At 44.9% G+C, this 72,089-nt stretch overlaps 1 protein-coding gene across 1 annotated transcript; it reads left to right on the plus strand.

Moving 5' to 3' along the window:
* Positions 1–13,116: 13,116 nt before the first annotated feature.
* Positions 13,117–55,084, plus strand: LOC147108194 (mucin-16-like). The gene is made up of 18 exons (XM_086005990.1): positions 13,117–13,180; positions 22,807–22,961; positions 23,054–23,121; positions 28,043–28,212; positions 28,390–28,416; positions 28,943–29,094; positions 29,187–29,254; positions 31,428–31,597; positions 31,778–31,804; positions 33,714–33,871; positions 33,975–34,042; positions 42,068–42,237; positions 42,677–42,692; positions 47,700–47,856; positions 48,928–48,995; positions 49,756–49,916; positions 50,466–50,578; positions 53,586–55,084. Exons 1-18 carry the CDS (start codon positions 13,117–13,119, stop codon positions 53,661–53,663), a joined length of 1,890 nt encoding a protein of 629 aa, XP_085862116.1. The 3' UTR covers positions 53,664–55,084.
* Positions 55,085–72,089: the final 17,005 nt, after the last annotated feature.

The following is a 72,089-nucleotide window of genomic DNA, read 5'->3' on the forward strand; positions in this document are numbered from 1 at the left end:
TTAAAAAGTGCTCAGGGGATCTATTGGACTCTCCTGAACACTTTAGAAATCTACCCAGCACTTACTTGAATGTACTGAGAGTGTGGGTGGTCCCGCTGTGACACTCAATACATTTAAATTATGGAGTGTGAGTGCGGTCCTGTGTGCATGTATTAATTCGCTCCTACACAGTCCTGATTGCAGCTGGGCATTATATACAATGGTGCAGCTTCTTTTCCCAATCCACTGACACAAACCAGTCCTGCAAACAACCAACCACCTCGTGCATACCCATCATTAGTCCCCGTCAATTCATGCCTTCCCATTCATCATCAAGCAAGTTGAGAGGTGACTTGCCACCCAGCAACCAAGAATGGGCAAGATGGGAAAGTGCTGCAAAATAATAAAATTTATGTGATTCTGCTAAAGAACAGAAACTTAACAACATGCCATTTTTTGAGGATGTAACTGGTAAAATAGATAAGGGAGAACCAGTGGATGTGGTGTATTTGGACTTTCAGAAGGCTTTCGATAAGGTCCCATGTAAGAGATTAGCGTGCAAAATTAAGGCACATGGGATTGGGGGCAAGGTATTGACTTGGATAGAGAACTGGTTGGCGGACAGAAAGCAAAGAGTTGGAATAAATGGGTCGTTTTCCGAGTGGCAGGCAGTGACTAGTGGGGTACCGCAAGGATCGGTCCTAGGACCCCAGCTGTTCACAATATATATTAATGATCTGGACGAGGGAATTGGATGTAATATCTCCAAATTTGCAGACGACACAAAGCTGGGTGGGAGGGTAAGTTGTGAGGAGGATGTCGTGAAACTCCAGTACGATTTGGACAGGTTGGGTGATTGGGCAGAAACATGGCAAATGCACTATAATGTGGATAAATGTGAGGTTATCCACTTTGGTGGCAAAAACAGGAAGGCAGATTATTATTTGAATGGCAATAGATTGGGAGAAGTGGAAGTGCAAAGAGACCTGGGTGTCCTTGTGCACCAGTCGCTGAAGGTAAGCATGCAGGTGCAGCAGGCGGTTAAGAAGGCAAATGGTACGTTGGCCTTCGTAGCAAGAGGGTTTGAGTACAGGAACAAGGATGTCTTGCTGCAGTGATACAGGGCCTTGGTGAGACCACACCTTGAGTATTGTGTGCAGTTTTGGTCACCTTACCTGAGGAAGGACGTTCTTGCCATGGAGGGAGTGCAGCGAAGATTCACCAGGCTGATACCTGGGATGGCAGGAATGATGTATGTGGAGAGATTGTGTCGATTGGGCTTATACTCACTGGAGTTTAGAAGATTGAGAGGGGATCTCATCGAAACCTATAAAATTCTGTCAGGTCTGGACAGACTAGATGCAGGAAGGATGTTTCTGATGGCCGGGGAGTCCAGAACCAGGGGTCATAGTCTAAGGATAAGGGGTAAGCCATTTAGGACTGAAATGAGGAGGAATTTCTTCACCCAGAGAGTGGTGAACCTGTGGAATTCTCTGCCACAGAGGGCGGTGGAGGACAGTTCATTAAATATATTCAAGAAAGAGTTGGATATATTTCTTGAGGCTAAAGGGATCAAGGGATATGGGGAGAAGGCAGGGACAGGGTACTGAATTTGGATGATCAGCCATGATCTCATTGAATGGCGGAGCAGGCTCAAAGGGCCGAATGGCCTACTCCTGCTCCTATCTTCTATGTTTTTATGTTTCGTACATCCATGTGCATACCCTTGTGCAATGACAAAGCTTTACACTTCCTTTTTCTACCACTTCTATGCGGTGCAACCCCTGTGGCTTCAGCAGAGTTAGAGGCAGGCTGCTCAGATCCCTGCTCTGACTGCTGAGATGCTTTTGGCTGACATTCTCTGGGTTTTGGAGCCTGTGAGGGCTCCGCCAAAGACTGCTCCACCTGCAGGAGTGCAGGGGCAGGCTCGGCCATCAGGACATGAGGCAGTATGTTGGGTACTAGCTGGGGGGGAGTGGGCAATGGGTGAGTGTGAAAGCACTTTGAGTGGAGTTCCCACTTCTATGTGCCCTTTGCTGGAGAGCAGCTTGGTGCATACCTGTAAGTTCCAAGGCTAAGGTATCTGTCATCCTATATAAGACGGCAGACATGTTGGCAACCAGAGTCTGCACAGTCATGGTCAAGGCGTGCATGGACTCATTTGGTTGTCGTGTTTGATGTTCCACAGAGTTGGCCACTCTATCCAGGCAAGAAAACATCATCACAATGCTCTGCGACATTAACTCACTGATACTTGAGGTGGACTCCTCCATCCTCTCTGCAATCATAATCAGTGTGCTTGGAAGGCCTGTCAGTACATTGCATATTATCTGCTGCTCCTCAATGATTAACCTTTTCATCGACGGTCCTGGGGTACAGCATCCGCGTCCAGCTGAGTAGAGCTTGGAGAGGGCTGTACCCTCCAACGCGGGCTCTCCACCACTGTCCCTGCCACCACCACCTGCTTTTGCTCACTTGTGAAGTGTGAGTCACCAGGGGAAAATCCAACTATCTGTCTTACTGGTCCCACTGAAGTGCGAGTACCTGAGCTGGTGCATGGTAAGCATGAGTCCTGTGATGGTGCACCCTCAGATCGAATCAGCTCCTCTGAGGATTCATCATTAGCGAGGTTCATATATTCCTGCTGCACGCATGAGGGCCCTGATGGAGAGGAAAGATATGAATTAGTACTGGCAAGATAAGTATGTTGCAACTTTGCATTATGAGGATGATCAGATTTCATGTGCTGTTGAAATCAAGTCAACATGACTGAGTGTTGTGTGACATGTGGGTCGCTGATATTTAATTGTGTTACCAAGTAGTTGGGAGGTCCCCTTAGCTCCATCTCCAACAGCCACGGACGGCGAAACATGACTGATCTCCAGTGCCTCCTCCTCTACAGTTGTTATCTGTGAGATCGAGGAGTACAACCTCTGGTTCTCTCCTTCGTGTTCTGCGCTCTCTTCTCCTAGGGGAAAGAACAGAGCTATGAGTGTCCTGATGGATGCAGTGCATTTGGTGAGGGTGAGGGAGAGGCATGAAATTCCATAAGGACGAGGGGGAGTGGCAGTGGTGAATGGATAGATGGGGGTGTGAGGAAGTGCATAGAAAGAGAAACATGAATGCGTTTGCAAGGTAATTGGGTGTGAGGAAGGATGTGATGGAGTAGGCTTGACAAGGCAGGGTGAGGGGGTGGGGTGATGCACACAGCAGGATGTAGGTGAATGTGCAACTGTACTCACCTTTCCTGACCTCAATAGGTCATTAAAACATTTCCTGCACTGAATCCAGGAGCGTGGCACAATGCTCCAGCTGTTGACCTCTTGGGCCACCTCTAGCGATGCCTTCTTTGTGGCAGCACCATTGCTGGGGAAGTGTATCTCTCTCCGACTCCTCACTGAACACAACAGTACATCAAGCGATGCATCGTTAAATCGAGGCGCAGCCCTTGACCGTCCTGAATCCATCATGAAACTTCGCCCTCTCTTTGGGCAAACTTTTAACTCCTCCAAATTCCATCTTTGGACTGGCCCTTTAAAAGCTGGAGTTGAGATGGCATCATGCCGGTCCTCATCACAGCCACACAAACGGCGCAAATACCCGGAAGTAAAATGATAATCACAGAAACCCCACAGTGCAGATAGAGGCCATTTCGGCCCATCGAGCCTGCACCGACACATATCCCACCTGATCCCCGTAACCCCTACACCAACACATATCCCACCCTATCCCCGTAACCCCACGTATTTAATCCCCCCTAACACTAAGGGTCAATTTTTATCATAGCCAATCATCCTAACCCGCACATCTTTGGACTGTGGGAGGAAACCAGAGCACCCGGAGGAAACCCACGCAAACACGGGGTGAATGTGCAAATGCCACACAGACAGTCACCCGAGGCCGGATTCGAACCCGGGTCCTTGGCGCTGTGAGGCAACAGTGCTAACCACTATGCCCCCGTTAATGAGGTGGTTGCATTAAAATGCCATAGACAGACGCGCTGAAATTCCTTCCGGGTTTCCCACGAGATATCGGACCCCCACTCACCCCCCACTCCCTTCTCTAACGCGCCTCCGAGTTAATATCGGGGGCAAGGAAGCAAGGCCTGCAAACGGGTAGGAGATGCTTTGATGTTTGATAATTAAACAGCACATTTTTGGAAAGGAAACCATATAAAACAATGCATTCTACAAGAGTTTTCAGGAGAACCATGGACAACATCAGAACCAGGCACTGTAGTAAAAGAAAAAGAAAGACCTGCATTTATATAGCGCCTTTCACGACCACCGGGCGTCCCAAAGTGCTTTACAGCCAATTAAGTACTTAAAAAAAAAATTGTAGTCACTGTTGTAATGTGGGAAATGCGGCAGCCAATTTGCAGACAACAAGCTCCCACAAACAGCAATGTGATAATGACCAGATAATCTGTTCTTAGTGATGTTGGTTGAGGGATAAATATTGACCAGGACATCGGGGATAACACCCTGCTCATCTTTGAAATAATGCCATGGGATCTTTCATGTCCACCTGAGAGGACAGACGGGGCCTCAGTTTAACATTTTATCCAAAAGACAGCACCTCCGACAGTGCAGCACTCCTTCAGTACTGGGAGTGTCAACCTAGATTATATGCTCAAGTGTCTGGAGTGTGTAAGACGTTCAGATTGTCTGACAGTTCATAGAGTTCAGACCCGTGGAACAGACAACACAAAACCCAATGAATCAGTGAAACTTCTTGTGGTATCTTGAGGTGGCCATAGATGGAGACGGACACCGGTTAACTCCTTAACATGGTTTAATCAACACTTGCACATAAAAGCTTCTGCCATGAGGCAGCAAAAACAAAGAGTACAACCAGTACAGATCAGGCTTAACTCAGGAGAGCAATTGCCACAGCACCACCTGGTGGATCAGGTTACTCATAACCTCCCAGGTTACTACACTCCTCCCCCCTTAAGATTGCCGTATGCAATTCTTAAACAATAACCCTTACTAGGTACTACGTTTTAATTAACCAGTATGCTCTAACCATGGTTAACCCCTGACTAATTTAACAGGTTTGTATAAGTCTTTCTGATTGCTTGCGAATCCTTTGTGAACGTCTTAATTCCACTTGTGGTGGATTCTCAGATTCATTCGCACTTGAGATTGGAGTAGTCTCTGATGTTGGTATTACTCTGTCCTGCTGTGGCCTGGCAGTACCAGTGTCCACTGGCACCTTATAAGCCGTGCTAGTTCCTGGAACAGCCTCCTCTACTGCCCTTTGTTCCATCTGAGGCAGTTCCCCCTGCTGCCAGCTGAAAAGCTGATCCACATGCCGACAAACCCCTCGACCATCCCCTAGTAACATGGAGTACGACACAGCTCCTGTAATGTCCTGGATTAGTCCTGGTATCCATTTAGGTCCATAGCCGAAGTTCCGGGTGTACACAGAGTCCCCTATGGCGAAATGGCGAGCTTTAGTATGTTTGTCATGGTACGCTTTTTGGTTTGTTTGTTTTGTCTCAACCTTGCTTTTGAGATCTGGGTGTATCAGGTCTAACGTGCACCGCAACTTTCTCCCTATCATCAACTCAGCCGGAGAAAGCCCCGTGGTAGCTTGGGGTGTTATACGATAACTAAACAAGGCTCTATTGAGCTTGGTCTCCAGGGTGTCACCTGAGCTCTGCCTCATGAGCTCCTTAAAAGTCTGCACGGCTCGCTCGGCTAACCCATTTGAGGCTGGGTGATATGGAGCCGAGGTGACATGTGTGATTCCATTCCTTACCATGAATTCTTTGCTCCCTTCACTAACAAAACACTGCATTGTCAGATACAATCATTTCTGGAATACCATGCGTGCTGAAGCTGTTCCTGAGACAATTCAGTGTGGCATCAGTCGTTGCAGAGCTCACTGGATAAACATTGATCCACTTTGAGTGAGCGTCAACCAGCACCAAAAACATTTTGCCCATAAAAGGTCCCGCATAGTCTATGTGAATTCTCCTCCAGGGTTTGCTGGGCCACTCCCAGGGATGGAGTGGTGCCCCGGCAGGTGCTATCCTCTATTCCTGACATATAGTGCATGACTTTACCTTTGACTCAATTTCAGCATCCAAGTTAGGCCACCACAGGTAGCTCCTAGCCAGTCCTTTCATTCTAGTCATTCCTGGGTGCGATTGATGCAACTGTTCTATCAAAGTAGAGCGTCCCCGCTCTGGGACTATGATGCGTGCTCCCCACAGCACACATCCATCTTGGACACTGAGCTCGTGCTATCTCTGTCTGTACGGCGCGAACTCCGGTCCCTCACGGTGATCTGGCCAGCCTTTCAACACATACTCACGGACCCTTGACAGAACGGGGTCCTTGGCTGTCCAGCCCTGGATTTGCGCTGAAGTCATCAGGGGACTGATCTCCTGATCCAGCATCAGGACGTGCTCCTCAGGTGAAGTACTGCGAGGAGATTTTGAGAGGGGCAGGCGGCTGAGAGCATCCGCGTTCCCGTTTTCCTTGCCGGCTCTGTACGTGATCACATATTCATAGGCTCTTAGTATTACTGCCCATCTCATTATTCTCTGTGATGCCATTTGCGGCACCGCTTTCATCTCATTCAGTAAGCTAATAAGAGGCTTGTGGTCAGTACTGATTACAAACTTCCTCCCATATATGTACTTATGGAATTTCTTTACTCCAAATATAATGGCCAACCCCTCTTTATCAAGCTGTGAATAGTGCTTTTCCGCAGCTGTGAGCGTGCGTGAAACAAACCCGATGGGCCTTTCCGCTCCATCTGGCATGCGGTGTGCCAACACTGCCCCCACTCCATAGGGTGATGCATCGCAGGACATTATCAGCTCCTTCTTCTCATCGTAATGCACTAACACCCTGCTGGATTGAAGTAGCTCCTTTGACTGCTGAAATGCTTTCACTTGCTCTGGGCCCCAATGCCATGGCTCCTCCTTTCTCAGCAGTTTGTGCAGGGGTGCCAGCAGCATCGATAAGTTTGGAAGAAACCGGTTATAATAATTCAGGAGCCCTAGATAGGCTTTCAGTTCAGTCACTGAGGTGGGTGCCGGTGCATCCTGCACTGCCCGCACTTTCCCTGGTAATGGATGGAGGCCTGTGGCATCCACCCAATGTCCCAGGAATGTAACTTCCTTCTCCATGAAACTACACTTACTCTGTTTCAGGCGTAGCCCCGCCTCTTCCAGCCGCTGTAGCACTTTGTCCAGTGTTTTTAAGTGATCCTGATCGTCACTTCCTGTTAGCAGAATATCATCTAAGTACACGGCCACCTTTGGAGTGCCCTGCAGAATGCCCTCCATAGTCCGTTGGAATACTGCTGGGCTAGAACTGACACCAAATGGTAACCTGGCATACGTGAACAGCCCCTTGTGCGTGTACACCGTGACAAACTTTTTTGATTCTTCATCTAGCAATATCTGCTGATACACATGACTCATGTCCAGTTTGCTGAATCTTTCTCCCCCAGCGAGCGATGTTAACATCTCCTCCATTCTCGGAATGGGGTACTGTTCCAGTGATGATACTCTGTTCACTGTTAACTTATAGTCACCACACACCCTTACGTTACCGTCGGGCTTCAATACCGGGACTATTGGTGCCGCCCAGTCTGAAAATTTCACTGGTTCTATTACTTTGTCCCTTAGCAGGTGATCTAGTTCCGCCTCAACCTTGGTTTTCATTGCTAAAGGTACTGACCTTGGTTTAAAGAAATGAGGCGTGGCATCACTGGCTACATGAATCTTGGCTGTGGCTCCCCTTAAGGTGCCCAGTTCGCCCTTGAACACTAACTCATGCTTCATCAGCACTTCTTGCAGTGCCTCTGTACTGTCCTCCATTTTATTCATTGCCTGCCAGTACACACTCAACTCACTGATCCACCCTCGCCCTAACAGGTTTGGCCCTGACCCTGCTACCACTACCACCATAAGCTCTTTGGTGACTCCTTTGTGTTCCACTTGTACTTCGGCCGCCCCCAAAATGTCCACCTTCTGTCCTGTGTAGGTTTTGAGACTAATGTGGCATGTACCTAGCTCTGGTACTTTTGCTTCCCCCCATAGCTTGGTGTACTCAGTCTGTGACATTATGGTTACACTACATCCGGTGTCAATCTCAAACTTACTTGACCTCCGTTCACTATCAAATACTGAGTGAGAGGGGGTACGTTGGGCCTTGAAGTGTCTATACTGTATACAGTGAAAACCTCCTCACTAGACTCACTAGACTCTTCCTCCTCTTGTATGTAATTTGCCCGCTTTGTGTACTTCTCCCTCCCCCCTTTTGCATGCTTTGCCCCTTTAGCACTGCTTCTCTCACTCACTGCCCTTTTACAGACTTTCGTTAAGTGCCCTATTTTTCCACAATTGTGGCACTTTGTCTTTGCAAACCTGCAGTCCTTTGCATAATGGCTCGTCCCGCCACATCGGTAGCAATCCCCAACCCCGACTGGTGGACTTTTCGCGCCAGCTTCCATCTTGAAAACAGCTCCTCCCACTGGTTTACTCCATTTCTCCTTGCTCATACTGTTTAAGTCCTTAATGTCCTTGTTAGCCGTCTCCATGGCTTGTGCTTTTTTAAGTGCCATCTCAAACGTTAATCCTTCTTCTGACAGCAACCTTTGCTGTATACTGTCGTCGTTAACTCCGCATACTAGTCTGTCCCTTAACATGACTGTGAGCGCATTTCCAAAATGACAGTCCTGTGCGAGCTTCCGAAGCTCCTCCACATACTCAGTAATGCTTTCTTCCGGCCTCCTTATCCTCGAATTGAATTTCCATCTCTGTACTATTTCACTAGGTTTCGGATTGAAATGATTCTTTAGTAGACTCACCAACTCGTCAAAAGATTTTTCTCCTGGCCGCTCCGGGCTCAGCAGATTCCTCATCCGTGTATAGGTTTGCACTCCCACACAACTCAGTAAAATGGCCCTTTTCTTTTCAGCACTGTCCACCTCGTTTGCCATAAAGAAATGGCTCAGTATTTCAATATACTCCTCCCAAGACTGCGACTTGCTGTCAAAAGGTGCCACGGAGCCTACCGTTCCTGCCATCCTTGGAGTCCGGTCACTTCAGCCAAAAAGTCAAACTCCTGTTCGACTCCCGCGGCCTAGCCTCGTGCTTTTCCGACTAGTTTGCTAACCAACCCGAGCACCTCTTCCGAATACTCCAAAACTCTTCCGTCCTTTATTCTCGTCGCCATATGTGGTATCTTGAGGTGGCCATAGATGGAGACGGACACCGGTTAACTCCTTAACATGGTTTAATCAACACTTGCACATAAAAGCTTCTGCCATGAGGCAGCAAAAACAAAGAGTACAACCAGTACAGATCAGACTTAACTCAGGAGAGCAATTGCCACAGCACCACCTGGTGGATCAGGTTACTCATAACCTCCCAGGTTACTACATTTCTTTTAAGTAAAAATCAGCAAGAGATTACAAGTAAGTACAAGCATCTAAAATAGTGATAGGGGATTCTATCGTAAGGGGAACAGATAGACGTTTCTGTGGCTACAGACGTGACTCCATGATGGTATGTTGCCTCCCTGGTGCCAGGGTCAAGGATGTCACTGAGCGGCTGCAGGACATTCTGAAGGGGGAGGGTGAACAGCCAGAGGTCATGGTCCATATCGGTACCAACGACATAGGTAGAAAGAGGGACGAGGTCCTGCAAGCAGAATATAGGGAGCTAGGAAATAAATAAAAAAGCAGGACCTCAAAGGTAGTAATCTCAGGATTACTCCCAGTGCCACGTGCTAACGAGAGCAGAAATAGAAGAATAGACCAGATGAATGCATGGCTGGAGAGATGGTGTAGGAGGGAGGGATTTAAATTCCTGAGGCATTGGACCGATTCTAGGGAAGGTGGGACCTGTACAAGCTGGACGGGTTACACCTCGGCAGAAGCGGGATGAATATCCTCGAAGGGGGATTTGCTAGTGCTGTTGGGAAGGATTTAAACTAGTTTGTCAGGGGGCTGGGAACCTAAGAGAGAAACAAAGCTAGAAGTGCAAGTTAGTAAAGTAGTCAGCAAAACTAGTAGGGAGCAGAAACAAAGGCCAACAGTAAAGAGGGTCAAAGTGCAGAAAAATATTAAACAGGCAAAGTTGAAGGCACTTTATCTAAATGCACGTAGCATTCGCAACAAGGTGGATAAATTAATGGCACTAATAGAAGTAAATGGGTATGATGTAATTGCCATTACAGAGACATGGTTGCAGGGTAACCAAGGCTGGGAACTGAATGTTCCAGGGTACTCAACATTTAGGAAGGACAGACAAAAAGGAAAAGGAGGTGGCATAGCGCTGTTAATAAGGAATGAGATCGGTACAGTAGAGATAAAAGATCTTGGCTTGGCAGATCGTGATGTAGAACTGGAATCAGTTTGGGTGGAGCTAAGAAACAGCAAAGGGCTGGTGGGAGTTGTGTATAGGCCACCAAACAGTAGTGGTAATGTAAGGCACAATATCAATCAAGAGATTAGAAGTGCATGTAACAAGGGCAGTACGGTAATCATGGGGGACTTTAATCGACAGATTGACTGGGCAAATCAAATTACCACTAATGGTGTGGAGGACAAATTCTTGGAATGCATGCAAGATGGTTTCCTGGATCAGTATGTAGAGGAACCAACCAGGGAACAGGCTATTCTGGATCTGGTACTGTGTAATGAGAAAGGGCTAATCAATAATCTTGTGGTAAAGGGCCCTTTAGGGACAAGTGACCATAATATGATTGAATTTTACATTAAGCTTGAGAGTGATGTAGTCCAATCTGAAACTACAAGGGTAAACAGAGGAAACTACAAGGGTATGAGGGACAAGTTGGCCATGGTAGATTGGGAGACTACACTAAAAGATATGAAGGTGGACATACAATGGATAACATTCAAGGAAATAATGCATAATTTGCAACAAACATATATTCCTCTAGGGCATAAAAACCCAAAAGGAAAAGTGATCCAACCAGGGCTAACAAAGAAAATAAAGCTAGTATTAAGTCAAAGGAGGAAGCTTATAAAGTTGCCAGAAAAAGCGGTCAGCCTGAGGATTGGGATCTTTTTAGAAATCAGCAAAGGGGGACCAAGAAATTGATAAAGAAAGGGAAAATGGAATATGAGCACAAACTAGCAAAAAATATAAAAACGGATTGTAAAAGCTTCTATAAGTATGTGAAAAGGAAAAGACTGGCGAAGGTAAATGTAGATCCTTTGCAGTCAGAGATGGGAGAATTTATAATGGAGAATGAGGAAATGGCAGAGAAATTAAATAAATACTTTGTTTCTGTCTTCACGGAGGAAGACACAAAAAACCTCCCAGAAATGCGAGAAAACCAAGGGTGTGACGAGAATGAGGCACTTAAAGAAATTATTATTAGTGAAAAAACAGTACTAGCAAAATGAATGGGACTAAAAGTCGATAAATCCCAAGGACCGGATGACCTACATCCTAGGGTTTTGAAAGAGTTGACCATTGGAATAGTGGACACATTGGTTGTCATCTTCCAAAATTCTATAGATTCTGGAATGGTTCCTGCAGATTGGAGGATAGCAAATGTAACCCCGCTATTTAAGAAAGGAGGGCGAGAGAAAACGGGGAACTACAGACCTGTTAGCCTCACATCAGTAGTTGGGAAAATGCTGGAATCTATTATAAAGGATGCAATAGCTGGACACTTAGAAACTAATAGTAAGATTGGGCAGAGTCAACATGGATTTATGAAAGGAAAATCCTGTTTGACAAACCTATTGGAGTTCTTTGAGGATGTAACTAGTGGAGTAGACAAAGGGGAACCGGTAGATGTGGTGTATCTGGATTTTCAAAAGGCCTTCGATAAGGTCCCGCACAAGAGGTTGGTGAACAAAATTAGGGCACATGGAATTGGGGGTAATATACTAGCATGGATTGAGAATTGGTTAACAGACAGAAAACAAAGAGTAGGGATAAACTGGTCTTTTTCAGGATGGCAGGCTGTGACTAGTGGGGTACCGCAAGGATCGGTGCTTGGGCCCCAGCTATTCACAATCTATATCAATGATTTGGATGAGGGGACTAAATGTACCATTTCCAAATTTGCTGATGATACAAAGCTAGGTGGCAGTGTCAGTTGTGAAGAGGATGTGAAGAGGCTTCAAGGGGATCTTGACAGGCACAGTGAGTGGGCAAGAACGTGGCAGGTGGAACATAATGTGGATAAATGTGAAGTTATCCACTTTGGTAGAAAAAACAGAAAGGCAGAGTATTTCCTAAATGGTGAAAGATTGGGGAATGCAGATGCTCAAAGGGACCTGGGTGTCCTTCTACATGAGTCACTGAAAGTGAATGTGCAGGTGCAGTTGTTTTTCTCTCTCTCTCCTTCTATCTGTTTTGATGCTTAGTTAACCAAGGCCAGACATTCAAGGAAGGCAAATGGTATGCTGGCCTTCATTACAAGAGGATTTGAGTACAGGAGTAAAGAAGTCTTACTCCAATTATATAGGGCCTTGGTGAGACCACACCTGGAGTGCTGTGTACAATTTTGGTCTCCTTACCTAAGGAAGGATATACTTGCCATAGAGGGAGTGCAACGAAGGTTCACGAGATTGATTCCTGGGATGGTAGGACTGTCGTATGAGAAGAGATTGAATAAACTAGGCCTGTATTCTCTTGAATTCAGAAGAGTGAGAGGGGATCTCATTGAAGCATACAAAATTATTACAGGGCTTGATAGGGTGGATGCTGGGAGAATGTTTCCCTTGGCTGGGGAGTCTAGAACCAGGGGCCACAGCCTCAAGATAAAGGGTAGGCCATTCAGGACTTAGATGAGAAGAAATTTTTTCATACAGAGGGTGGTGAATCTTTGGAATTCTCTACCCCAGAGGGCTGTGGAGGCTCAGTCATTGGGTATATTCAAAACAGAAGTCAATAGATTTCTGACTAGTAAGGACATCAAGGGATATGGCAATAGGGCCGGTGAATGGAGTTGAGGCAGAAGATCAGGCATGATCTCACTGAATGACGGAGCAGGCTCAAAGGGCCAAATGGCCTACTCCTGCTCCTATTTCTTATGTTCCTATGTTCTTAAATCATTTACTTTAAGTTCAGGTGATCATAAGCAACCACATATGTACTAACACCAGTGAGAGGTCAATTCAGCGATGACTAGACGAATGACTGACTTTAACTGGCAACTGACCAGGTCGCCCACGACTGCAGCTACGAGTCAGTGCCAGTCTACAATATCCCTTATACCCCAAAACTTTGCAACTAGCCCACAGCATTCGTGTCCCAAACTGTGTGATTAACGTTGCTTCTCTCTCTCTCCTTCTATCTGTTTTGACGCTTAGTTAACCAAGGCCAGACATTCAAGGGTTGGAGAGAGTCATTGTTTTCACATCTCAAGGTTGTTGACTCGTGGGAGGAAAGATTTGGTTGATTTGTACCTCCTGTTAGCGCCCTAAGAGGGTGCTAACGGGGCACAAAGCAACTAGCGCCTGGGCGCGATGCCACAAACGCCTCCTGCGAAATTCAGCGGGAGGTTAGCAGCGACAGTAACCGTTAGCACCCTGGGGCACTGCGCCACCGGCGATGATGTCATCGGCGTGCACAGCGCCCCACTCGCTCCCCGGCTGCGATCTGCGGTAGCGCCCCCTGACTTACTGCCGGACGCTATGTCCGACGGGGTTGGGAGGCCTACCTGCGGCCGGGGCGGTGCAAATTAAAGGGGAGGTGCCAGGTGGCCATTTTTGTTCCTGGCTGCCTGTCAGCACCTGCCCCCGTTGCTGTCCCCGGCCTCCTGTGCAGCCCCCCTGCAGGGTGCCGGCTGCGCAAGTGAGCCCGGCACTCCTCTTGAGTGCCGGGCTGTTTTGCTGGCACTCCAATCCCTGGTGGCCCAGCTGGGCCCCGGGTCGTGCTGCACAAGCCCCTCCCCTTTAATAAGGGGAGGAAGGCCTGCAGTACTGCAGCAGTGGTGCTGCAGCACGTGGCGCCGTGATATTCACTTGCAGCGCCCCAAGAGGGAGGCGGGGCACTTCCAGTAGCCCCCTGCCTCCCTCTTGGGGTGCTACCAAAGGGGGCACGACCCAATTTATCCCCCATGGTTCTCACAGAATTTTCAAGATCTTTTGAAGGAAAAAAGCAACACATCCCTTATTTGACAAATGTTTTAGCCAAACAGTCTCTTGCCCTCAAAGCTTGTCGGTACATTTGGTCACTTTTAGATTCAATCAAGTTTACCATGGACTGTATTACAAGTGGGGCTATGAACCCACAACCTTCTGGCCCAGAAGGCAAGAGTGCTACCAACTGAGCCACAGCTGACACTGAGGAGGAATTTTTGTTTTCTCCCTGGCAAAGAAACTGATCAATTCTTTGTCTTGAGTTGTACTCATTAGAAAGATAAAGGTTGTATGCAAAGTTACTACTTTCTTTCCGGTCGCATTGTATGTCAAATTAAATTCTTTCAAGTTAGAAAAGAACTACAGTGTCTTGCTTGATTTCTTAGCCTTTTGTATTCTGAACACGAGAGAAAAACATTACAGCCAGCTGAAAATGGGAAAGTGCCTACATTAGAGCTGCACCCTTACGTCCATTCTTATTGAGGTGTTGACTTTCAAGAATGCGCTAATGTATAATGTTGTGAAGCCCCCTTTTAAGTGTACAAAATACTGCACAGCTTCTATGGCAACAGACAACCTTGCTCTATTTGTTGCTTTAGGCGTTGGTTAATGAGTGTAATATTTGTAAATATGTATATGTCTATGCATGGAAGTTCCTTCATAAGTGGAGAGAGGGGCTAGTCAGCCGATGGAATTTAGGGAAGGACCCAAATCACGCTTACGAGAATTTGGGTGGGGAAGCTTTTTCTACAGTGACTGTAAAGATTACACCATTTATTAAGTGGTTAACCTATCTTTCTCTCAGTGAACAAAGCAAGGTGTGGTAATTGGAGACGTCAAACATGACAAAACACTTCATAATTTGGAGATGTGATATATTTGAAATGGGCAAGGCTTCAAATACACCTGAGCCACTTTCCTTGAGACAGTGCAGATTTGTGTCCTGCAATAATAGGACTTCTACTATTGGAAAAATGGATCATAAAAAGTTTAAGTCAATGGTGTTATTTTGGCATGTAATTATGTGTAGCCTCTGTCTGTCTCTGTCAGGTAAGAATTCAAATTAAACGAAAATGAGTTGATCCTGGCAATGTGTAGCGTGATTATTATAATTTTCAGGCGTGTTACTTGAAAATGTATTGTTATTCTTAGTGACAAAGCAAGATGAAAGTTGTTAGAATGGTTGTGTTAATTCAGCCTTTCTCATTAGGATAATTGCCTTCATCTTCTTAGATTTTGTTCCTCAACCCTCCTAGGCTAAGAAGGTGAAGGTAATTAGTCTAATTAGGTAGTCAAGTATATCTTCACATGAGAAGTGTGGGTGGAATCTGATTTTTTTCTGTGTCAGAGCTAAGACCAGTGGCATTGTTAGAACTTGTTTCATGAAGGGAGGGACAGGTGTGTGAAGAAATGTGTATATTTTCAATGTTGGTTGCAAAAATACTTAGCAAGCCCAACTATTTTAACACTTTTGGTGCAAATCGTAGTTGCCCCCTGTTACCTGTCACCCCCAAATCTGACAGAACGAATGGAAATTTGGATGAATACCAAATTCTGGTTTCAACACATCTGCTTTTCTGATTCATAATTTTAAATATTTATTAAGAAGCTCAATAATCTCATCGTTTATTAGAAAATAGTAAATGATAATTTGATAATGCTGGGAGCTGGTTTAAACGTGTTACGTTACAGGTAAACTTTCAGGAACAGAAACTTAAAACAAACTGAGTTATACACTAAATGTTAGAGAAAAAAACAAACATGACAGAAACATGAGTCCCAGAAGCTGCAGCCTGAATTTAACTCAATCTATTTAATACAGAGAGCGCTTAGTTATACATGGTATCAATTTTACAAAATAGTTTATGTCCGCATGATCGAATGTATTTAACTTGGCTCAAAAAATAATTAAATTAAAAAATCAATAAATATAAGTGCTTCTAAAACAAATTCATTTAATATCAGTAATGAAGAAAATTCTCTAGAGCACTGTGTAGGATGCCATCTGTGTTTGTCTAAAGAGCACAGAGAAATGATCAGCATTGTTTAATTTAATATTGATAAAATCATTTGCCATGTCTTAAAGTTGCTGGGAAAAAATGCTGGTAATTGTTTTATCACCAGTGATAATGTGCAATTTTCATAATATATTTTGATTCTATAATAACTGTGGAATCAATTTTAGACAGATTAAATATGTTTGTAATTATTTCTTTCATGGTATTTTGTTTTGAACTGTAAACCATTTCAGCAAGATAAACATGCGAGTGGTGTGTTTACATAATTGATAATGATCTCTCACAGAGCAGGGCTGGTTTATGCAAGTATAAAGTATTCCTTAGTGATTCATGTGGCTAAAGAAAAATATGGTCGCCTTAGGTGCAGCATAAGTGGTGCAGTGCGCCAATAACAACTGAAAGTCTGTTTCCTAATATTTTGATTAGACATGTAGAACAAGAGCCAGAAACAACTTTTGCTGCCTACGGCAGGTGTGTGCCAGCATTATTGCTATATAATTTGCTGTTAAATGAAGATGCAAACCCACTGCATTCGCAGAAGTACTGATAATGTAAATACTGCTGCAGGTTTTTATAAATTAAGTTTTTAGGTGTTTCCATCAGGTGAATTTTTTTGGAGCCATCGTTCATGTGAGTTCCCCTTGCTTGTGGGAGGAGTACGTTGTTAGATTAGAACAAGGATTTTGCAAGACTGTAGTGCTGGCACGGACCCTCAGTATGGACAACTGCAGATTGCAAAATAGGATGTGCAGACTCACACACCTGATTTGCCACATGCCAACTTTTCAGGCAAAGAAACTTGGGAAACAGAAGCAGGTTGTGCTGGAGCAGGTCTGGGTCACCACATGGCATCAGGTCTGGGTCACCACACGGCATTAGGTCTGGATCACCACACGGCATCAGGTCTGGGTCACCACACGGCATCAGGTCTGGGTCACCACACGGCATCAGGTCTGGATCACCACACGGCATCAGGTCTGGGTCACCACACGGCATCAGGTCTGGATCACCACACAGCATCAGGTCAGGATCACCACACGGCATCAGGTCTGGGTCACCACACGGCATCAGGTCTGGATCACCACACGGCATCAGGTCTGGGTCACTACACGGCATCAGGTCTGGGTCACCACATGGCATCAGGTCTGGATCACCACACGGCATCAGGTCTGGGTCACCACATGGCATCAGGTCTGGGTCACCACACGGCATTAGGTCTGGATCACCACACGGCATCAGGTCTGGGTCACCACACGGCATCAGGTCTGGGTCACCACACGGCATCAGGTCTGGATCACCACACGGCATCAGGTCTGGGTCACCACACGGCATCAGGTCTGGGTCACCACACGGCATCAGGTCTGGGTCACCACGGGCTCTCTGGGAGTCTACCATCCTTTCCAGACTGGAAATGATGGGCTCCATGGTGCGCGCAGAGCTTTGTGAAATGTTGGAGGCGGACTCCTCCACGCTCCTTACCATTGCCGACCGGCTCTCGGGCACCCTTGCCATTGCACCTATGACCTCCGTGTGCATGTTCATCAACCTTCTTCTAATGGCCTCCCCATTAAGGTCCTCATCTGAGCCCTGTGCAGCAGAACTCGCCCTCCGGGGAGATGACTCCTGAGCTACCCTTTCCCCCTACCCTTGCTGCAGCCCACCCGTTCCCGATGCATTACCCTATGCAGATCCCGGTACTTTACTAGCCTCTAAAGAAGTCGTAGTGCCAGTATCTGAGCTGGTGCTTGCGGGTGAGGCATGCAGTGACGCGGTGTGTTCTTCCTCTTCCTCTTCTCCCATATCACTCTCAACGGTGCCCTCAGGGACAGGCTGCTCTGCTGCTTGCTCGTTATCTGAAAGCATACAGGCACAAGAGACGGGTTTAGGTGAGGGGACAGGGGCAGGAAGGGAGAAATGCATACATACAGCATGATTAGCTGGAAAGTGCGAAAGGCTTGTGGGGTGAGAGGGAAGTGGGATGCGAGAAGAAGGAGTAGGGATGAACATACCATTGTTGTCCCCAAGGGGGTAAACATCGCCGGTGGCCATGGCACCCACCACCTGGCGCCCAATGATCTCCAGCACTCTATTTTCCAGCGCAGACAGTGCTTGGGTGTCGGCTTGTCCCCCGCCTGTGTGCTCCTGCTCCCTCCTGCTGTGAGCCACCTTGGCCTGCAAGAGAAAGGAAAGTGTGTGAGTGTGGAGCAATATGTTTGGGTGATGTGACTGCCATAGTTGAATAGCTGTAATTGTGTGCAAGGTGTGAGATGTGGGTGTGAGTGTTGCTAGGTAGAGATTGTTGGTGGGTGAGTGCTGGGGGTGTGGTGCTTTGGCCAGTGTGTGCAGACTGTGGTTCAGATGGTAGTATGTAGCATTTGTTGAAGCATTCACTCACCCTGGCTGCATGAGTGAGGTCGTTAAATTTCTTCCTGCACTGTGTATGGGTCCTGGGCACCACAGTGCTGCCCGAGATCTGATGGGCAACCTCCCTCCGCATGGCACGGAAGACTTGCGGCGAGGGCCTCCTGCCACTTGCCGGGTAGAGTACCGCCCTCCGTCTCTCCACAGTGGGCACCAACTCCTCCAATGCTTGGTCTGAAAATCTGCGGGCTCTCTCCCTGGGACATGGATCTGCCATGAGTACAGCTGGTTGAGTCGTCCAGCTCCTTGGACTTGGCCTGTTCCTGCTTGTTGACACAGGTTCACAGGCAGCAATGCTGAGAATGAGGTTCTGCAGCATGACTGAACCTCCCCTTTAAGAACTGGAAAGAGCCTGTGGCAATGATGACTTGCGATTAGACTGCAGCTGATATTGGTCAGCGCTTTGAGTGTAACGCCACTGAGCTGGGCCGTTAGCGCTTAATTTAGCGCTCCCATCCTTTCTTTGAGCGGTGACACTGAATTTTTGCATGCAGCGAGATTCATTAGTGCCTGGCGCTAAATCTCTAATTTTTCCAAAGTTAACGCCCATTCCTGGGCGATAATGAATTTCTCCCCCGTAGACTTAAAACTGTCTCTCACTTGGAATTTTGTTCTGTTGTTTGAGTAAGTACTTTTTTTTTTGCTGCATTTTTCTCACTATATTAATCTCTGTTGTTGTGAAGGGCTGCATTTTTTCATTGCAAGACATTTATTTGTTAATAGTTTTCCTGCCGCTCTCTTGTAATTTAACTTGTAGAAAACAACAAATGCTCAAAATGAAAATTTCTTGGTTTAAATGAGGAAGCTGAATTCATGAGGGGACACCAAAGGCAGGTGCAACTACACCTGAGCCATTATGTTCACTTCTAGTTTTACTCTAAGACCCGCTTTTACACATTCGAGACATTCCTACCTTTGTGTGTCAGCCGGGGCCCATTGCTCGCACTATCAGCTCTGAGACAGAACATCATGGGTTTCAGCACCATTACAGAAACATGTGCACAGAATCTAGGTTGACATTTCAGTGCAGCACTAAGGGAATGATGCATTATTGGAGATTCAGTTTTCAGATGAGACTTTAATCCAAAGCCCCTTCTGCCCTTTCAAGTAGATATCAAAGATTCCATGTTACTATTTGAAGAGGAGTAGGCGAGTTCTCCTAGTGTCCTGGCCAATATTAATAACTCAACCAAACACCACTAAAACAGATTATCTGGTCATTTATCTCATTGCTGCTTCTGGGATCTTGCTGTGATATTAGCTGCTACATTTACCTAAATTATAACAGTGACTACACTTCAAAACAAAAAATACTTCATTGGCTTTGAAGTTCTTTGGGATGTACTTCTTCGAGATTGTGAAAGGTGCTATATAAATCCAAGTTCTTTCTTTCTTGGTGACCCTATAAAATGTGTTTCGTATAATGCATAATCTAGTGTATATTCACGTGTATATTCACGAACTCCCTAAGTGGCATAATCACGTGTGGTGGCTGATTGCTGTCCTACAATGCAGGCTTCATAGATGGAGGTAGTACTGTAACTCTGGCTGAAGCATAATATTATAGTATTTTAATGCACAGTTCTGTGTATGTTATTACATGTTTCCTGTTTGCCTCAATAACGATTATAAACTACTTTCACAACAACAACAGAACCATCGACTGCAAGTACACAGACATCTACATCAGTTCCCACTTCAACAGGTACAACAGCAGCAACAACTACAGGGAGCTCTACTCAAGCATCGACAACTGAATCAACGACAAACCCAACAACACCACTCACTTCAACAAGTGGTGAGTATCCTACTACTCATTTAACAGGGCCACAGTTTTAACTGCACCTACTGGGCAGAAACCGGGCAGGGCAGCTAAAATAAGGAACATCAGTTATCCCCACTGATCCTGCTTCCTTCCCCGCGTGCTCCCATATTAATCTGCTCTTTTGAGCAGACGAGCAGGATACTCGCAGGAAGGAAGCAGGGACCTCTTTAACTTAAGCAGATCAGGCCTGTTGGTGTCTTTATCAAAAACAGAAACATCGGCCTTGAAATTAACTCCACCACAATGGACGGGAAGAGGTCGACTCCAACCCGACGCATACGGTGACGGATAGCAAGGCGTGCAAGTGTCCAATCTTGGAGAGGCGGGACACTTCATTAAAATATTTAAATCAGATACCCTCAATTGGGCGCCTGATTTAAATTTAACTACAGCCACTTGTGAACTCTTGGGAAAGCCGGCAGCGAAATGGAGGCAGGTGGTGATGGCTCCACAAGGCAAGTATTTTTCATATCACTCATTGTAGGCCAGGAAGAGCAGGAGTGCTTCCTCCAGCTCCTCAAAGAAGCCTTCAGCCTCCCTTTTGCCAATCGCAGCCTCTGTCTAGCCCCTGCGGCGTTCATGACCTTCAACCCCCCAACCATCAATGGCTTCTCTCTCTCCCTGTCTCCCGCGATCACAGCCAACGCTCCTCCCCCCACCCCTGAAGCACCAAACTACATCCTGCCCGCCTACCAATTGTCGGAGACGGTACCCAACGGTCCCTGGCTGCCTCCTGCCACTGGTTTTCCTGCCTGGCAGCCAGCCAGACTGCCAAATTGGCCAGCGGCCGGGTGAGAAACGGAATAAAAAATTGCTAACGATGTTGGGCCATGAAATTCGGCAAGACCTCTGTGACCCTGGCCTCGACGAGTTCTTCGGAAGCTTTCGGCCTCCCCTGCTCCCTCTCTGCCGCCCCGTAACTATCAGGGCCATCGACTCATGCTGCCCATATTTACTCTCACCACGAACCAACTTTTCCTGTTACCAGAGATTGAGTATTGAGATGTCGGAATCTTGAAGAACACAGACTGCGACAGAGTTGCCACTGTGACACAGCATGTGTGTGAATCAATGAACATAAACTGTGCAGCTAATTTGTGTTAAATCATAAGGTAGCAATTTTCCCCACGGAAAGTGTGATGATGCGGAACAACCGCCTGCTGCTGTGACAGGGCAGATGCCTGCACCAACAGTGGTTCTACAGGGGCATCTGCCCAGCAGAAGCAATATAATTTTGGAGCGGCACCTGGTGCAACGACAGGGAGAACCCCCAGGCCTGCCAGACCAAAGAGAAAAGTGCTGCCAGAATCTTTAGAGGAGCTCCCAAGTCAAATGCCATTTGATCTGTTCTAGGTTAAGCCTTCTCCCAGCCCAGAACAGCAGCTATGCCTGCTTTCTGCCGCTGGGCCTTACGGCGGCATATCTAGCAAGATTTCCGGAGGGCCCAGTATCCCCCCCATATGTAGCCCAAACTGACGTTAGGACATGGGGCAGCGGGTAGCAGAAACCCACAGTATTGGGGATGCAATGTTTCCCACTTCCTATGTGATCTCTTAATTAAATTCAGGAATGGAGAATCTTTTGATGGCTCAACTGAACGTTCTGTGTGTGCCCTTGTGTCCAGTTTCCTTTATGTGAGGAATGTTGATAGATTGATACTAAAGCTGTGAGCAACTAGAACAGGAGCAGCAGACAGTACTTGATATTACACCTGCAACCCAAATCTAAGACTCTACACTGATGACCTGCGGTCCAAATATTCAAATAAGAACAAGTCAGTAAGGGACTCACCAAAATCAAGAGGACTTTCTCCACCGAGATGCAATCTACTAAAGATTACTGGTTATGACAGTTTCAGCATAATTTCATAAGTGCTATAAAAAGATGTTTAGAAGAATGAGAGGGGATCTCATTGAAACGTATAAAATTCTGACAGGACTAGACAGACTGGATGCAGGGAGGATGTATCCCCTGGCTGGGGGCTCTAGAACGAAGGGTCACAGTCTCAGGATATGGGGTAGGACATTTAGGACTGAGATGAGGAGAAATTTCTTCACTCAGAGGGTGGCGAACCTGTGGAATTCTCTACCACAGAAGGCTGTGGAGGCCAAGTCACTGAAAATATTTAAGAAGGAGCTAGATAGATTTCTAGACACAAAAGGCATCAAGCAGTATGGGGAGAGTGCAGGAATATGGTATTGAGATAGAGGATCAGCCATGATCATATTGAATGGCGGAGCAGGCTCGAAGGGCCGAATGGCCTACTCCTGCTCCGATTTTTCTATGTTTTCTGTGTTTCTTTCTATGTTGGAGGATCCTTTTTGAGTGAGAGGTCACCAGCTTGAAATATTCTACTGTGGTTTCTATATTCTTGGTTTATTTTGCCATCACTCTGTGTTTTACAGATGATGCAGTCACAGAGATGTTTTATTCTCAGTTTAATTCTTTATTCATGTTTCTTGATAGCAATATCACCAATTGGGAGCACAACTCCAAACCTTCAAGCAGATGTCTATGATTTCAATGTGACCTTCATTATAACGAACCTGGCCCCGACAGCAAGTCTACACGATTCCAGCTCTGCACTGTACAAATCGGCATCAAGTATTATTGCTCACCAGGTCAGTTGACAATTTAATAATTATTACAAATGTATAATTGGATCAATTATTTTATTTTAATCTCTAAAACTTTATCTGTTCTTTCCCTTCAGTTGAACAACCTGTTTACTAACAGCAATATCTATAAAACATTCTCAAGCTGCAGAGTTCGCTCTTTCAGGTAAGGAATATTAATGTTAAACCTAATCAGTATTTGTTTCAAGATTGTTTAAAAGCTTAGTGCAAATTCTTATTGCAAAAATGTTAAAATGGTTAAAATTTCCAGATATTCTACAGAATGCTGATTGTTGGTTCTGTGCTCAAATAATTAGTATTATTGAAATTGAACTTTTTTTTATGTTAGATGTCTATTAACATCTTGGTTGCTGTAAGCAGCACAGACATCCTGTAGCTCACCAAACAGCACATTTGTTTGGGGTAAAATTTAAATCACTGCATAGATTAGGGGGAGATTTTCCTGAGCACAGACCCAAGAAAATCTCCTATAATAGGTTAACTGATCCAATTAATGTGTTTACTGAAGATTAAAGGTTATATTGTTTTGAGCAATAAAAAGGATGACAGAGAGTGTGCTTTCTTTAATAGACTCACTTTAAAGCACTGAGCAAGCTGGTCCTTGTATGTGTTTAGTGGTACGTGTGGATGATGCTCTTCTGAGGTTCGGTTTGAGGCGCAGAGATAAGGGAAATTTCCTCTGCATCTAATCGTGCTTGAACCTGAATTGGGTGTTTGAATGGAAGGTGTTGCATTCCCCAGGACTAAAATCCCTCAACTGGAGCACAAAAGTGACATCAATAAAAAGTTATTAATTATTAACAGAACAACTCTGAAGCTATGAATAGTACAGTGATATTAAATTGTGTGATATCATAGAATCATAGAACCATAGAATGATAAAGTACAGGAGGTGGCCCTTCAGCCCATCGTGCCTGTGTCGGGTCTTTGAAAGAGCTATCCAATCAGTCCCACTCCTCTGCTCTTTCCCCACAGCCTTGCAAATGTTTCTACTTCAAGTATTTATCCAATTCCCTTTTGAAAGTTATCATTGAATCTGCTTCCACCACTCTCTCAAGCAGTGCAGTTGAGATGAAAAAATATGCTGCTTAAAATATTTTTTCCTCATGTCTATATTCTGGTTATTTTGCCAATTACCTTAAATCTGCATTCTCTGGTTATCGACCCTTCTGCCACTGGAAACAGTTTCTTCTTATTTATTCTATCAAAACCCTTCATGATTTTGACCACCTCTATCAAATCTCCCCTCAACCTTCTCTGCTCTAAGGAGAATAACCCCAGTTTCTCTGCTCTGTCCACGTAACTGAAGTCTTTCATCCCTGCTACCATTCTAGTAAATCTCCTCTGCACCCTCTTGAAGGCTTTGATATCCTTCCTAAAATGTGGTGCCCAGAATTGGCCATAATATTCCAGCTGGGGCCTAACCTGTGTTTAGAAAGGTTTAGCATAAGTTCCTTGCTTTTGTACACTATGCTTCTATTTATAAAGAAAAAAGGTCCCGCATACCTTTTTAACAGCCTGCTCAACTTGTCCTGGCACCTTCAAAGACTTGTGTACGTACATCTCCAGGTCTCTGTGTTCCTGCACCCCTTTTAAAATTGTACCATTTAGTTTATATTGCCTCTCCTCATTCTTTGTACCAAAATGAATCAGTTCATACTTCTCTGTGTTAAATTTCATCTGCCATGTGTCTGCCCATTTCACCAGTCTGTCTATGACCTCCTAAAGTCTGTTACTATCCTCCTCACTGATTACTGAATTTCTGAGTTTCGTGTCATCTGCAAACATTGAAATTATGCCCTGTATAACCAAATCCAGGTCATTAATATATATCAAGAAGAGCAGTGGTCCCAGCACCGACCCCTGGTGACACCACTGCACACTACCCTCCAGTCTGAAAAACAACCGTTCATCACTACTCTCTTGTTTCTGGCCCTTAGCCAATTTTGCATCCATACACCCACTGCCTTTAGTCCCATGGGCTTCAATTTTGCTAACAAGTCTGTTATGTGGTACTTTATCAAACGCCTTTTGAAAGTCTATATTCACAACATCAACCGCATTACCCTCATCAACCTTCTTCATTACTTCATCAAAGAAATATGTGTGAAAAACTAGAATTATTCTAAGGACGTAAAGCATGCAAACAAATTACTGGAGCTCATTTCTAGAGGAATAGAATACAGAAGCAGAGAGGAAATGTCAAATTGATACAGAACCTTGTTTAGACCATTACTTGGAGTACTGAGTGCAATTCTGCTCTCCACGTTAAAGAAAAGGATAATGAAGCACTGGAGGAAGTGCAGAAAAGATTTACCAGGATGTTAACAGAATTTAGAGGCTTCAAGTATCAGGAAGGATTGAGTAGGCTGGAGCTTATTCATCTGGAAAAAGGAAGACTTGGAGGAGATCTGATTGATGTCTTTGAAATTATGAAAGGTTTTGATAGGGTGGATGTGGAGAGACCGTTTCCACTTGCGGCTGAGTCTAAAACAATGGAACATAAATATAAGACGGGCACTAACCGATCAAATAAAGAATTTAGGAAATGTTTCTTACACAGAGAGCAGTGAGAGTTTGGAACTCACTGCCACATTAACTGGTTGAAGCAGATACCATTGCTGCATTTAAAGGGAGGCTTGATGTATTCATGAGGAAGAAGAGAAAAGACACATGTGGGAGCAGCGTCGGAGGTGGTAATTAGAGTGGGAGGAGGCCTGTGTGGAGTATAAACACTGGCATATACCACTTGGGCTGAATGGCATGTTTTGCTGCCGTAGATTCTGTGTAGAAGGACTGATGTTGCTCCTGAGCTAGGGTGTAGAAATAGGGGGGGTGTAATGGGGTTATCGTCTCTGGTCAGTCAGAAGTATCTGAGCTGCTCCAGAGCCCCGTGCGGTTTCGAATCGCTCCCCTTTTCTGGTTCTGACCACCAGACTTATTTCAGTAGCGATATAGACCAAACGAGACTCGTGGTTGGGTGCAAAGAAGACCAGTATTTATTGAAATAAAAGAAATAAATTGAAAATAATGAATACAGCATACCTTTGCTTAATACAGCACACCTTTGCTTAATACAGCACACCTTTACTTAATACAGCACACCTTTGCTTAATACAGCACACCTTTGCTTAGTACAGCACACTTTTGCTTAATATAGCACTTTTACTTAATACAGCACACCTTTGCTTACTACAGCACACCTTTGCTTAATACAGCACTTTTACTTAATACAGCACACTTTTGCTTAATAGGGGAGGAGAAACGGACATATCGAGTGAAAATTGACTAAAATAACGATTTAACAAAATTCCCCTTTAATTCCCACCCCTAATACCTATCTAGGTTGCCTTGTAATGGGCCAGAAAGTTTTATGCTCACCAGTGAACACCTGCTCCATGCCCCTGCGGTCTGTCTTAGACTCTTCACCGCCCCGAAGTGGAGATACCCCAGTAATTCAAAAGTAACTGCTGGTATTCCACTTCTTTGGGCGGGCTGTTGAGCTGTTCCTCATGTGGGCAGGACACGGAGGCGAGGCGGCAGAGAGAGAGAGAATGGCTTCCTGAGGGGCTATCTTTATACCCCATTGGGAGCTGTTGTCTTCACGCCCAAATCTGCATGTATCTGGGCTATACAAAAGGGACCGAACTGTCCCCATTGACTGTAATGGGTTTGAATGTATTACCCATTCATTTTAACTGGTTTGTACTTAATACAAAATGTCTCAGACATCCTTAAGTGTTCAGTCAACATCACTCAAGTGGTTTGTAAACAAACCATTGTCCTGCGGTCACCGCCCAACCGCAACTGATTGACAGCGTTAAGTACTTAAGCCTTTGAGTCAACATTGTAGAGAGTTCTGTAAACAAACATCCTTTGTCCTGTGGTTGAAACTTCCTAAACTGCAGTTGATTGACAGTTTCAAGTACTTCATGCATACACACAGGCTGGTGTTTTCAAATTCTTTTGTCAGCCAGCGATGGGAGAGGCTGTCTTTGTCTCCTGCCACGAGGCCTGACAGCCATTTTGATACCCTGGGTTTTTAAGGTATATTCCACCCAGGTTTTCTTTAATCAAAAAAAATCATCTTCAGGGCTGTAGAAATTTCCGAAATTCTTGCGAACCTTACAAGGGGTCTGCTTCCTGGAGAAGGCACAACCGATCTATGGCTTCCTTGACATATCCTCTTCACACAGTGATCCTCAGTGAGGTCTAGGTTACACATGACCTGGGATAGTCAGTTCTAGTAATCCTCCCAATATCCTCCCAATATGGCTTTAGACCTCCCTGACCATTTTTTACTCTTCCTCCAACATATCCAAGAAAACAAGATTTCTTGATGCATCACTGCTTCTGTAAAGATGGAAACAGTTAAGTCACTATTTTCAATCTCTCATGATCTGTTCCATACTGGAATTGTGCCAACTCTCTCCACTGGTTTTGTACCACTTTTACAGCATGCATCATTCACACAAAGTGGTTGATTTGGGAAGTATAAATGATTTTGCACAGTCACCTTGAATTGATGTTTAACAACACATTAATGAGCTGAACACCATTTTATTTATTTATTCTTGGGATGTGGGTGTCGCTGGCAAGGCCAGCATTTATTGCCCATCCCTAATTGCCCTTGAGAAGGTGGTGGTGAGCCACCTTCTTGAATCTCTGCAGTCCGTGTAGTGAAGGTGCTCCACAGTGCTGTTAGGTAGGGAGTTCCAGGATTTTGACCCAGCGATGATGAAGGAACAGCGATATATTTCCAAGTCAGGATGGTGTGTGACTTGGTCGGGAACTTGGAGGTGATGGTGTTCCCATGCGCCTGCTGCCCTTGTCCTTCTAGGTGGTAGAGGTCGCGGGTTTGGGAGGTGGTACCTGTTATCAGCTCTCTGTGTTAACTTGCATTAAGCAAGGAATTTTGGAAACATGCAAAATGTTCTGATGGTCTGTCAATACAAATATACCAGTGGTACAGTCACTTAATGCATCATTTTAAATGAGTTCTGCTAAATAGGATTTCAAAATAATGTTTTTTCATTCACTTAATTGTATATCCATCTATTTTACAGCCCAGCAAATATTGAGGACACCAGTGTGTACGCAGTCTGCACTTTCAGAAATGATTCTGCTCCTCAGGAGGTTAATAAAGTTACTGTGTACCACGAGTTCAGAGACAACACGAAGAGCATCTCCACCTTAGGAACATATTCACTGGACAATAACAGCCTCTACGTGAAAGGTATTTAGCATTTAAAGGAAAAATTCTGTTCTGTTCGATTCCATTTTATCAAATTGAATGTGTTAACATGATTAAATTCAGGACAATTAAACCAACCCCATTAATTTTATTCTACTATTTAATGATGAATTGTGTCACATTTAACTAAAAACACATGTACTGTAATTGATTTTTCAGGTTACAATGAATCAGCTCCTTCACCGAGTGAGTATGATTTCTATTTTTTCCTTAACATTTCATTTTATTACAGTGGGTAACATCTTTACTAATACTTGTTGATATATTGTCAAACACACCCAATTTATTTGGGTTGTGATGTTTCCCATTTAGAGCTGGTGCTTCATTTCTTTTCCTGATGCACCATTTAGATAAACAGTGGAATCGAGAATCTTTCGAGGGTTTAATCAGAGATTCTGTGTGTCCTATGTCACCCTGTCTCCTTTATGTGAGGCATGTTAATAGACTGATACCAAAGCTGTGAGTAACTAGAACTGGAGCAGCAGATAGTTCCTGGAATTAGATCTGCAACTCAATCTAAAAAGAAGCACAAGACTTCAAGTCAATAACAGGCTCAACAAAATCAGGAGAACTTGCAAAAGATGCAGTCAATTACATGATCACTGGTTATTCTGCTGTGATTTCTCTATTCTTGGTTTAGTTTGCCTTACGAATGATGCAGTCACAGAGACTTTTTACTCTCGGTTTAATGCTTTTGAATTTTTCTTATTAGCGAAATCATCAATTGTGACAACTCCAAATCTGCAAATGAATCCCTTTGATTTCAATGTGACCTTCATTATAACGAACCTGGCCCCGACAGCAAGTCTACAAGATTCCAGCTCTGCACTGTACAAATCGGCATCAAGTATTATTGCTCACCAGGTCAATTGACAATTTAATGTTTAATACAAATATATATTTTAATTAATTATAGTATTTTCTCTAAAACTGTAAGAACTATTCCTTTCCTTTAGTTGGACAACCTGTTTATGAAAAGCAATATCAGCAGAACATTCTCAAGCTGCAGAGTTCACTCTTTCAGGTAAGGGATGTTGATATTAAACCTCATCAGAATTTGTTTTAAGATTGTTTATAAGTTTAGTAAAAATACTTAACATTACAAATATGTTAAAATTTCCAGATATTCTACAGAATTCTGATTGTTGTTTATATACTCAACTCTTTAATATTATTGAAGTGCAATGTATTTTTCTGTTAAATGTATATTAAATTTCCTGTTGATGCCTATCCTCCTTGTCAACTGATAAAAAATTACATAGTAGAGTGTGCTTTCTTTAATAGTCTCACTTTAAAACACTGAGCAAGCTGCTCCTTGTATGTGTTTAGTCAGACATGTGCAAAATGCTCCTCTGATGTTGGGTTTGGCGGATATTTGTGGGGCAGAGTAAAGGGAGGCTTTGTTTGCATCTAACTGTTCTGTGTCTGATCTGGGAATGATTGAAAGAAATGGGTCAGCCAATGGGGCACCTACACCTCTGAGTCAGAAAGTTGTGTGGTTCAAATCCCACTCCAGAAATTGAGTGCAATAAATCTAGGTTGACACACCAGTGCAGTGTAGTACCAAGGGAATGCTGCATTGTCACAGGTGCTGTCTTGCAGATGAGATGTTAAACCGTCTGCCCTCTCAGGTGGACATAAAGATCCCATAGCACTATTTCAAAGAAGAGCAGGGGAATTATCCCCGGTGTCCTGGCCAAAACGTATCCTTCAACTGACATCACTAAAACAGATTATCTGGCCATTATCATATTGTTGTTTGTGGGAGCTTGCTGTGTGCAAATTGGCTGCCGCATTTCCTACATTACAACAGTGACTACACTTCAAAAAGTACTTCATTGGCTGTAAAGCGCTTTGAGACGTCTGGTGGTCATGAAAGGTGCTATATAAATGCAAGTCTTTCTTTTTTTTAATTGTAGGTGTTCCATTGCCCAGTACCAAATACCTCAACTTGATACAAAAATGATACAGAAGTAAATAATTAAAATGCAAAAAAAAATTAGCGAACTGCAAGAAGCTGGAGCCATTAATATTGCAATGCTTATATACAATGGGCCGTATTTTCCGATCGGAGGCTTCCCGTGTGCGGAGGTCTCCGATCTGGAAAAATTCTACGCACTTACCTGAGGGCTCCCGAGGTGCGTATAGTTCCGATCTTGGGCCTCTCCAACTCCAAGTGTGCAGGGCCCACGTATCCCAGAGGGGCATGTGGTTCGCAAGCGTCCCTGGGGTCACGTGGGCCATGGGGAGCCAATCAAAGAAGGGAATCTCCCTTCATACACTTGACAGATAGACCTGTCAAATATATGAATGGAGATCACCTTAAAAACACTGTAAAACATAAAATAAGTTTTTAAAAAATCATCACCTTTTTAAAAATAATTGAAGATTAATTTTTTGAAAAAGAAATTAAAGTTTTATAAGGGGCTAAAAATAAACTTACCTTTTTTAAAGTATTTTTAAATGATAAATGAGTGAAAAAAACTTTTTAAAAACTTTTTTCAACTCTTATCCTGGTAAAAGGCGTAAGAATTCTAAGGGTTTTCAGTGGGCGGAGGGTCTCCAGAAAGCGGAACTATCCACCTGCAGAGGCCTTTCTCCAGGGCAGGCATTCAATCTGTCAAGAGCATTGACAGATCGGAAATGCCCGTTTTCAGCGCATGCGCTGTGCATGCCTGAAACCGGCATTTCCGATGTCCCTACGGGTGCGTACACAGCTCATACACACCCGTAGGGATCGGAATATCTGGCCCATTGTGTGTAGAAAACAGAAAAACAGTCAGGTTGAAATTATTCTTGCACTCAGGCAGTGCATTAAATTGGAGTTGTCATTTCTTCCAATTTTTTTTACTCATTCTCCTGAATATATAGCTTTACTCTGCACGTTTTCTGGAAGATCAGGCACATTGGAATTCACTAAAATAAGCGCATAATAGAGCATCCAATGAGAAAACACGTGATGATCTGGCTAAACAGCAACTTAACTGATATAAAAAGTGCAATCAGTTGCCTCCTTGCAGAGCACAATGCAAATTGCAGATGTTAAGGTGGGAGGTGTTATTTAGCAAGAATTCTCAGCTGGCATTTACATTAGCTGCAACACATTAGCCCCAAGAACATGGAAGCTTATGTCTGCTAACCTCATTTCAACATAATGTTTTCTAATTCATTTAATTAACTATCTGTTTATTTTACAGTCCGGCAAATGTTGGTAACACCAGTGTGTACGCAGTCTGCACATTCAGAAATGATTCTGCTCCTCAGGAAGTTAATAAAGTTACTGTGTACCACGAGTTCCGAGACAACACGAACAGCATCTCCACCTTAGGAGCATATTCACTGGGCAATAACAGCCTCTACGTAAATGGTATTTATCATTTAAAGAAGATATCCTGTTCCATTAGATTTCATTCTGTCTAATTGAATATTTTAATCCAATTGGATCAAAGAGATTTCAAGCAAACACATTAATTTTATTTCACTATTTAATAATGACTTTCCACCTGGCTTTTTTGATAGCGAACCCATGTTTTTTTTTATTTTTCAGGTTACCATGAAGCACCTCCTTCATTCAGTGAGTATGGTTTCTGTTGTTTCATTACAGTGGGTAGCAATACAGCAAATTCTTTACTGATCACCATTTATATATAATAAAATACATCCACATTATTCGGGATGTCTTTTGCTGTTCAGAACTAATTGATTGCTGATTAAATATCGAATTGTTTAGTAATCAGGCACAAATATAATCCTGGAAGGGAGTTTTTGAAGTCGTATCAGGAGTTGGGAGCTGATGTATGCCTCCTGTGCAGACCACTTGCTCTTTTATACTTGGCAGTCTTGTGATCTTGCTTTTATTTCTTCAGTGGCCACACAAAATTATGCCCCTGGATGAAATAAGGTCATCTTATAATGCAAGGTGGTGTTAAATATCACAAACTCAGAGGCTAATTATTAGTGCAGTACAGTCACGAATGATGTTATTCTGGTGCCAATTAATTTCTTGTGTGTTCTCATGAATATTCCTCATGACCTCCCTTTAGATTATTGTCTGCGGCATCCCATATAATGTTTGCAAGCTAACTGAGCCATGGTTATTGATTATTGGGCTTTTTGTTGCTCATACTCCAGTCCTCGGGTACAGCTTCAATGTTTTTGCAGCCCTTAAAAACATTCACCAGAACTTTGGCTATTTTGTCTTAATTTCTTTGAAAATTCTTGGATCTATCCCACGAGGTTCAGATGCCTTGTAGACATTTAGAAATACAATGACAGCAGACCTTCAGTGGGGCAGGACTTCTGGCCACCCTATACCTGCATCCTTGGCTCCAGGTAATTTCCTGGCCAAGGGTAATCTGAATAACTTGGCTACATTTCCAATGCTAGTGGGTCATCTGCCTCAGCCAGGACAAGGGGGAATTATGGTGGCGTCTGATTTCCAATCTATTGAACTAGCCAAAGCAATCCTTTAATTTATAAATCCCCTCTAGCAAACCTGGACACCAGAAAAGCATCCAGTGATGCTGAGGCACAAAAGACTGGAAATGCCTCACATATGCTCCTGTTTTTTTTCTGTCTGAGTACAGTACACCCACCCAAATTGTATGGATGTCACCTCTGCAGAAAATCCTGGAAGTGGCCTTGGGTGGTGGGCAGAACAGCTCCCTGACTGACCATGTTCTACCATCTACCCAAGTTACGCACATTTACCAGCATAAGTGAAGAGGAAATTTGGCCTCTTGCTCCTTTAAATAGCTTCTTAACAGATATTTTGCTGATGTCTCACCCAGCTTCAACAGGCTGAGGAGAATCTATGCCCTGGAGCAGTTTATGGTTTTATAAATAGACTGTACAGACATGCCCTTAACTGAGGATCTTGAACCTTTATGGAATGCCAAAAAAAACCAGATTTATTTATCAGCCGATTGAATGACTGTGTTTGCAAAGGCTTTTAGTTACCATTCAATAAAAATTATCCTACTTCCCTGTTAATGTAATACAACCAGAAATGAACAATTATACAGCTTATAGTGATTTTTTTAAAATTGCGGTACTGTACTTTCATTATTAGAAAAAATAACTGTGTTTAGATGTGTATGTTTGCATGTATGTGTGTGTTCATGTGGATATTTGTATATGTGGGTACATTCAGAAAGATCAATAATACGATATGCTACTTGCTAAAATAAGCAACTACTAAGGTGTCCAAATTTAAAATAAAGCAAAATCCATGTTTGAACTTTAACTAAGTGCATTTCTGAAAGTTGCCTTTTCTCACATTCCCCAATGGAACAGATAGATTAATCGAAAACAGATTTGTTACAAGAAAGCATTTTGCAAGATGATGCTACAGACCAGAAGTTAATGGGGAAGACCTGATTTTCGAGACACAGCTGTTTATTTCAAGTGTAATTGGTGAAGTTAGGAAATGTTTCATTACAGTGTGTCCATTCCCAATGTAATTATTTATTCTTTTCTTATAGTTGAAGCACCCATTGTGGTACTGACATTACAACTGAATGAGGAGGCAGTGCCCTTGGGTTTTATGGTCACTTTCACTATAAGTAATCTGCCATTCGCAAATTTACAAAATCCCAATTCCCCTCAGTATACAACTGCAAAAAGCAATGTTATTAATTCGGTAAGTCTACACTGGAATCCTGTATTATTGATTGATATATCAATCAGAATGTATTGATGGTGTGCTCCTCTCTCTAAAACATTTACTGTGGATTTTTTTGCAGCTCAACAATCTGTACAGCAAGAGCAAGATACAGAAAACATTCTTAAATTGCGAACTCGTATTTTTCAGGTAAGACTAATTTCTAATGACTGCACATTGTCTGCATCAAAATATTTCTGAAGAAACCTATTTTGAGGACAGTGATGCCTTTAATAAATAACTTGACGTGTTTAAAAGAAAAACAGAACATGCTGGAAACAGTTAGCAGGTTAGTCAGTATCTGTAGAAAGCACTAATAAGTTAACCATTCAGGTGGGGATCCTTGGTCGGAACTGGAAGCTATTACAGATCAACAGCATTTAAAGAAATACGGAACCACACGCAAGAAAAAATAGAATGACATGAAAGGTGCTTAAGTGGAAAACAAAAGATGGTTAAATGGCTGAAACATCATTAACATGAGACATAGAAACATAGAAGATAGGAGCAGGAGTAGGCCATTCGGCCCCTCGAGCCTGTTCCGCCATTTAATGAGATCATGGCTGATCATCCAAATTCAGTACCCTGTCCCTGCTTTCTCCCCATATCCCTTGATCCCTTTAGCCTTAAGAAATATATCTAACTCTCTCTTGAATATATTTAATAAGTTGGCCTCAACTGCCTTCTGTGGTAGAGAATTCCACAGGTTCACCACTCTCTGGGTGAAGAAATTCCTCCTTATCTCAGTCCTAAATGGCTTACCCCTTATCCTTAGACTGTGACCCCTGGTTCTCGACTCCCCCGCCATCGGGAACATCCTTCCTGCATCTAGTCTGTCTAGTCCTGTTAGAATTTATTAAGTTTCAATGAGATCCCCTCTCATTCTTCTAAACTCCAGCGAATATAAGCCTAATTGACTCAATCTCTCTTCATATGTCATTCCTGCCATCCCAGGTATCAGTCTGGTGAATCTTCGCTGCACTCCCTCCATGGCAAGAACATCCTTCCTCAGATAAGGCGACTAAAACTGCACACAATACTCAAGGTGTGGTCTCACCAAGACCCTGTACAACTGCAGCAAGACATCCTTGCTCCTGTACTCGAATCCTCTCGCTATGAAGGCCAACATACCATTTGCCTTCTTAACCGCCTGCTGCACCTGCATGCTTACCTTCAGCGACTGGTGCACAAGGACACCCAGGTCTCGTGCACTTCCCCTTTTCCCAATCTATTGCCGTTCAGATAATAATCTGTCTTCCTGTTTTTGCCACCAAAGTGGATAACCTCGCATTTATCCACATTATACTGCATCTGCCCAATCACACAACCTGTCCAAATCATACTGGAGTTTCTCTGCATCCTCCTCATATCACACACGCCCACCCAGCTTTGTGTCATCTGCAAACTTGGAGATATTACATCTAGTTCCCTCGCCTAGATCATTAATATATATTGTGAATAGCTGGGGTCCTATCACCGGTCCCTGCGGTACCCCACTAGTCACTGCCTGCCACTCGGAAAAAGACCCGTTTATTCTAACTCTTTCCTTCCTGTCTGCCAACCAGTTCTCTATCCAAGTCAGTAGGAGGCACAATGAGAGAAATAAAAGAAAATAAAGGCATTTACAAGACGCAGGGTACTTGAAAGCATGAGGTTTATTTATTGAATTCTTAAGTTATTAAAGTCAATATTAGGGCCAGAGGGCTGAAAAATGTCCATCGGGAAGATAAAGTGCTGTTTCTTGAGTTTAAATTGATCTTCACGGGAACAGTGTAGAAGGCCAATGGCAGAGAGGTCAGTGGGAGCAGGTGGGGGAATTGAAAGGTCATGGGAGAGGGATCTCGGAGACATACTCCATAGAATGGAGGTGATCTCCTACAATTAAAAGTTTTGCTTATTTTAGTTTATTAAATGTTTTAATTTTCCTACTAAAAATAATAATCAGATGCCGCCATCATGTAAAGGTATTTAGAAAATGAATTTTGGTCATTTGCCCTTCGCTCTCAGTATATAGTGTAAATCATACTGAGATGTGAACTCTGCCAAAGAAACCTCACACGAGATAAGTTTGGTGAAAATTATGAGTTCACTCTACCAAAGATGCCAGATACGGCCACAGAAGCTCACTGGCCCGAGGAGCTGGGGGTGTTTGCTGGGATACCCCAGGAAAATAGCTGATTCTGGCCCTGGTGGTGTCTGGGGCTGCTTTAAAAATTAATTTAATTGGTTTCAGCAAGGTAGGCCTGGATGAGACCAGAGTTCTGTGCTGAGGCTACACCAGGTCCTAAATGAGGACCCAGGAGCAGGAACTCGCAACTTCGAGAGCCCCTGTCCTAGCCACGCCCCTTATATCGATGGCCTTTTAGGGGTGAGTGGAAGGTTTTACGTGGGATTCCGCCGGAATGGTTGTGGATTTTCAGCTCCATAATTTTTGGAGAGAATCTTTAAGCCAGGGTCAGGAAAAGATTTTAAAAGCAACTTGCCTCTTGTTACCTACAACTTTAAATATAAAAAAAATATATTTGTTCAATATAAATGCAAGTTGCTGCTGTTGGATAATACGAGTCTAAATGGGGTAGAGGAACAGAAGGAACTCAGGGTACAAATACAAAAATCACTACAAGTAGCAGCGCAGGTTAATAAGACCATATAAATTGAAAACCAAGTACTGGGGTTCATTTCTAGGGTAATAGAATTGAAAAGCAGATAAGTTATTTTAAACTTATATAGAACCATGGTTAGACCACGGAGTACTGTGCAAAGTTCTGGTCTCCATATTATAAACAAAATATATAGGCACTGCAAAAAAGATTCACAAGGAAAGGCTGAACAGGCTGGGGCTCTTTTCTCCAGTAAAGAGAAAGTTGAGGGGTAGTCTGACAGAGGTCTTTATGATTATGAAAGAGTTTGATAGGATAGATGTAGAGAAAATGTTTCCATTTGTGGGGAGTCCAAAATTAGAGTTCATAAATATAAGATAGTCACTAACAAATCCAATTGGTAATTCAAGAGAAGCTTCTTTACCCAAAGAGCAGTAAGATATAGAGTAGTACAGCACAGAAGGAGGCCATTTGGCCCATCGAGTTTGCACTGGCTCTTTTGAAGAGCAATCCAACTAGTCCCACTCCCCCGCTCTTTCCCCATATCCCTGCAAGTATTTATCCAATTCCCTTTTAAAGGCTACTATTGAATCTGTATCCACCACCCTATCAGGCAGTGCATTCCAAATCCTAAACCCTTGTTGCATAAAAAGGTTTTTCCTCGTGTCACCTTTGGTTCTTTTGCCAGTCACCTTAAATCTGTGCCCTTTGGTTATCGACCCTTTAGCCATTGGAAACAATTTCTCTTTATTTACTCTATCTAAATCCTTCATGATTTTAAACACCTCTATCAAATCGCCTCTTAGCCTTCTCTTCTCGAAAGAGAACAACCCCAGCTTCTCCAGTCTATCCACGTAACTGTAATCCCTCATCCCTGGAACTAGTAAATCTCTTCTGTACCCTCTCCAAAGCCTTCACTTCCTTCCTAACGTGTGGTGCCCAGAATTGGACACAGTACTCCAGCTAGGGCCAAACTAGTGTTTTATATAGGTTTAGCATAACTTCCTGGCTTTTGTACTCTATGGGCTGGATTTTGTTAATGGGAACATGATGGAGGCGGGACTCCCACATTTTGGCTTGTAGTCCCGCCTCCGTCGATTTGTGGCCAACCCACGCGATTTTCCCCTGATTGACCTTGTTGAGCCCACCCAGCGGGCTCAGCAGGCCAATTAAGGGATACCCAGTTACAGGTGATGTCAGGGATTGACATTTCATCTATCAAGAGCTTTTGACAGATGAAATATCAGCGTTTGACAGGTCTGTGAAGCTGTCAAACACTGACAATCTGACTTCTAACTTGAGTCCTTCTCCACAGACTCAGTTAGAAATCTTTCCAGAACAGAAAGCTGAATGCTGCAATTTTTGACAGCTCACGGCCATTCTGCTTTCTGTGCCGGTGAGATGAGGGACTCCCGCGATCTGAAGGAAGGAAGCCTGCATTAGTAAGTAAAGGTAAGTAAAACTTATTTAAACACTTTACACACACCAAACACACTTACCTCTGCACTCATGCACCCATCACTCACCTGAACACTGGACGTCTCGAACCCTCCAAGCCCTTCAGCCCGACGGTCCGCCTCGCTAACTTGGCGTGGTTTGGAGCCGTCGGGAACCCCACACTTCAGGGATAAAAATAGGGATTAGGCCAAAAACTGCCTGTTAGCTACCTGTTAACAGGCAGTTAATTGGCACTAATCCCCTTCCCGCCTCAGGGAGGAGGCTCCCAGCACAGGTCGGGTACCCGCCTCCTGGGAAATGGGCATGGAGGCGAGTTGGGGGCGGGAAGGGTTTCTGCCCCCTGATTCTGCAATTTTAACACCCCACACGCCTCCATTCCAGCCTCCACAGCCCTGGGAAATTCGAGCCCTATGCCTCCATTTATAAAGCCCAGGGTCCCATATGCTTGATTAACTGCTTTGTTAACCTGTCCTACCACTTTCAACAATTTGTGCACAAACACCCCCAGGTCTCTCTTTTCTTACACCCCCTTTAAAATTGTACCATTTAGCATATGGTCGCTCCTCATTCTTCTTACCAAACTGTATCACCTCACACTTTTCTGCACTGAGTTTCATCTGCCACGTGCCCACCCATTCCATCAGCCTGTCTATGTCCTCTTGAAGTCTATTATCATCTTCCTCACTGTTTATTACACTTTCAAGTTACGTGTCATCTGCAAATTTCGAAATTGTTCCCTGTACCCTCAAGTCCGACTCATTAATGTATGTCAAAAACAGCCGTGATCCTAGTAATGAATTGGGGAACTCCGCTGTATACCTCCCTCCAGTCTGAAAAACATCCATTCACCACAAGACTATTTCTATCTCTTAGCCAATTTTGTATTCCTGCTGCTATGGCCCCTTTTATCCTGTGGGCTTCAATTTTACTAACAAGCCTAATATGTAGTACTGCATCAAATGCCTTTTGAAATCCATATACACAACATCAACTGCACTGCCCTCATGCACCCTCTCTGCCGCCTTATCAAAAAATTCAACCAAGTTAGTCAAACCTGATTTGCTCTTAACAAATCTGTGCTGGCTCTCCTTTATTAGTTAATGCTTGTCCAAGTGACTGTTAATTTTTTTTCCGGGTTAATGGCCCAGAAATTCGGGTCTCCACGGGTGAGTACGCACGGGGTACTCACCCGTAGGCCCAATGGACGTGCCAGTTTCCTGGATGCACTGCGCATGCGCGGGAAACCGGCACTTCCATTCCCCTGAACGAAGGGGTTCAGAGTTCGAACGCATGCACCGGAGAGGCTGCGCGTGCGCATCGAACTTCGTTTCTTTTTGCAGGTTTTCCCGGGAGGGTAAGTCTGCAGAGGTTACACATTTAAAAAGCAGGCGTAAGGCCTGCTTTTTACAAGGTAAGTGGTGAATTAATTCAAATTAAAACATTTTTTCCACAGGTTTATTATTTTTAAATACTTTAAAGCAAGGTAAGTTTATTTTTAGCCCCGTTAGAAAATAAAATTATTTTTTTCAAAAATTTAAATTATTGTTTAAAATAGTTATTTCGTGTAATTTATAGTTTATTTAAAAAATATGATTTAAAAAGAAAATATTTGAAGGTTTAGTGCTGTTTTGGAGCTGTAGTATTTATAAGTTTTGACAGCTCTTCCCTGCTCCGATTGGCTCCCCATGGCCCACGTGATCCCAGGGGACGCATCAAACTAACTGCGCCCCTGGGATACGCAAGCACTGCGCGCCGGCAGTTGGAGGAGGCCCAGGATCGGAATTCCACGGGGGCCCACAGCTCAACGGCTGGCGTGCAAGCTAAGTGCAGGTCGGGGGCTTACACCCGCGGGAAGCCCCCGACCCGAATTTCTGGGCCATTGTTTCTAAAAGCTTCCCCACCACTGATGTTAAACTGACTGGCCTATAATTGTCAGGTTTATTCTTCTCCCCTTTTTTGAAAAAGGGTGTAACATTTGCAATCCTCCAGTCCTTTGGCACCACCCCTGTATCTAAGGAGGATTGGGAGATTGTGGCCAGCACTTCCACAATTTCTACCCTTACTTCCCTCAGCCACCTAGGATGGAACCCATCCGGATCGGGTGACTTATCTACTTTAAGTACTGCCAGTCTTCCTAGTACCTCCTCTCAATCTATTTTTATCTCATCCAGTATCCCAGCAACCTCCTTGTTTACCATAGCTTTGGCAAAGTCCTCTACCTTGGTAAACACTGATGCAAAGTACTCATTTAGTACCTCAGCTATGCCTTCTACCTCCACCAATAGTTCTCTATTTTGGTCCCTAACTGGCCCCACAGCTCCTCTGACAACCCCTTTACTGTTAATGTCTATAGAAGACCTTTGGATTCCTTTTTATGTTAGCTGCTAATCTATTCTCATACTGTTTCTTTGCCCCTTTTATTTCCTTTTTCACTTGTCCTCTGTACTTTTTATATTCAGCCTGATTCACCCTTGTATTATCAAGCTGGCATCTGTCGTACGCTCCCTTTTTCTGCTTCATTCTACTTTCTAACTCCTTTGTCATCCAGGGAGCTCTGGCTTTGGTTGCCCTCCCTTTCCCCCTTGTGTGAATGTACCTAGACTGTACCCGAACCATCTCCTCTTTAAATGCTTCCTATTACGCCATTACATTTCTGCCTGCCAGTCTTACGCAGGCCAGATCCCTCCTCAATTCGCTGGAATTAGCCCTCCTCCTATTAAGTATTTTTATTCTAGATTGCTCCTTGTCCTTCTCCATAACTAATATAAACCTTACAATACTATTAATTCTATTCCCGAGGTACTCCCAAATTGTGACATTCTCCAATTCACCAACTTCATTCCCCAGGAGTAGATCCAGCAATGCCTCCTTCCTTGTTGGACAGGAAACATACTGATCAAGAAAATTGTCTTGAACACACTTCAGAAATTCCTCATCTTCTCTGCCCTTAATACAATCACTGCCCCATTCAATACTGAAGTAGTTAAAGTCTCCCATTATCACTACTCTATAGTTCCTGCAACTCTCAGTAATCTCTTTACAAATCTGCTCCTCTATCTCCTTCCCACTCTTTGGTGACCTATAAAATACACCAAATAGCGTAATTGTTTCTTACCTCCAACCAAATAGATATTGTCTTTGACCCCTCGAGGACATTCACTCTTTCTAGCACTGTAATCTTTTCCTTAAACAAAACTGCTACCCCTCCTCCTCTTTTTCCTTCCCTATCTTTCCTGAGTACCTCGTACCCAGGAATATTAAGCATCCAATCCTCCTCTTTTTTGAGCGAGGTCTCAGTTGTCGCCACTGCATCATATTCCCACGTGGCTATTTGCGGCTGCAGCTCACCAACCTAATTAACCACACTTTGTGGATTTACACACATGCACTCCAAACCTAACATAGACCTCTTTGTATTTTCTATGATGCCACCTAATTCTCTATTATTTCCAAGAATGTGGAACGCGCTGCCACATGGAGTTGTTGCGGAGAATAGCATAGATGCATTTAAGGGGAAGCTAGAAAAGCACATGTGGGAGAATGGAACAGAGGGATATGCTGATAGGGTTGGATGAAGAATGGTGGGAGGAGGCTCGTGTGGAGCATAAACGCTGGCATAGCCCAGTTGGGTCGAATGGCCTGTTTCTGTGCTGTAGATTCTTTGTAATTCTATGTAATTCTCTGTAAAACTGTTACTTAATATTTAACCAGAGGAAAATCAGTTCTAAAAAGACTGCTGATGCAGCTGACAGACTGCTTTAACTTTCCGCTCATTGAAGCTGCGAAGTATCTGAACTTTTGCTACATGCTCGTTTTTCCCAGTTCTAGCTCAGGAGCAGATCATCTCATCATTGCAATTTGCATTTCATATTCTAAATAAATATCAAAGTAGCCATTGCCCACTTAACAGACCAGTTTTAATCTATCAATCTATATTTTATTTTGGCATTATACTGTAATCTTAAAAACAATTAGTGATCTTAGTTACTTTATAAAAGATCCCTATGTATTGTTAATCCAAAATGTCTAGAAATATTAATATTTTAGTGCTAATAATTAATCAGTGTTGTATTTTGTAATGATTTTCACAAATTCTATCTTCCTTTTCCTTCCACAGTCCTGGAAATCAAGGCAATACTAAAGTTGAAACACTCTGTTTTTTTAAAAACGATCCCACTGTTCCACAAGTTGATGAAGTCACTGTTTACAATGAGTTCAGAGACTACACTGAGAAAATCACTGCATTAGGAGAATATTCACTGAACAAAAACAGCCTCTATGTAAATGGTACGTACTGATTCAAATTACATGGTAATATAACTTGAACAGCAAACCACTTCTATTTTGCAATCCTTTCACAGCTTAAAATTAAAATGAGGTTGGGCCCAAATAGTTTTCTGTCGTTATGAGCCAAGCAAACTCCAAAGCCCTCAGTGTGACAAAAAATAACAGTGTGGCAGCCCTGACTCCTGCTGATCTCCAATGATCCACAAGGGTTTTATGGATAATCAGGATGCAAATCATGAGAGCGGAGATAATAAAGGGTTCAATGTAGATTACTCCTAGAAAATGAAAAGACGATCAGTTTCCCACTTTCAGGAAAAAAATAACCTAATTGTGAATCATTTTGTAATCTTGAAACTGGAGCAGTTAAGATATTCAATAATAAGTGATATTCTCGCTGAAACCCTGGGAAACATATTTACATTTCATGTCTTAATTTCAGGTTATCACGAATTGGAACCGGCTACAACACCGACTTCAACACCGACTACAACACCAACACCGACTACAACACCGACTACAACACCAACACCGACTACAACACCAACACCAACTACAACACCGACTACAAAACCAACACCAACTACAACACCGACTACAAAACCGAATACAACACCGACTACAACACCGACTACAACACCAACACCGACTACAACACCGACTACAACACCAACACCGACTACGACACCGACTACGACACCGACTACAACACCGAATACAACACCGACTACAACACCGACTACAAAACCAACACCGACTACAACATCGACTACGACACCGACTACGACACCGACTACAACACCGACTACAACACCGACTACAACACCAAAATCAACTACAACACCGACTACAACACATAATACAACACCGACTACGACACCGACTACGACACCGACTACAACACCAACACCGACTACGACACCGACTACGACACTGACTACGACACCGACTACGACACCGACTACGACACCGACTTCGACACCGACTACGACACCGACTACGACACCGACTACGACACCGACTACGACACCGAATACAACACCAACACCGACTACAACACCGAATACAACACCGACTGCAACACCGACTGCAACACAGACTACAACACCGACTACAACACCAACACCGACTACAACACCGACTACAACACCGACTACAACACCGACTACAACACCAACACCGAGTACAACACCGACTTCGACACCGACTACGACACCGACTACAACGCCGACTACAACACCAACACCGACTACAACACCGAGTACAACACAGACTACAACACCGACTACAACACCAACACCGACTACAACACCGACTTCAACACCGACTACAACACCAACTACAACACCAACACCGACTACGACACCAACTACGACACCGAGTACAACACCGACTACGACACCGACTACGACACCGACTTCGACACCGACTTCGACACCGACTTCGACACCGACACCGACTACGACACCGACTGCGACACCGACTGCGACACCGAATACGACACCGACTACGACACCGACTACGACACCGACTACAACACCGACTAAAACACCTACTTCGACACCGACTATGACACCGACTTCTACACCGACTACAACACCGATTACGACACCGACTGCGACACCGACTACGACACCGACTACAACACCGACTACGACACCGACTATGACACCGACTACGACACCGACTACAACACTGACTACAACACCAACACCAACACCGACTACAACACTGACTACAACACCAAAATCAACTACAACACCGATTACAACACCGACTACAACACTGACTACAACACTGACTACAACACCGAATACAACACCGACTATGACACCGACTACAACACCAATACCGACTACAACACCGACTACAACACCGACTGCAACACCGAATTTGACACCGACTATGACACCGACTACGACACCGACTTCTACACCGAGTACGACACCGATTACGACACCGACTATGACACTGACTTCCACACCAACTACGACACTGACTACGACACCGACTACAACACTGACCTCTACACAGACTGCGATAGCGACTACGACACCGACTTTGACACCGACTGCGACACCGACTTTGACACCGACTACGACACCGACTTCGACACCGACTAGGACACCGACTACGGCACCGACTACGACACCGACTACGACACCGACTACGACACCGACTTCGACACCGACACCGACTACGACACCGACTTCGACACCGACTATGACACTGACTACGACACCGACTGCGACACCGACTGCGACACCGACTTCGACACCGACTTCGACACCGACTGTGACATCGACTGCGACACCGACTGCGACACCGACTGCGACACCGACTGCGACACCGACTGCGACACCGACTGCGACACCGACTGCGACACCGACTGTGACACCGACTTCGACACGGACTTCGACACGGACTTCGACACCGACTGTGACACCGACCTCGACACCGACTGCGACACCGACACCGACTATGACACCGACTTCGACACCGACTGTGACACCAACTGCGACACTGACTACGACACCGACTGCGACACCGACTGCGACACCGAATGCGAAACCGACTGCGACACCGACTACGACACTGACTGCAACACCGATTACGACACCGCCTACGACACCGCCTTCGACACCGCCTTCGACACCGACTATGACACTGACTTCGACACCGACTATGACACCGACTGCGACACCGACTGCGACACCGACTACGACACCGACTGCGACACCGACTGCGACACCGACTGCGACACCGACTGCGACACCGAATACGACACCGAATACGACACCGACTACGACACCGACTACGACACCGACTACAACACCGACTAAAACACCTACTTCGACACCGACTATGACACCGACTTCTACACCGACTACAACACCGATTACGACACCGACTGCGACACCGACTACGACACCGACTACAACACCGACTACGACACTGACTATGACACCGACTACGACACCGACTACAACACTGACTACAACACCAACACCAACACCGACTACAACACTGACTACAACACCAAAATCAACTACAACACCGATTACAACACCGACTACAACACTGACTACAACACTGACTACAACACTGACTACAACACCGAATACAACACCGACTACGACACCGACTACAACACCAATACCGACTACAACACCGACTACAACACCGACTGCAACACCGAATTTGACACCGACTATGACACCGACTACGACACCGACTTCTACGCCGAGTACGACACCGATTACGACACCGACTATGACACCGACTTCCACACCAACTACGACACTGACTACGACACCGACTACAACACTGACCTCTACACAGACTGCGATAGCGACTACGACACTGACTTCGACACCGACTGCGACACCGACTTTGACACCGACTGCGACACCGACTTCGACACTGACTACGACACCGACTACGGCACCGACTACGACACCGACTACGACACCGACTACGACACCGACTTCGACACCGACACCGACTACGACACCGACTTCGACACCGACTATGACACTGACTACGACACCGACTGCGACACCGACTTCGACACCGACTTCGACACCGACTGTGACATCGACTGCGACACCGACTGCGACACCGACTGCGACACCGACTGCGACACCGACTGTGACACCGACTTCGACACGGACTTCGACACCGACTGTGACACCGACCTCGACACCGACTGCGACACCGACTACGACACCGACTATGACACCGACTTCGACACCGACTGTGACACCAACTGCGACACCGACTACGACACCGACTGCAACACCGACTGCGACACCGAATGCGAAACCGACTGCGACACCGACTACGACACTGACTGCGACACCGATTACGACACCGCCTACGACACCGCCTTCGACACCGCCTTCGACACCGACTATGACACCGACTTCGACACCGACTATGACACCGACTGCGACACCGACTGCGACACCGACTACGACACCGACTGCGACACCGACTGCGACACCGACTGCGACACCGACTGCGACACCGACTGCGACACCGACTGTGACACCGACTTCGACACGGACTTCGACACGGACTTCGACACCGACTGTGACACCGACCTCGACACCGACTGCGACACCGACTATGACACCGACTATGACACCGACTTCGACACCGACTGTGACACCAACTGCGACGACATCGACACCGACTGCGACACCGAATGCGAAACCGACTGCGACACCGACTACGACACTGACTGCGACACCGATTACGACACCGCCTACGACACCGCCTTCGACACCGACTATGACACCGACTTCGACACCGACTATGACACCGACTGCGACACCGACTGCGACACCGACTACGACACCGACTGCGACAACGACATCGACACTGACTGCGACACCAACTGCGAAACCGACATCGACACCGACTACGACACCGACTGCGACACCGACTGCGACACCGACTGCGACACCGACTGCGACACCGACTGCGACACCGACTACGACACTGACATCGACACCGACTGCGACACCGACTGCGACACCGACTGCGACACCGACTGCGACACCGACACTGACTGCGACACCGACTGCGACACCGACTGCGACACCGACTGCGACACCGACTACGACACCGACTGCGACACCGACTGCGACACCGACTACGACACCGACATCGACACCGACTGCGACACCGACTGCGACACCGACTGTGACACCGACTGCGACACCGACACTGACTGCGACACCGACTGCGACACCGACTGCGACACCGACTGCGACACCGACTACGACACCGACTACGACACCGACTATGACACCGACTTCGACACCGACTACGACACCGACTTCGACACCGACTACGACACCGACTTCGACACCGACTGCGACACCGACTGCGACACCGACTGCGACACCGACTGCGACACCGACTGCGACACCGACTGTGACACCGACACCGACACTGACTGCAACACCGACTGCGACACCGACTTCGACACCGACTACGACACCGACTTCGACACCGACTGCGACACTGACTGCGACACCGACTGCGACACCGACTGCGACACCGACACCGACTGCGACACCGACACTGACTGCGACACCGACTGCGACACCGACTGCGACACTGACTGCGACACCGACTGCGACACCGACTGCGACACCGACTGCGACACCGACTATGACACCGACTTCGACACCGACTACGACACCGACTTCGACACCGACTACGACACCGACTACGACACCGACTACGACACCGACTTCGACACCGATTTCGAGACCGACTATGACACCGACTACGACACCGACTTCAACACCGACTACAGCACCGACTACAGCACCGACTACAGCACCGACTACAGCACCGACTACAACACCGACTACAACACCGACTACAACACCGACTTCAACACCGACTTCAACACCGACTACAACACCGACTTCAACACTGACTACAACACCAACTACAACACCAACTACATCTGTACCTGCAGTCCGAGATGGAGACGTGGCATTTGAACTTAACTTCACAATAATAAACAGAAATTTTACTGACGCGCTGAACAACCCAAATTCCCCTGAATATCAAAGCACAGTTGCCAATATTACCAAAATGGTAAGGACCATTTTCCAGTCACTGCTTGAAATTTAAGCCTGCTGTGCAGAAGGCCAGATGCATCAATTACTTTCAAGTGCATTTTCTAAGTGAAGTGTTATTCAGTTCTTAATGTGTGCATTTTTGTTAAAAAAATTTACTTTATGAATCGGTGGGCTGGATTTTGCCAATGGGGAGCCTTTGGAGGCGGGACTCCCACTTGTTGGGTTTTAGTCCCGCCTCCATCAACTTGTGGCCAACCCACGCTATTTTCCCTTGATTGACCTTGTTAAGCCCACCCAGCGAGCTCAGCAGGCCAATTAAGGGAAAGCCAGTTACAGGTGATGTCAGCGAGTTATGTTTCATCTGTCAAGAGCTTTTGACAGATGAAATGTCAACGTTTGATGGCTCTGTGAAGCTGTCAAACCTGTCCTCTAACTTGAGTACTTGAACTCAGGCTCATTTAGAGATCTCTCCTGAGCAGAAAGCAGAAGGCTGCAGCTTTTGACAGTTCAGCGGCCATTCTGCTTTCTGAGCCAGTGAGATGAGGGACTCTGAGACCTGAAGGGATGAAGCCTGCAGGAAGAAGTAACGGTAAGTAAAACTTATTAAAACACTTTACACACACCTCACACACTTACCTCTCCACATTTGCACTCATCACTCACCTACACACCGGACATCTCGGCCCCTCTGACCCCTGCAGACCCACGGCTCGCCTCGCTGACCCTGGCGAGCTTCGGAGCTGTCGGGAAGCCCACACTTCAGGGCTCAAAATAGGGATTCTCCAAAAAACTGCCTGTAAACCACTTGTTAACAGGCAGTTAATTGGTACTAATCCCCTTTCCGCCTTGGGGAGGCAACTCCCAGCATGGGTCGGGTACCCACCTCCTGGGAAGGTGGCAGGGAGGCGGGCTGGGGGCAGGTTGGGTACCCGCCCCCAGATTCTGCCATTTTACTGGAAGTCCCGCCTCCTTATCCGCCTCCCCAGGGCTGGCAAAAGTCCTCCTTTGTTTCAACATTTTCAGTGAGCTTTATTTTGCAATTCTTGAAAAGTGTGTGATCTGTACTTACTATCGCTATCTTTTGCAGCTCACAAGGTTGTATAAGACCAGCTCTTTAAAGGGCAGCTATCGCATCTGTAAAGTTACAGGATTGAGGTAAGAGGATTTATTTTGCATGTTAGGTCCTGTTGAGATAAAACAAAGAAATTACCTTTAATAGACTGAGCACATTAATAGAATCCAAATCTAGTTTGTGAACTATGTTTATTAATACAATTTTTAAATTTGTGGTTGGAGCTAAATTCAACCGTAGATATTATGAGATATTATTACATACTGACAACTTGTAGTTAAACAATTCCTTAGTCATATATTGCTGATAAGTTCCTGGTATCTGTTTCAGTTCAGCTATCAAGTACTTGCCGTTTGTTATTCATTTTAAGTTAAAACAAAATCCCTGTACCCAACTTCAGGACCTCTGCAAATATGCATCTCACATAAAAGGGGTGTCGACCCAGAGTTGTAGCTCTTACGACAGTTTTCGGAGTCATTACGCCCTGTGAACTGTGACACGTGGGATGTAATAGACTTGAAAATTAGTCCCAGAATGTGTCTTCAGACTGTGATATAGTGAGTTATGGAATCCTGAATTTCTCTCGCGTACATTACATCATGATGCAGTGAAATTAACAGATCAACTATTACTATATTTGCTGCACGTATACAAAAATTTTGAAATAGTTTTAATAAGATACTTTGAATCAAACTTAACTTGATACGTAGACATTTGTACTATATACTATATCTTAAATATTACATTAGAGCATTATATGTGTGCTCAGGTTACTCAGGTCAGTTAAGTTATGAATGGTTTCCTTCTACAAACAACTAATTTCTCCTCCTTTCTTCCCAATAGAATTGGATCCGTTAAATGTATCTGCATGTGCTACTTCAACCCAAATGCTACAAATAAACCAGTGACAGCAGAAAAAGTCAGAACAGAATTTAACATTGGAACAAATGGGACAACTTTGCTTGGAAACGTCTACTGGCTGCGAAATAACAGTTTGGCCGTGGGTAAAATATCAACTTTAATTACATTTATTTCTAAAGATTTCCATCTTTTCATGTTGATCATTAATTAACGCAAATCTGGGCAGGCTCATTATTCTGCAGAAAGTGGACAGAAGTGATTCATCTTTGGGGGCTGGCGGGAGTGTCACATGGTGGTGCTGAGCAGGATAGTTTAGTTCCTGACAAGTTGGCCAAATCTCAAGTTCAGCCCCTATTAATGAGTTACACAAAGGTGGTGATTTACAGATTCTTTGTAAAGACACATTTGTTCACCAAGGGTGAGATTCTCCAGCGATCATTGGTAATATCAATTATTTTTTAACTTTTTTGGTTTTGGACTTGAGGGAATTAGCAATAAACATTTGTTTGGTAAGGTCAGTTATTTCTTATAAATGTTAAGCCTGTCAACAACTTTCAAAAATAATTTTCAAAATAATGTCATAACCAACATGATTGCTGAAAAATAGATGAAATGTTGAATTACGATTAATTATTAAAAAAATGTATTCAATTACATTTTACTATTAATTGTTCTGTATTTATTTTATGCAGAAGCTAAAGCACCCATCTTTAGTGGCAAAGCAGAAATACCATATTGGGGAATCATCATCATCGTGCTGGGCATATTACTCATTCTAGTTCTGCTCTTCCTCTTATGTTTATTGGTAAGTACATTTGATTTTTCAATACTGTGCAGTGTCTCATTGCAAAGCTGAAATGTACAGCATATAATAGAAAATAATTCACCGTGTGTATGACCAAGTCCTGTATGTAGGTATGATATTTAAGATCACTAGTCAGATCAGTGACAAGGATCATTTGTCACCATGGTTTAACAACACTTAATTATTGATCATTATTATTTGATTTTCAGTACAGAATAAAATCTGTTAGTTATTGTTAAGAAGATGTAGGATATTTCAAGAAAAGCCTGCTCTTAATATGAAACAAAAACAACAGGGGAGAAATTGAGTATCACCCCATTTACCTTTAGTGGTAATGAAAAACTAGCCAGTGCTTTGCCAGTGAATCCGATGCAAACTTCGGGTTTCGCGCTCCAGGAAGGAAGTGGAGCACTAAATCAAGTGCTACCACTTCCCTTGCAGCGCTAAAGCTCAGCAAGAGGGGCGGTAGCGGGGGCAGCGCTGCCCAATGTCAAGGGCAGTGCTGCCGGGAACAGAGGCTCCTTCTCTCCCTTAAAGGGAAGGGCCATCGCTACAGGGTCTGTATTAAATCAATGACCCTTGTCGCTGCCGGCAGCCGCGATCCGCGACGATCAGCCCCAAGCACTCTAACAGAGTGCAGGGCTGATCAATCGCGGTACAAGGAAAAACCTAAGGGGTGAAAACAAATTTTTAATTGACACAAGTGGCCTTACCTTTAAATACTGCTCCCCAAGCAGCCGGCATCCCCAGCAACGCCTCCTGCAGCAGTCGGTGTTAGCGCCCGGCGATGCTGCAGGGGGCGGAACTGAAGTTCAGATCCAGGGTGCTACCAGGGCGCTGCGCAGCCGGATGATGTCACGATCTCTGGGCGCAGGAGATCATGGCACTAGTAGTTACTGCCGCTGCAAGCCAGCATGTCAATTTCGCAGGTGTCGGTACTATCGCTGCGCCCGGTCGCAAAGCTGGTAGCGCCCCGTTATCGCCCCCTGGAGGCAACAACGGCAGGTGCAAAGGAGGCAAATTTCTAGCCCAAAGTTCTGGAAACCCTAAGCGGGTCAGTCAGACAGAGAAAAGACAGGTCTGTGTTCCAGGTAGAGCCTTTCTTCAGAACTGGAACAAAAATAAGCAAATAAGGGAGAGGGAGGGACACAAACAGACCCCATCATATCACCAGCACCTCCCACTGTAAAGAAACTGGAGAATATAAGGAAGATCTGTAGTTACTAATAGCAATATTCAAATTAGAGATTAGCTGCAAAGTGCCCAGGAGAAAGATGGGATACTGTTCCTGAGCTTTGTTGGATCAGTGTAGGAGCCCAAAGAAAGAAAGAAATTTGCACAAATTACAGCAGTTTCATGACATTTGTTTTAACACTAATTCCTCCATTCATTGGTTTCTCCACTGACCAGCGCTATAATTTAAACAGAAATATGTTTCAAGTACCAGTTCTCTGCCTTTCTCCAAAGTGAATGATTTGGATATGGACTGGGATAAACTATTAGTATAAAGGTTTCTATAGTACTGTATCTGTCAGGAGTCCACATTCTGAAATGATACATTGGACTGCTGAGAACAAATGCCCACAAGCACATCAAACATGTTCTAAAATTAAAGTGCTTCAGTGCAAAGAAACTGACTGGTTATTTATTGAAAGTAAATAACATTTATACATGGTTGAATATAAAGAAAATGTTTTATGACAAATATAATGAGGTTCACAGTTTCCCACAAGAGCTGCCCTTCAGATTCCCTGGCAGTGGGGCCAGGTCAGTTTGGCAGGTGGCAGGTGGCAGGGTCCGACCGACTGAATCCACTAATCACCGGTTCAGTCAGTTCTCCTGAAAGCTTCTCTAGCTGAACGACAGTTTAGGACAGTTAGTTGGACCTGGGCCTCGGGAATAATTTGCATGGGTGGTTATGAGCCTTTGGTCACACCTATCCTCCAGTTCCTGCCATGCTGAAGTACTGTAGAAATCGTAACAGACACCCTCGTAAACAGCAATTTTGCGGGCGAAAACGCGGCCAGGATCCTGGCCGATTTGTCTGGGTCAGGCTAATTCACATATTTTCAGCCGGCTCCAAGCAGGATTTCTGCCTCTATTAGGAAGCTCACTTTGTAGGGTGGGTGGGGGTGGGGGTGGGGGGCAGTGGCGGGGGGCGGGTGGGTTGGGGAATGGCTGCAGTAACCCTCAAGCGCCTACTGCAGCCTAGCATAGGGCTGGAATTTTTTTTTTAATCTCACATTGCCCAATGCAATAGATTGCCCAGTAATTGCACTAGGCAATGCTGTGGTTTAAGTTGCTCTTCTATCCCCATTGACACCAGGAGCCCTGTGTTGCTGTGTCATGACTCACAGTTTATATATGTTATGTGTAGCTTTTCAATATGCTCAGCCCTATTAGAACTGATGTATTCTATGTCCCAATCACTTTCATCGCCTCCGTTACCTGGAGTTTTGCAAGGGAGCCAACCTTACTCAAGCAGAAAAGCCAGTTTATAACTCCAACTCAGCTATGGGGGAATGGTTTCCATGGATATAAATATTGCACCAGCGGCAAAAGACATTAATCAACATTAGTCGCACCCCCCAAGCCTTTAACTGATATGAATGAGCAGTGGGTGTTGACCTAATGCCAGAATCTTAATCCTGATAACTTTTGTTCTCACAGGGAAAGATAATTGGGAACCGCAATAAATCTTTGACTGTGATCACTGATTTTCCAGTTTTTGAAGCCTTTTAACACAGCAAAACACATATAGATTGTGTGTCACAGTAAACTACCCTTCAGCTAATTATTTTTAAAAATGCAACCTGCAGATTAGAATACAATAACCTTTATTTAACAAAGCAAACTGATTAGAGAGCTGAGCCGTACTCAGTTGATGGATGAGGCAATTGGTACATTCAGATAATGTAACAGAATTTTATTTATAGAGCTTATATAGTGTTATGTAACAAATTATAATATCTGGTATGTTTACTAACATAATATTTTAATCTTTCAGATTGCATTATGTCTAAAAAAGAAGTATCACGGATCCTACAACACATTGCAAAACCGTGCTCGAGCCTACTTTCCATAACAGAAATAATATTGATAGGAAATATTAACAATAAATAACAATCATGCAGATTACAGATTGCTTAAAGTAGAAGAAAGTACATTACTACAATTATTTAGTTAAACTGAACTAAACTAAAACTAAAGCTATCTTGAAACTGAAATAAATGCACTTTAGTAAAAACTTCAATTATTTTTACATATCCTATGATTTTTAGATGTGTAAAGACATGTTGGCCTGTAAACCTATGATGCTTTGGGGGGCATTTTGGTGTGATAGAGGCAGACAGAGGGGGATTCTGAGGTGCGAACCCGCAGGATTTCTTGCATGACGTGGGCGTACAGAGCTTTCAGGAAGGCAGACGTAAGGGCACCAGGTTCTGAAAGGCCGGTTTCCTTACAGCTGTTATAAGGAAAGCAGCCTTCCTGGAAAGGGCCCATTTTCTCTAAAAATTCTTCATTCGTCTGGAAAAATCAGATATGGGTATTGTGACTGTCGCAAAGCTCCTGGAAGCTGGCCAAATAGAGCAATGGCCTTCAAAGCAGGACACCAAGCCCCTCAACAGCAGAAGCACAGAATGCAAGTGGGACCTGCAATATTGGGCTCAAAATTGAGGATGTATGCTTGCCACTGAAAGCTAAATTCTTCAGCCCAAAAGCACTAAGAAAAAAAGCACAATAAAATCGAAATAACGATTGCTATAAATATCTGGCAAAATTAATGATTTCAATCAGTAGATTTGTTCGCTATTTTAGGAACTGAACAAAGTAGTGACAAATAAAACTAGAAGCTTCTGTAACTAAATTCGATATATTGTATAATTCAAAGACTTCTCTGGTTTTGCAGATCTTTTTCTACTGTTGATTGAGTCAGTGTAGGCTGCCTTAAAGTAACTGACTACCGTGTTTTATTGTAGTGCTGAGATTGCTCAATTGATTTTCCTTATGAGCCATATTCCAATAAAAGAATACACACTTCAGATGTTCTATATTCCTCGGGGATACATTTTAAGATTCTACTTGAAGAATGGCACACAAGGAATAAACAGACTTCTCATTGGTGACAGAATGCTCAGGTATTCTTGAATTCAAACAAGATGCTGTCAAAAGGTGCAAACAGTTGAGTGTTTCTGAGTCCTGGGAGTTTCTCATGTGAATCGGTTGCAGTAACTTATTGTCACCAATCAGACGTCTTCTGTAATATCTCAAATGCTATATTTATCCATATTATCTTTACACAAACCTCAAGAATATGCATTTTGATAATAGCTATTACCGTTGTGTTCTGATAGTTACATATTTATAAAAGCAACCTACAGTATTTTAAAATAATTTAGATGCTATAAGAAAAATATCAGAGTATTTATATAAACTTTATTTTCTGGATGCTGAACTTTTACACTCTCTATTTTTGTAAGTCCTGTCATATAATGAAACCCAAGAATAAACCATGCTTTGCAACAATTCATCATTTTGTATTTAATTTTTTAACATCATTATATGCTGAATATTGTAACCTACATTACAATTACACATTTTCTTCAATCAAAATTGACGTTAATCAGAATAAAGATAACCGCCCACCCCTGCTATGGGCCTTTGCTGAGAATTGGAGCAGGCAGAAATCCAGCTGCTAAGGCAGGTCGGAGAGGCCTGCAACAATGGTGAGGACCAATGACTGAAGTAGTTATAATGCCTCCAGCTCTGGAGGTCTTCTGCGGTAGATAAGAAAAGGAACTGCTGATGCCACCAGCCCAGATAAATGCTACAATTTTTGTGGGACTAGGGCAAGGCTGACCACCTGCTTTTTCTGGGTACTTCTCTAAATGGGCATCCCTCCAGTGCTGTTTAAATGCCATTACAATTCCTAAGCCTGCTCCAGGCACAAGCAATCTTCCTCCGATCAGAAGTTCCTGGTAATGCAAAGGTGGCAGAGGCCCAGCATCACAAGTCATCGCACTTTTTTCCTGCATTTCACGGCAAGAAACTGGGCATTACTCACGTACAAATGGGAAAATTGGCCCCATATTTTCTCATCTTAGGAACAGATATTAGGGCTAATTCTCTGATTCTTAGCATGCCATGTGCACCTATTTTTGAGGTGCAATGCAGAGGAACGATGTACAGTGTGTTGACTTCTCAAATGATGGTATCAACTTTTCAAATTTCTGAAATGAGTATAATAGCCACATAGGTGGCCTGCTTTTCCTGTACAAGTGGTTTATGACTCATATAAATTTCAAACATCTCAATAAATATAATTTCTTTCATAAGGAAATAACTTGCATTTGTATAGCACCTTTCACAACCTCAGGACAGCCCAAAATGCTTCACAGCCAATGAAATACTTTTGAAGTGTAGCTGCTGTTGTAGGGAAACATGGCAGACAATCTGTGCACAAGATCCCACAAACAGCAATCAGATAAATGGCTAGAAATTCTGTTGTGTTTTTATCTAATGTGATCTTGGTTGAGTGAAAAATGTTGGCCAGGACACTGGGAGAACTCCCCAGTGCAGCAGCCCCAAATGGCCTTAGAGCTAAAAATTCATGAGAGCCAAAAGTGAGGTTGAGTTGGCCCATGGCACAGGTGCACTCGAATAGCTTGCCCAAAGTGTTTGACCTGTAGCAGACTTGACTGGGAGACATTAAACCAGGTAAGGCAGCAGCCCTTAAAGAACCGCAATTCATCATTAAGGGAAAAGTTGTGGTGGCAGAAAAATTGATTAATTGTTCACAATGGCATAGTGAAGACATGTAGAATCATAGAATGGTTACAGCACAGAAGGAGGCCATTCAGCCCGTCGAGCCCGTGCCGGCTCTCTGCAAGAGCAATTCAGTCCCACTCCCCTGCCCTTTCCCCGTAGGCCTGCATTTTTTTTCGCTTCAGGTACTTATCCAATTCCCTTTTGAAAGCCATGATTGAATCTGCCTCCACCACCCTTTCAGGCAGTGCATTCCAGATCCTAACCACTCGCTGCGTAAAAAAGATTTTCCTCACGTCGACTTTGGTTCTTCTGCCGATCACAACAGAGTAGTGGAGCGAAAGAAATCGGGGATGCGTAAGAGGCTAGAATTGGAGGATCGCATAGATCTCAGAGGGTTGTAGGGCCGGAGGAGGTTACAGAGGTATGTCACTGACTTGGACATATATTGCCATTCCTTCATCATTGCTGGGTCAATATCCTATAATTTCTTGCCTAACACCACTGTAGGAGCAACATCAGCACAAGGACTGAAACAGTTCAAGCAGAAGCCTCAGCCACTATTAAGTGACTGCTTAGCTACTTAACAAGTGCAAAATTAGCACTAATTACAGGGAAGCCCTGACTGACCAGGTTTCAAGTGCCTAGGCCAACAAAATCCTGTTCTGATGAAAGGTCATCGACCTGAAACGAACTGTTTCTCTCCCCAGATGCTGCCTGGCCTGCTGAGTATTTCCAGCATTTTCTGTTTCGATTTCAGATTTCCAGCATCTTTTGTAAAATACTGTTCAATTTAGTTTATTCAATGGAGTTCAAAAGCATTTCAATTTTAAAACATTTAGAAATTGGATGATTATTATTCACATTTCTAAAAGCAGAAAAGATAGCCAAAAGTACATTTTTGCTTTTGTATCGATGCAGACTGTGCAGTTCAATTTAAGTGCAAAGTCACTCAAAGAACAATTAGGCAAGAGAGGTTGGAGAGACCCCCAAGATGGGAGTGTAACTGTAGCTAGATGTGAAGCCAAGTTTTTTTAAAGTTTCCAGTAGCCTGCCTGGGAATGTTTTATACTGAGCAGTTATTTCTGCTCTGGCCAAAGACCAAAATCAACCACTATTCAGATGCCAATGTGCATCATTGTTCCTGCACAAGAGCAACGAGGCCGCTTGCAGTATAACTCTTGCGACCCTGCATCATATTTTAAGATTCTGCTCTGAGGCACCTGTTGTATATGCTAAGATCTCTCCTGTTTTTTTTTCTGCTGTTCTAAGAATAATTTCTTACATCGCCCTATCTCTTTTTTAAAACTGGAGTAGGATGTTTTGCACTAACAGTGCTAACAACCCACTGGATTCACCTATTTCACACTGCCAGCTTGCATTGTTGGACAATTCTGAAGTGTTTTCTGGAAGATCCTGTTGTGGAATGTATCAATTAACAAGGCATTGGCTCCAGCCGCCTTTCCCGTTAAAAACTAAGGACAGATTTTAAAATTACCTAAGATTCTGAAGAAGATTTGCTGGAAACTTCTCCTGCATTGTCAGACATTTTTTTATTCGCTTATGGGATGTGGGCGTCGCTGGCGAGGCCAGCATTTATTGCCCATCCCTAATTGCTCTTGAGAAAGTGGTGGTGAGCCGCCGCCTTGAACCGCTGCAGTCCGTGTGGTGAAGGTACTCCCACAGTGCTGTTAGGGAGGGAGTTCCACTAGTAACTGCCACAAGTGTGCTGCATGTTCTACTAATTAAGATTGAGTAAACATTTTACTGCAGGGCTAAAAAATGTGTGACTTTCATTTTCCCCCACTCCTATTCCAAAGCAATAGTGAAGTTCCAGCTTATACAGCCAGATTGGTTAGATAATAGCTCATGAAGGCATCATTTTTACAGACTAACCTTTGGAACACAATGGATGCCTTTACTTGCCAATGGGAGATCCTTCCTGTTTTGACAGATAAAACTAATATCAGAGATTGACTTGATTAAAACTATGATGTGACCATAGAATTAAAGCAGCACTCCCGATCAGGAACAACACTCAAAGAAAGTGAAGGTCAGAGATAGGGCTAAAATGCTGCAGCCTTAATTCTTCACCCAGGCTTCCTTTGAGTGCAGCTCCCTGCTGAGATTGCAGGAGTGAGTGAATTTATCCTCTTATGAATATTTACTTATGAAGCTTTCAATTGATGACATTTTCTCATTTGGAGCTGTGGTTTCTCAGTGTGGGAAGTTAAAGAAAAATTAAGGAGGTTTACAGACTGTATTTCCCTCATGTTATAAGTTGCATTAACTAGTGAGGAATGCTGATGATGTTCTTAAATTGCCTTTGAACTGTGTTATTATCACCCACGATTGATGTTCTGCCATTTGTAAAGTGTTCAATTGCAAAAAGCAAAAATAAAAACAAAAAATAATTTGTTATGGGCAAAGGTAAGTGGAAGCTTATGGGGTTAAAAGTATTTTTATATACAGGAAACTTTGTGCTATCCGGAGGTGAGCTATCCAGCAATCTGGAGCCACCGGCAAAAATCAGCGGCCGTTTTTTATTCTTTTTGTTTGTTTTTTTTGCTTTGTTTGAACAATCAAGCTGTGCAAGGTCTGTAGCTATAGCAACAGCTTCAGCTACAGAGCTTTAGGGCCACACCCGAGTGTTTAGAAGCTGTTGCTAAGCAACAGTGTTTGTTGTCAAATACGGAGATAAGAATCTCCGTATCTCTCAACATTAACTCTGGAGAGTACGGCACTTTTTAGGCAACGGCAGCAGCTCGGTCCCGTGGGTGCCGGATAGCACAAAGTTTCCTGTACTTTGATTTTATATTAGTATTTTTAGTTGAATGGCAAAACTTACAGCCATTTGGGGAGCATAAGAGTTTCTCTACAGTACCTGCTAAGGAGCTGGGAAGCACAAAACTGAGGCACCACACAGCCAGCACTGGTGTAATTACAACGTGACTGGTTTACATAGACAATTTGCATTATAAATTTGAACATAGGAATTTATAACCAAAGAAAGGGACTCAAAAGTGTGACATAAACATGACAATAGAAAGTAAGGTTTTATAGATAAGAATATTCAGAATGTAACTGTTAAGATAAAATGCAAGTTTTAAGATTGAAATTTAATATAGTGTGGACAAATGAAACACGCAAGATATGAACATTCATAACCACAACCGCTTAATGACCACAGATAGGGAGATATTGCGAAGACAAATGAGAAGTTTTACTGCTAACATTAGCTCATAGAAGAAGTCAAAATAAGTCTCCGCACCAACTCTCAGATATAGCTTTCACCCTGATAATAACCATGGTAAATGGACTGTTTGAACATTGCTTCATGATATCCGCTGTCTTCATACACACTGTTCTGAGAGAAACTAACAATGTTGTAAGATTACAGCCATGTCACTTTACTGTCAATTTGAGCGTTTTGGAAGCTCTCTGAACTCTGCCTGCAGTCAGGATCTGAAGCCACAGAATGTGGTTAGCAATAATTAGAAGCTATGTATAAATGTACATTTCAGTTACACACCGCTTGTGTCTTAAGGGAATAACAGGGTGTAAGAGACAGCAACCTGAAAGTGTACACCAGCCACACTTTAATTACTATGGTGTGGCAAAGCCACTAAGAGACTCTCACAGTGACTTGTACAATTGCCTTTAATCATGTTTATTACCTTTTAATGTTGGCTCTGGTTAAACAGAGCTAGATCGACAAAATCGCGATCTGACCCAATGACGTCATCACGTGGGTCATGTGACGTCCCAACGGCGGGAAATGTGATGATGTCATGACGTCAGAGGTAGAGGGCGTTTCCAGCTAGTCCTCGTGTGGAGTGATAGTGAATAGACCTGTTTAGAGCTTCTCCTGCATTTTCTTGTTTTGTAAAGTTTTAGTATATTAAACACAGTTTGTTAACTACTAGTGAGTTTATAGATTCTTTGCTAGGAGTGCAGAGACTCCTACAATGAGGCGTATTTAGCAGTGCCTCTGAAAGTTCAGCCTCTGTAAGGAGGCAACAATTGACTCGAATTGCCTTGCCCATGGCTGTGCAATTGACAGCAGCTATCAGTTTCTAGGCCAAGAGGTGATTTTGCTTTTTGTAGTATTCCTCCTATAAACGTGTGACACCAGAGGGTAGATTTTTCTGATCTAATTAATGGGCACAAAGTGGGTGTAACCACTGGGAAAAACGGACTGCAATCTGCTATTCTAGCTATCTGTCCATTTAGTTACACGTTCAATTTTCTTGTCGGGTTCTGTACTATCGGTAGCTTGCAGTCAATTATATTAAATTTAGGTACCAAAGACATAATTTAGATACCCAAACACATCCTCAGTATTTACACTAGCACAGTGCTCAGTCATCTCCCTACCATAAAAAATTACCATCCAAGGCTGCCCGGCTGTACCGGTTACAGATGTGCACTTAAAGAGCCCGATCTTTAGATCAGTAGCGGCATTTTGAGGCTAATTCTGAACTTATTTTGTTGTCTCTCTCCTGTTTCCATTTAGTTGGTCAGGTGACTTTATGCCAAGTGCTCTGGCACTACCTTTTTTGGTTTGTCCACATTATTAGGACAATAGGTTTTTCAATTGGAATCCTCCTTTACTTCTCTTTTTGGAGGAAGGAGGAGCAATGAGGAGATGCCAAGCAAGTCAGGCTGCACCAGAGGCAAACTGATCCCAGCTGCCAGTGTTCTCCCATTCACATTTACAGGCAGAACCATACCTACTTACAATGGCCAGGTGGAACTTGTTGCGTAGACCTTGGGTCAGCAGGCAGTCAGATTCAGAGCTGTGCCACCTGCTACAAGTGGCACCTACAGTTAGCAGGCAGTGTAATAGTCAGATGTACCCTCATATCCTCTTCCACTACATTCTTACACGAATGTTACAATGCTGCCCTACGGGGAGAGAGTCCTGGAGTGGAGTGTTGTGCTGCTTCATCACTTGGCCACAGACCCAGTTTTCCATCTCCGCATTTATTATGACAGCCACTGGAGTTTGTCAGATATTTTTCTTACCTTTTACTGTTGCTACCCACATTTTTTATCACTAGATGCAGCTTCAGGCGGCCACATTCCTTTAAATTTACCCATTTAATGGCTGCTTACAATTGGTGGTTTGCCCACAGGCAGGTTTCCATTGCCATGCCCAATATGGGGCAGGAGCTCACCCACAGTGTGTACATGTAGCAATCTCTGTGTTCAGGTGGCGTCAGCGCACTAACGGTCAGGTGGGTGCTGTGAATGCGCCGCCTACTGCTTAATAAGAGGCTGATCAGAAACTCTACCCTAAATTAATGCAATGACATTAACCTGAGGGTTTCCATTCCTTCAACTTGGAAATGGTCCAAGGAGATCAGAAAAGAACATACCAGACGACTGCCAAGTACCAGGGCTGGTGAGCATTTCTACAAGTAGATACATGAACTTACTTGTTTCTTCGTAGCTGGGAAATTACTCAGATATTATCATATACAAATTATTTGTGTGTTTACATTAAACTTTTTTTAATCCCCTGCTTTAATACAAGTCTGTCACAAAAGTGGAAATAGTAATTATTATAGTATTATAGCTATAATTACTTATGATTGACCTTCTGTCAACCAAGTCTGAGACAGGTACGGAACACTAAAAAAGTCACTTTTAGACTCTTGGGGGGAGATTTTCCCACTGGAGGCGAGATGGAGGCGGGTTTCAGTTTGGGTGGGTTTGAAACTCGCCTCCACTGATAGGTTTCAAAATTTTGCGATTTTCCCATGATTGCCCACTTGATTTCAGAGATGTGGGATGCCTTTGCTCAATTAGTGTTTTGGGACTGAAACTCGCCACTTTTCTGGTCTGATTTTATGGCTTGTTGCTCCCTTGGCTCACTCCACAGCATTTCTGCTTCCACTGCACCACCGCCAACATCTTTTGAGAAACCTATGTCCAATTCCAAGGCAAGGGCCTACCCGAGGCTCTCAGATGAGGTGCTGCAAATGTTGTTTGAGGGGGTGAGAGCTAGCATGGAGGTTCTCTTCCACTCATCTTGGCAGAAGAGACCTGCCAAAGAAACCAAGGCTGTGTGGGTACAGCTAGCAAGGGATATAACCTCCAGGGCTGTGTGCAGATTGGGAGACTGTTTCTGTGTATTGATGATATTCCATCCCTGTTGGAAAGCATTAAAATGATTTGAATCCAAAATGTTGGCGTTATGCCATCTGTTCTTTCACCTTAGGAAGCTCCACATTGCGGGCACTGCCACACTTGCGTTATCTGGTTGATGGCCTGAGTGAAAAGAGGCCAAAGAGTCATGTCCATTGTGAATGAAGTCCTAGGATGGAGCCAAGGACATGTGCCAACTTGGGCAACCTATGCAAATCTGGCCATGATAAGTTCATCCGTTGCATCCCTGGCAGCCATGTGCTTGCGTGCTGCCACTGCCGCTGGTCGATACACCGGTGCTCTGGCCTCCTCCTGCTTCTCCTCCTCCTGCTCCTCCTCCTCCTCCAGATCCTCCTCCTCCTCCTCAGCCTCCTCCTCCTCATCTTCATCTGGGGAGGGCTGGAACTGAGCCGCTTGCTCATCAGGAAGCTGCAAGCCACGATGCTGTGTGATGTTGTGCAGTGCACAGCAGACCATGACCATTCTGGAGACCCTGTATGGTGTATACTGCAGGGCTCCACCTGATCGGTCAAGGCAACGGAAGCGCATCTTCAACAGCCCAATGGTCTGCTCTATGATGGACCTGGTCGAAGTGTGGCTAGCGTTATAGCTCTCTTGAGCCTTGTTAGCTGGCCTTCTGATCGGTGTCATTAGCCACTTCTTCAGGGGATAGCCTTTGTCACCTCTTCAGGGAATAGCCTTTGTCACCAAGGAGCCATCCATTAAGTTGGTTTGGTGGATTGAAAAGCGGAGTGCTGCAGGATGGAAGAGTCATGGCAACTTCCACAGAACTTGGCATAAACATGCAAGAACTCCTTCTTGTGGTTACACATCAGCTGAACGTTGAGGGAGTGGAAGCCCTATCGGTTGACAACAATAGCTGTGTTGTGATGGGGCACCCTAAGGGCCACATGTGTGCAGTCTATGACGCCCTGCACCATTGGCATGCCTGCCATATTTGCGAATCCAACCGAATGGGCAGTTATACTTGCTTGATCCCATGTGAACTGGATGTAATTGTGGGCCTTAGCAAAAAGGGCATCGGTAACCTGGGTGATGCAACTGTGGGCGGCTGACTGGGAGATGCCGCTGATGTCTGCTGATGATCCCTAGAAGGAGCCTGAGGCAAAGAAGTTGAGTGCGGTGGTGACTTTGACAGCCACTGGTAAGGGGTGTCCACCCATTCCTCTGGGCACCAGGTCTTGCTGCAGCAGGCCGCAGATCTCTCGGACAACCTCTCACGAAAGTCTCAACCTCCTTTGGCACTGTTGCTCTCTCATGTTGAGGTAGCTCATCCTTTGTCTGTAAACCCTCTGTGGGGGGCATCTTTTGCGGCGAGGTGCCTCGATGCGCTGGTGCCTTCTGCCCTGTGCAGCATCAGGTGGCTGAGCAAGAGGTTGGGGCACCTGCAGATGTTGCTGCTGAGCTGCCTGGTTCTGCTGCTGCCCTGAATGGTCCTCATCCTCATCTGAGGTCCATGGTGAAAGAAAATGAATGGTTCCCATGCTGCTTGTAGATGCCTCCTTTGGGGAAGCGCTCATTGCAAGCGGGGAGAGGATCTTCCAAGGAGGTTCCACAGTTGATGGAGTCAAGCTGCAGCACCTCCGACTTCGGAAGGCCTTGTAAAAGTGCTCAGAGACCTTTTAAAGCCAAGGTCTGGCACCTGCAAGTAAGCCTTGCTGCAGTGAACGAGGTCTTGTTAGACCGGCAGTAGTGAGGAGGCCACCCACAAGTGAACCCGCCAGGTTTACCTGGCGTGGTTCAGGAGTTGCGTGGAGCACGCCAAAATGCTGGGAAATTCACGAGGGCCTCTCAAAATAGGCTTAGAGAGGCCCTTAACAAGCATTTAAGGAAGTTAATTAACGCAATGGCCAGCTGGAGGTGGGAGCATTTCCCGACCTCCAAAACCAGCACCGGCAAAATCCCACGGAGGCAGGTTCCGAACCCGACCTCTTTGAATTTCATTTTCCCGCCTTTACCGCCTCCAAACCTGCCTCCTCTGACGTCAGAAAATCACCCCCTTGGCTTTACTCGCCAATTTTGTCCAATTTTAGCCACTTTGGCTAATATTATTAATTAATAGGTCTGAGAGGCTAATCTCAGCAACTTTAATAAGAAATACAAGATTTGGCTTCTGCCTTATCTTATATTAATATCTTAATCATAGTAAACATGCAAATCTGTGTAAGCTTTTTATTTTGACTGGCTTTAAATTGACAGCAAGACCAATTCTTTTGAAACAATTTGGAATAAGTTTATTAAACACACATACTCAAGCGCATCAAAAAATTAGCCTACTGGTATCCTATGGCTTTCTTTTGAATATCAGCAACTGCTCCGCTGAGTCAGGGGCAGTGGCTAGTGTGGTATTGGGGGCCCAGGCTGTCGGTTGGGGAAGGGGTCTGTCAGGGGCAGTGGTTAGTATGGTATTGGGGGCCCAGGCTGTCGGTTGGGGAAGGGGTCTGTCAGGGGCAGTGGCTAGTGTGGTATTGGGGGCCCAGGCTGTCGGTTGGGGAATGGGTCTGTCAGGGGCAGTGGTTTGTATGGTATTGGGGGCCCAGGCTGTCGGTTGGGGAAGGGGTCTGTCAGGGGCAGTGGTTAGTATGGTATTGGGGGCCCAGTCTGTCGGTTGGGGAATGGGTCTGTCAGGGGCAGTGGCTAGTGTGGTATTGGGAGCCCAGGCTGTCGGTTGGGGAAGGGGTCTGTCAGGGGCAGTGGTTAGTATGGTATTGGGGGCCCAGGCTGTTGGTTGGGGATGGGGTCTGTCAGGGGCAGTGGTTTGTATGGTATTGGGGGCCCAGGCTGTCGGTTGAGGAAGGGGTCTGTCAGGGGCAGTGGCTAGTGTGGTATTGGGGGCCCAGGCTGTCGGTTGGGGAATGGGTCTGTCAGGGGCAGTGGTTTGTATGGTATTGGGGGCCCAGGCTGTCGGTTGGGGAAGGGGTCTGTCAGGGGCAGTGGCTAGTGTGGTATTGGGGGCCCAGGCTGTCGGTTGGGGAAGGGGTCTGTCAGGGGCAGTGGCTAGTGTGGTATTGGGGGCCCAGGCTGTTGGTTGGGGAAGGGGTCTGTCAGGGGCAGTGGTTTGTATGGTATTGGGGGCCCAGGCTGTCGGTTGGGGAAGGGGTCTGTCAGGGGCAGTGGCTAGTGTGGTATTGGGGGCCCAGGCTGTCGGTTGGGGAAGGGGTCTGTCAGGGGCAGTGGTTAGTGTGGTATTGGGGGCCCAGGCTGTCGGTTGGGGAAGGGGTCTGTCAGGGGCAGTGCCTAGTGTGGTATTGGGGGCCCAGGCTGTTGGTTGGGGAAGGGGTCTGTCAGGGGCAGTGACTGGTGTGGTATTGGGGGCCCAGGCTGTTGGTTGAGGAAGGGGTCTGCCTTCCTCGTGCCAGGCGCTTACAACAGCGTATGGCCAGTATTGCTGCTGCAGGGATTTTAAATCTAGGTGATCTGTTGGGGAGCCCTTGCTAACAGCATTGCAGGGCTCAACAACTATATCCTCTATCTCCCCAACAATCACAGCATCCTTGGCTGCTCTATCTGCTCTGGAATTTCCCTCACTATGTGGACTCCCTTTTCTGTGGGCTGCTACCTTTCCTATGAAGCAGGGCTGGGATCGCTGATTAAGGTATGACCAGAGCAGGCGTAACCAAGGCCCATGGACCAGGGCCTTACCGTTTATTGTACGGTAGTCATTTTTGTGGCATAGGGGCAAGAAGAGCATGGTGTTTATAGCATAGGCACTATCGGACCAAATATTCACGGGTCTATCTGAGGTTTCTTTCACGGCGGTTAGAAGTGCGGCGATTTCTGCATATTGTAAGGACTGTCGGTTGCATCGTCGCTGGATGGTTCTCTCTGGCAATACCACAGCATACCTGGTGTGGGGGGATCCCTCGATGTGATATGAGGACCCATCGATGTAGACATCTGGGGCTCCCTGTATAGGCTCTTTCTGCACAGGATGGGTCTCAGAGTTAATCAGGGGTTCCCCCTCATAAACCAGAAATTGTGGCAGCAATGTGGTGGGTTTGGAAATTACGCCAATGTCTCTTTCCATAAATTCCAATGTCCATTTGCTGAGGCGCTGCAAGGAAACTAGCGAATCTCCAGGTTTCAGCAGTAGGTGCAGAGGCGTGTGAGTGCTGTGAAGGATGGTCGCTTGTAGCCGAGAAATAAAGGTAAAATGATGTACCGCCCAGAAGACGGCCAGCAGGTGGCACTTGCATGTGGTGTATGTCTTTTCTGCCCCCTGCAGGATTCGAGACGCATATGCAATGGGCTGTAGTCGATTCGCTCGCGTTTGGCACAGAACTGCAGCGAGGCTTTGTTCTGTGGCCCCGACCTCCAAATGGAAGGGCTGCGTGGGATCCGGAGGAATCAGACATGCAGCCTGTATCACTGCAGTTTTTAATTTGGCCACGGACTGGGTGTGAACATCAGTCCATGCCGGGCGTATGTCATCACCCTGCAGTTTTATCAAGTCATACAAGGGCTTTGCGCACTCTGCAAAGCCTGGGATAAAGTTCCTTTGGTACCCCACCAAACCCAAGAAAGATGGTAGGGCTGTTTTGGAAGTGGGTAATGGTAGTTGCTGTATTATCTCCACCTCGTGGGAGTCGGGGGACGATCCCTCTGGAGAAATGGACACTCCCAGAAAGGTGACCCGTTCTTTTACCAGCTGAGCCTTACGGGGATTCACCTTTAGTCCCGCCTGAGCCGACAATGTCAACAGATCGTGCAATGGGACAGATGCTCCTCCATGCTATTGGTTGCCAGCAGTAGATCGTCTACGTACTGTAGCAAGCAGGTAAGGCGGGAAAAGTCTTTTAAAACTGCAACCATTCTTTTGTGGAAGATCGTGGGGGCATTGTGGAACCCCTGAGGCAGGCATGTTCAGGTGTAGCTCTGGCCCTCAAATGTGAACGCAAATTTGTACTGGTCCTCCCTTTTAACAGGGAAAGTCCAGATTCCATTAGCGATGTCGAGGGTCGAGAAGTACTTGGAACCAGCAGGAATTTGAGATAATATGGTGGGAGCTTCTCTTACTACTGGTGAGCAGGCTGGCGTTACAGAATTTATCTTTCTATAATCAATAGTCAGTCACCAGCTGCCATCAGGCTTTTTAACTGGCCATGTGGTTGAATTGGTTGTGAAAGTGCCTGCCCTAACAACACCCTGCTCGACTAGGGATTTTATGGTGTTTCAGATATAAGGGTGACTGTCCCTTGGGATGGGGTACTGTTTAGTGAATGAGTGGGGGGGTCCCTCAATAGACTCATCGCCTACAAAAAGAAAATATTGCAGATGCTGGAAATCTGAAATAAAAACAGAAAATGCTGTTTTGATCAGCTCGCGTTTGGCACAGAACTGCGGCGAGGCTTTGTTCTGTTGCCCCGACCTCCAGAAACTCAACAGGATCTGTGAAGAGAGAAACAGAGTGGCATTTATCCAGGAGAGGGTGAATGAGGGAAAGCTAAGGCCCGAACAGGCAAACGGTCTCTTGGCATTCGGGGCACATTACTGTGCTCGGAGAGATGAGGAATTAATGAGGCAGGATGCAAAAGAGATTCGAGACTCTTTGCCTGTCAGTTTTCCACAATCGTGCTTGCACGTGGTAAACACCGCTAGGTGTTCCTGAATTAGTTTTGCCACAGCTTCATTTTCGCTCCCCGCAGGGTCATACTGGATGGCTTTTTAATAGCAAAAACCGAGTGAGCTTCTGAAATTTCTATCACTCTTGCATTATTTCTCAATCCCATCCAAACACAGTCCCGATTGTAATCTATTGCTGCGCCATACTGATCCAACACATCAGTCTCTAAAATTCCCCTTCTGTCGGGGGTGGTCATCAGCATCGGCACTGGGACCTTACAGGTGAGGCCTCCCAACTGAAGTTCAGAGGCCTTCCCTGTATCACCATTAAACCCTTTAAGGGCTGTACAAACCTTGCCCACCGCTGCATGGCTTTCAGGGTATGGCGTGTGGATGATGGTAACGGCTAAGCCAGTGTCTATAAGCATAATCTGCTGCCGGCCCCCTTTTAAGACAACAAGGACTACTGGTCTCCCGCTACCATCACGTCGGAACCCCACTTCCAACCAATCTTTGGGGGCCAAACCACGTCACAACATGGATCCTTGGAGGGGTCCCTCCAATGGGTGTGCATTGACGATAGGATTTTGCATTCCCAATGGGTGTGCATTGGCAATTCATGCACCGGTAAATGATTTTGCATCCTCCTCGTGACAATTTGGGCTTTCATGAGGGTTATCAACTGGTCTAATCATTGATCTGTCCCAGAGACTTGGGTTTGTCCTTTTTTAGAAGGTTAACTAACTGAGCCAAATGTTGTTGCATCCAGAGGGTTTGGGTTCATCCCTCGGGAGGTATCTATGCATTGCATCGTGGTCCAGTGCCTGTCTGAGTCTCCTGCAGTGTTTTGCTGGGTGACCTTCCTTCTTACAATTAAAGCACTGTCACCTAAAGGGGTAGTACCTAGATCTCTCCACCGCTGACACTGGTTTCTTTGCGGTGGGTGGTGACTTCACCTTTAACTGGTCTTTTACCATCTCCCAGGCTCTTTGAATGTTAATCTCTATATCTGTCCACTGATCGGCGGGCCTCATGGCTATGCCCAGGGTTGTTTTAACTAAAAAGTGGAGTTGGGTCAGGAACATCGTTTTGAATTGTTCCTGCTTCTTTCCTGCTGCAGCATTTGCAGGTGCCTGGTTCTGGGTACGTTCATAGATATCGTACAAGCGATTACTGAAGGCTCTAGGGGTTTCATCTAGGCGCTGTTTGGTCTGACTAAACATAGCCACTAAGTTTAAGTTTTGGATCCCCTAAATGGTTTAGGATCTCAGTCATGACTGCATCGGTCACTGTGCCATGCTAGAGGATCGCGTCTGGCAGATTATTTTTTAAAGAAGTGGAATAGGCCAAGAGGAGGACTCGTGTTAAGTCTCCCTCTTCTAACTCGGGGTGACCCCTCCTGAAATCTGCCCAACTCCTATTAACTACCAGTGGGTTGTCCCCATCATTAATGGGCCCCAACTCGTGGCTACATGCCATGGCATCAGCACCAGATATGGGCCGTGAGTCGGTATGGTTACTAGTGATGTGACCATGCACATTACGCTGTAAAGAGGTGGTCACTACTGTTACGGTTGGCCCTTGTGTCTCCAAGGTATCCCGTCCTTCACCACCCTCCTGGGGATTATACTGACTGCCTTCCCCTTCCCAATCTGTCTCCCTCTCGTCCCCTTCTGTTGTCTCTGTTATGGATCCTCGTGTTACTGCGGATACTACAGCCTGTTGCTGCCCTAATTTACTCTTTAGCCGTGCTATTTCTAGGTGGCACCAGGAGTGGTCTGCCTCCCTATGTGGCTTCTTAATTGCTTCCTTTAATGCTCCCCTAACGTCTTCTACTTCCTGCCGGAACCCCAGGTTTTCCAATTTATTTTTCTTGAGCTCTAATCTGGTTTCATTTGCTGCAGCAACGGCTGCTCTTGCATTTAAATTGAGCGGCTTTGTTGCTGTAGCAACGAAGCTGCCTGCTCGGCCCCTCTTTCTAGTTGCTTGATACTGTGGCTTAATCAATTGATTTCTTGTCTCAAATGCTGGATTTCTCCCCCCTTTAACTGCCTAACAAGTTGGATGCCTTCTTCTTTCTGTTCTTTCATACTTTGAATCTCTTTTTCTTTTAGTTGAATCTCTTTGACTTTTAGTTCTTTTAAATCTTGTATCTCTCCCTTTAAATCTCGAATCTCTTTTGCATCCTGCCTCATTAATTCCTCATCTCTCTGAGCACAGTAATGTGCCCCGAATGCCAAGAGACCGTTTGCCTGATTGGGCCTTAGCTTTCCCTCTTCTACCCTCTCCTGGATAAATGCCACGAAGTCCCCAAAGGACGCATGTTGGCCCTTACAGATACATTGTGCCCGTAACTGTTGTAAGTCCCTATGGACACATTTTCGGATATGTTCTCATGGTAGGCTACAGCTACGTCTTTTGCTGGCTTTTTGTATGCCCCTGATCCCTTCATCCTGTGTCTTTTTAATTTACTTTTAAACTTCGCACCACAGGTTAGAATTGCAACTCCCAAAATTTTCCAATTGTTTAAAAGAATGATCTAAAGCTGTCTCGCCAGATCCCAGATGAGCCCCCAGTTTTGTAAGCTTTTTATTTCGACTGGCATTAAATTGACGGCAAAGCCAATTCTTTTGAAACAATTTGGATTAAGTTTATTAAACACACACTCTCGTGCACACCAAAACAATAGCCTACTGGTATTTATGGACTCTACTCGATTACAACAGGTAAGGTAATGGGTTAGATTTACACAGACTTGTACTTCCCTGAGTCAACCAATGCCAGCGGCCTTTTCCTTGCTTCTTGGTCTGGCCTGTAGAGGGAGGGCTTTTTGTTCTTCCGTGTGGTTGTCCAGAGAGAGAGAGAGAGAGCCTTTGGTTCCTTGTTTTTATATCTTTTTAAAGTCCATTGTTTTCTTGTTTAAATTCTTAAGATGCCATGATTGGGTCTTAGTTTCATGGCAGTTCTTGATTGGCTTTCCTTTGAACATGTGTCTGTCTGCAGTGGCTGGTGCCATTTCTTGCTTAAGTTAATTGTTTGTTGACACCTTTTCATGGCTCTTGAGTTTCGATGGTGAGTTTCGATGGTGTTTCTGTGGGGGTTATCCTGTTATGCAGGTTTCCTTTGTTAAGTTTCGCGCTATTGCCTTACCCAGGGGAGATCCATACACATTAAATTCATCTTTATTAAATACATCTTATATTAATAGTCTCGAATCCATCACACATACAAAACATATCTTTTTATTCTTACATCTGCCATCCTTACCCGATCTGGCCTATACGGTATCATAGTGGTTAAGTTCAAATCCCACCACGGCAGCTGGGGAGTTTCAATTCAGTTATTGAAATAAATCTGGAATCAAAAGCTAGTATCAGTAATTGTGACCATGAAACGACCAGGTTGTCATAAAAACCCATCTGGTTCACTAATGTCCTTTAGGGAAGGAAATCTGCCGTCCTCACCTGGTCTGGCCTATATATGACTCCAGACTCACAGCAATATGGTTGACTCATAACTGCCCTATGAAATGGTTTAGCAAGTCACTCAGTTGTACCAAACCACTATGGAAAACAATAATAAGATTAAAACAGGACGGACCAACCGGCATTGACCTCGGCATCGGCTTCGGACATGACAAAGGCACACCCAGCCCAGTAGACCCTGCAAAGTCCTCCTCACTAGCATCTGGCAACTTGTGCCAAAGTTGGGAGAGCTGTCCCACAGACTAGTCAAGCAACAGCCTGACATAGTCATACACTGCCAATGTCCTAGGCTCCTCCATCACCAACTCTGGGTATGTCCACTTGGAAGAAGCACTGAGGGTAGCATGGGCACAAAATGTACTCTGGGTGGAGGACTTCAATGTCCATCACCAAGAATGGCTCGGTAGCACCACTACTGACTGAGCTGGCCAAGTCCTGAAGGATATAGCTGCCAGACTGGGCCTGCGGAAGGTGGTGAAAGAACCAACACGAGGGAAAAACCTACTTGACCTCATCCTAACCAA

This window comes from Somniosus microcephalus, chromosome 13, assembly GCF_052327205.1.
Source record: "Somniosus microcephalus isolate GS21.2 chromosome 13, FLI_Smic_1.0, whole genome shotgun sequence".
Lineage (NCBI taxonomy): Eukaryota > Metazoa > Chordata > Chondrichthyes > Squaliformes > Somniosidae > Somniosus > Somniosus microcephalus.

Excerpts from the sequence above, each read along its gene's own strand:
- LOC147108194 (XM_086005990.1), top strand. The coding sequence starts at position 13,117 with ATGACTAGACGAATGACTGACTTTAACTGGCAACTGACCAGGTCGCCC. Across the intron at positions 28,213-28,389 it reads TAACAGCCTCTACGTGAAAG|GTTACAATGAATCAGCTCCT; the intron begins GTATTTAGCATT and ends TTGATTTTTCAG. Across the intron at positions 49,917-50,465 it reads AAATAACAGTTTGGCCGTGG|AAGCTAAAGCACCCATCTTT; the intron begins GTAAAATATCAA and ends TATTTTATGCAG.